The 72089-nt window shown below is 43.4% G+C and overlaps 1 protein-coding gene across 1 annotated transcript; it reads left to right on the forward strand.

The window, feature by feature from the left end:
- Window positions 1-7428: 7428 nt before the first annotated feature.
- On the forward strand, window positions 7429-47122 carry urm1 (ubiquitin related modifier 1). Its single transcript, XM_084325327.1, has 5 exons — window positions 7429-7479; window positions 17736-17806; window positions 34716-34797; window positions 40935-40983; window positions 42993-47122. The coding sequence occupies exons 1-5, from the start codon at window positions 7445-7447 to the stop codon at window positions 43059-43061; spliced, it is 306 nt and encodes a 101-aa protein (XP_084181453.1). The 5' UTR covers window positions 7429-7444; the 3' UTR covers window positions 43062-47122.
- Window positions 47123-72089: the final 24967 nt, after the last annotated feature.

Raw genomic sequence — 72089 nt, forward strand, 5'->3', positions numbered from 1 at the left:
GAAAGCTCTGAGATGGTTTTATCCAAAACCATGTACAGTATCTTGTGACATTTGCAACACTGACGGTTCTGGAACTTTCCGAGACCTCCAGTGATTTTGTTGCTAAGCAATATTAGCCAAAACGCTTGCCAAAAATAGTAGCCAGAACTGCTTCCTGGCAGGAATACTTATCTGTTGCCTGGCAACATTAGCTCACTGAACCTTGTGTTTTCGGGGCCATGCGTTCCTGGCTGCTGGGAGAACACCATAGAGTCCAGTGTCAACCAGGTTAAAGCCTGCTGGTTTCAATGTTAGAAGTCTGGCTAGATGGATGGCTCTGGTTGTACCTGTATGGACTGAATGCCTGCATCAGCCGACAGAACTAGAGTGATTCCAGCTCTTAATTCCATTCAGATCCTATGGCATTATTAAACAAGTGTCTGTTCAAGTGTTCAAACACATCTCTTCTGTTTAGTGTATGTAGACCCTGGGCTCGCTGGAGCGCACTCTTATTAAGATTTATGCAATCAACTAGAAGGGCTGAGACCCATCTAGAATAGACATGAATAGAATTTATAGAATAGAACAGAACAGACATGTCAGGAACTAATCCCATTTAGAAAGAACGTTAGAGTCGTTTTGTCCCTCATTTCCAATTGACCTATCCCAATTGTAGATTGTACTCCCCGAAATGGTTAACGATCAGGTAATAATGTTCACACTCCGAATGATAGGGATTGACTGATAGTTGCATTCATGACAGCTGGAAATATGGAAATAGGGACGTTTTCCGTTGTAATGACCTCGTAAATATCACCTCCTGGCGATCAAGCCATCAGGTCAGAAAAGGTTATGACTAACTGCACTAACAAGCAGAGTCACCAGATGTCGCTGTTACTGTTTGCAGTTATGGTTTGTCCCTCAATTATTTTACCTTACTACAGCAATGCAAACAGCTAAAAGCATATATCATACCCAAAACACAATTATTTACACTGGAGACTACAAATGCCACCATGTGACAAAAAATTTTTTAATTACATTTGGAAATGTCCCACTTTCCGAGGTTCAGTGGCCGTTTTAAAGAGGTATTTTCCGACTTGGGAGGTCATTAAACTTCCCGGTTCCTGCTTCCCATGAATGCAACTTGTCTTTTGTCCTCGTGTCACACTGCCTCTCTGCGGGCATTTTGTGGCAGCCATTTTGTGTCCCCTTACATTCCATTAGGTTTAATTCAATTTGGCACATATAATGGTGCATGTGAAAACAACCCATACAAATACAGGTAGAAAACCTCAACGTTTATATGGTTCAATTAATGAAATTCCATATATCCATCTACCAAAACCACCCTTGGTATTTCCAAAAAAGTATCATGGTATTTCCATCATATTTCGGTCACTACCATGAATGCCATGAAATGATGGTCTGTATCATGGTTTAAATGAGATCATACCATAGTATTATATAGGCTGAAAATTGGTACCATGGTGATAAATGACTTTCACCACGACAGTACCATGGTAGATTATGGCTGGTACCATGGTGCTGTATTGTAAGGGCATAGCTGTATCCTTCTACCTCTAGTGCTGCATACCGTGTTACTCTCAAGTCAACCTGTCAGATCAGCCATCCCACCTCCTAACCTGAACCACCGCTGGGGCCAGTTTCTCACAGGGTATATAGGAACCTGTGAAGGGCACGTTGCAGGGCAGATTAAGAATTTTCAGCAATCTACTGTACTTTCTATTAAGTAGCTGATCAGTGTGATTTCTAAAGGTCTGACGTTACTTGACTTCAACACTGACTTTGTGTTCCAACTTCTGCAGTGTCAAGGGTGCTGCCAGGGCTAGGGTTAAACCTCACTGAATGGAGATTATGTGTGTAATGAAGACGGCACCCCAAAGGCCACTTCCCACTTTTGCCCAATAGGGGGCAACAAGTCAACAAGCAAAACAAACAAAAAGTGAATTCACGAATTGTAAATTCACAAATTCACACACAAAACATTCACAACTATAGACCAAGAAGAAGCCAGCGGGTGTAGGTTTGATGATGATGATGATGATGATGAATGATGACGACGACGACAATGAAAATATTGGTGACGATAATAAAAATGTAATGTAATGTATTTTTATTTGTCTTATTCTGAATGCAGGTATGTTTTGATGATGTGTGGATTCTCCTCATAGCTGGAGCATTCTGGAATTAACCTGTAAAGAAAAAATTACAACAACAAAAAATTATTTGTGACTGAGCCCATGTTTTTTATGTCATGTAAATAGCAATTCAAACGTTCCTTTTCTTCTTTTCTTTTTTCAAATAAAATGATTGCTTGTGTCAATGATTCTGTGATTCTTTGTTCAGAAATTAAATACAGTAGATAGACCAAATTTATTAAAACAGATCTTGCTGTCAATTGATTAAAATATTTAATCGCGATTAATCGCATGATTGTCCATAGTTAACTCGCGATTAATCGCAAATTAATAGCCTTTTTCTTTTTTAAATAAAACAATTATCTACCTTAAATGGATCTTTTTCAAGTTCCAAGTTTTAATACTCAACATGAGAGTCAACAAATGCTTGCTTTATGCAGCCATTTAACACAAAAGGATGACCCTCATGCATTGCAAATTTGCATCAAATTCAAAACAGAGTGATGCACAAAATAACTTAAAAGAAAATAATAATTTAAAACAATGAATAAAGTGTGCATGAAATAATAGGGGAAAGAAAACGTTAGGAACTTGTTACATTCACCGACACAAGGGCTGAGTAATGACCCCCCCTCTCTCTCTCTAACACACACACTCTCCCAGCTCTCTTTCTCTCTTGCCCCTTCCTCATCTCTCTCACCACCCCCCCCCCCCTCTCTCTATATATATCTCACACACACACACTTCAGAAACAAACATAGTATCAATGAGAGCATCAATAATACACCTGAAGTCTAGTAAAACAAAACAAAATAAAATAAAATTCTTAAAAGTTAATCGTGAGTTAAAAAAAAGAGTGGCGTTAATAGAATCGGGCGATAACGCGTTAATACCGCGTTAACTTTGACAGCCTTTTATATATATATTTTATATATAATCTGAGAATGTACACAGCGTATTATTTATCAGCATAGAAGGGATGCACAAATATAATTTGAGTAGCTTATTCAGCCTCCTATGTCGACATTTAAATAAAAAGGAAGTATAAATGTGTGTGCGTGTGTGTGTGTGTGTGTGTGTGTGTGTGTGTGTGTGTGTGTGTGTGTGTGTGTGTGTGTGTGTGTGTGTGTGTGTGAGAGAGAGTAGAGGGTAGTTGGGTTGCACACCTGTGCGTGTGTCGAATGAGAGGTTGTAGTCCGATTTGGCCCCATAAACCAACGACCTGTTTTTCTCCGGCCATACACAGTGTTGGCCAGTAGGGGTCAGCAGATCCCCAGGCCTCACCAGACACCCAACAGATCATGAGCATCCTGTACCTACTTCACTCTCCATTCGTGTAGACTTGTGTGTATGTGTGTATGTGTGTGTGTCTGTATGTCCCCCGGCCCGACAGACAAGAAAAATAACAAAATGCATGTATTCAGTGTCGTCTTCATAGTACTTCTCTCCAAGTAAGACTCCCCCAGATAAGACATATGTGTACTGTATACAGTATTCCTCCGAGTACAATATGCACCACCGTGCGTGATCTCAATGCTGCGGCTGTACGTGTTTCTGTGTATGTGCATTAAGTATGATGGTCTATATCACCATGTTTACCTATTCTCTGGCTTACTGAGCATGTGCAGAGCGTGATCATGCGTGTTGTGTGACGAGACAGGAGTGGGGTTGGAGTCTCACATAATAATTCAATATATTCAGGCAGGTGGAACCATTGGGTAGTAGTGGGGGAGGACTAGGAGAGTGTATAGGTGTGTGTGCGCGTGTGTGTGTGTGTGGCACAGTACTTCTATACACATTTACAGATTTACAGAGGACACATTTACAGATGTCATGGAGGCAGCTGTGTGCCAGTTAGAATCAGGTTCTCCTTACACCACTGCTACAATGACGCAGACCCACTGTGTGTGTGTGTGTGTGTGTGTGTGTGTGTGTGTGTGTGTGTGTGTGTGTGTGTGTGTGTGTGTGTGTGTGTGTGTGTGTGTGTGTGTATGTGTGTGTGTGTGTGTGTGTGTGTGTGTGTGTGTGTGTGTGTGTGTGTGTGTCCTTTTCACACTGGTACTAGTTAGTGGCCACTGGGGTCATGCTATCTATTTGGTCCCTGCATTTCCCCTTGCTCTCACACCCCACACCCCTTAGTGAAAAAGGCAGTGGTAGGGGCCTGGCCGTCATCACATACCTCATCGACAGTCACGTGGTATGGTTGGAATTATTTGGGAGGGGTTAATCATATACAGCCCTGCAGGAGTTTATTTTGGGTGAATCTTCCCCGTAGTACACCTCCAAGCCAAAGTCACATCCCACCAGGGAGATCGCCTCTATGTGGCTGAGAGAAGAAGAAGACGAAGAAGAATATAATAGAAAATAATAAAATGGAATAGAATAGAATTAAGCACTGCCACAGAAGTCTCAGAACAGTGCCGAATAGAATTGAAGAGCAGAACGAAATGGATAAGAGACTAGAATGGAATATGTGAAACTGAACGGTACGGTATGCCAATCTGCCACAAAAGGGAAGCTCCTCTCCGGCCCACACAGTTCCAGAGGCGTAACGTGTAATATGGTGTAAGTCTCTAAGAGGATTCTCTCTGCTTCGTATCACGTTACATGTTCAATCATTTCTCTTTTTGTTTCTCGTTGAAACAGACCCAAGATACCCCCGAGCCAGCCAGTCAGCCACTCATTCAGGCAGCCAGCCATTCAGGCAGCCAGCCATTCAGCCAGTCAGCCAGCGATTCAGCCATTCAGCCAGCCAGCCAGCCAGCCAGTCAACCAGTCAGCCAGCCAGCCAGCCAGCCAGCCAGCCAGCGATTCAGCCATTCAGCCAGCCAGTCAACCAGTCAGCCAGTCAGCCAGCCAGCCAGCCAGTCAACCAGTCAGCCAGCCAGCCATTCAGCCAGCCAGCCAGCCAGTCAACCAGTCAGCCAGTCAGCCAGCCAGCCAGCCAGCGATTCAGCCATTCAGCCAGCCAGTCAACCAGTCAGCCAGTCAGCCAGCCAGCCAACCGTCATCAATTCACCCCTAATCTTCCCCCTCTGTCCTTTCATAGCTAATCCATTGTGTTTACATTGTCATCAGATCATGTGTGACCCTGACTGCTTCGTGGCCAATGCCTGCCTGGCAGTGAAGCAGTTGGGCTTTGACATCTATCTATACACTGATGACAATAGTGGGGCATTCAAACCTGCCTCCATCGCTTCCTGCTCTTCGTCTTGAGTTAGCTCAAGTTCCTGCTCGCTTGTAACTGATGTCCTCATTAAAGCACTAGGATGTCAGTAACACAAAGATTGTATCAATCACATAAAACTCATTATACAATCATCGATTCAATTAGGCTTTTTATTCAGACCAATTAAAAGTGTAGATATACAGTATAGGGAAGTTGTCTCTAGAGCTAATGTTGTCTTAGACTCTTTTTATTTTAACTTAAGAAAAACAGCCTTATTGTCATTATTGACAATCATGTATTTAGAAATTCCAGGATGGGTGTTTAATGAATTCCAGGGCTCCAAAGGTCATGGAACACGGCACATGAAACAAAAGACCTTTGTTTTTAACCCATTCAGGTGTTGCTACAACCTCCAACATGTGAGAACTAACAACAACGTCTCAACGGCTACTGTCTTCTGAAAGCCACAGAGTTCTAGAATTCAGAAAAATCTTCCAAAGGATTTACACACGGGAGGAGAAGGGTTGAAAAAAACGCCATAAAAATCACCCAAACTAGACTCACCAACAAGGTTTGAAGGCAACGCGCCAGTGACAGAAACAGGCAGACGGAAGAGCCGCTCTGGAGACGAGCGGTAAACATGGCATGTTGTCCATAGCAGCTGCACGTGGCGCTCAAACCAGCTTAGCAAATGTGAGGTGACACACAACAATGGTGGGATCATTCTTGGACATCTTAATCTATGGGTACCTCTTGTAAACCATAACCATCCTCTCTCTCTCTCTCTCTCTCTCTCTCTCTCTCTCTCTCTCTCTCTCTCTCTCTCTCTCTCTCTCTCTCTCTCTCTCTCTCTCTGACTCTCCACCTCGGCTCTATTTGTCACAGAATTCACAAAATGTTCAAGTTCTTTTCCTCACATGTGACTGTAAGGATGCGAGCAGCAGCATGTGACTTTGGTAGCTATACAACATTGTACCATGTAGCTTAAACCATGGATTTGAACCCATGCCCATATAATTATAACCGGTCTGTAACCCTTTAAACGAAGGCCAGGTGAAATGAAATGCTTTCACCTCAGGACCCATGTGAGAGATGTGGTCTCGTGCCCCGAGGCCCGGGCACCAACCAGAAGAAGGCCCAGAACCCATTCTGGCCCCAGACCCATAAAACCAGGATCTCCACTCATATCCTTCATCCTTCAATAATGTCCATTCCCGGTCCCTCCGTCCAAGCTAGGTGCCTCCCTCCGTCTGTTCCCTCGCTTTCTGCCTCCCCTGTGGCCTCCTCACGCCTCCCTCACCCCTCCATCACCCCCACCAGGCCCCTAATGTCTATCTATCTGGCCCTGATGTGACTCCTCATTAACACATGAATGGAGACAGCGAAAGGCCCGCGAAGGTTTGGACGCCAGCAGAAGGTTTGGACGCCAGCAGAAGGCGACGGATTTGCAATTCAAACCCCATGGCGGACCCCCCCCCCCCCCCCCCCACACACACACACCTCCCATATCAGGACTGAACTGAGCTGTCACCAATATGATTGAGGACATGGTACAGGGAGGGGTGCAGGGAGATGTGGATACACATACATGTCATGCACTTTCACATGGCCGTAGGCATAATGTGCACACACACACACACACACACACACACAGTCATAGTCACACGCACACAAGTTTGGGCACGGCCAGTATACACACACATGCATGCGCACGCACACGCACGCACGCACACACACACATGCACACACACAGACAGAGGACAGAGAGGAGAGATGAAAGAGAGAGAGAGAGAGAGATGGGGGAGAAGCTTTTTTAATTGAATGGAATAGAGAGAGAGAGAGAGAGAGAGAGCGAGAGAGAGCGAGAGAGAGAGAGAGAGAGAGAGAGAGAGAGAGAGAGAGAGAGAGAGAGAGAGAGAGAGAGCGAGAGAGATTGGGGGGGAGAGAGAGAGAATGGCTATCAAACAAAAGAAAATTAAGTGATTCAAAAATCGGAATCACGAAGTCAAATTCAAAAGGATTGATTTCATTTCAGTTTGCTAATTACGAGGCTTCGTTTGTGTTTTTTTTCTCATAGTGACATACGTCACTTCCGTCGCTAAGGCGTTTTGCGCTTCCAGCGTTTGACAACAATATGGCGGCGCCCATAGCACTGCACCTGGAGTTTGGGTAAGCAATTGCAAAACCTTCGTGTTATTTTGTTATACACGTTTTTAATGTTTTTTACCCACAATTATATGACAATAATATGCTCCTTCGTCCTCGCTGTGGTTTGCGTACGGTGTCTCTAAAGCAATACTACTGTGTATATAGGACATTTATTGTTGCTAGTTGCTAGCTAAGGGCTATGGTTCGCGTGTACGTGTGGGTGTGTGAGAGAGAGAGAGCAAGAGAGAGCGAGAGAAGAGAGAGAAAGAGAGAGCCCTCTGCTTTGCTATCCTCTGGGCAGTGATCCAGCAATTAAGAAGGACACAACTGTGTTTTCTCGGGAGGATGAGAGCTCTCTTTATAGACCTGCACCTGCAGTTGCATCAGCTCCCCCACACACACGCACACGCACACATGAATACTCACTCAACCCCTCCTCCTCACACCCATAACATACTCCTATGTTTTCCTATCTAAGTTAATTTCAGAGAGCTAGTCTATCCATGCCATGATTGAAGAAGGCTGGCCTGTCTATTGTGAAACAGATGGCTATGTGTTTCATACGTCTTATAAAGCACAGACACACAGCTGAATGAATGAATGAATGAATGAATGAATGAATGAATGAAAACTTTATTAACAGATTGCAGAATGGGTACAGTACAGTACAGCTCAATACATACAATTGTTAAGGGGATGCAGACCAGAGAAAGACTTTCGTCTTGTTTACATCAGGGTCCCCCATTTTCAATTCATCGTAACATATATGACATACATGACATACAGATAGACAGTACTGCTACATCTATACATTTATGACATACCAGATTTGCAATTACAGTACTGTTTGTGATACAAAAAGAGTCCAGAAAGAAAAGAGTATATACATTAGGCGTAGAAACTGTACATTGGATTGGGTAGGTGGGGGTGGGGGGGGCCTGTACATTGGAGGTGGTTGGGTGGGTGGGTGGGTGGGGGGGGGGGGGGTTGGGTAGGAGTGGGGGGGGGGGGGGGGGGCGGTTGGGTAGGAGGGGTGGGTGGGTGGGGGACACTGTACAACTGTACAAACAACACTGTACACTGGGGGGTGTCCTGCTTGTTCATCAGTTTGCTACTGCAGGCTTTTTAGCAAAGTCAAGACCAGACCTGAGGAATATTTGAATGTCTCTTGTGATGATGTGTACATTCCAAACGAACACTCGTATCAGAAACTAAGATCAGCTAGAATGAATGAATGAATGAAAACTTTATTTAACAGATTGCAGAATGGGTACAATACAGTACGGCTCAATACATACAATTGTTAAGGGGATGCAGACCTGAGAAAGACGTTTGTCTTGTTTCCATCAGGGTCCCCCATTTTCAATTCATATAGGGTGAGCAGTTGTCTCTGACCCCTCACTAGCCTTATTAGATTAGATTAAAAATGTATTGTCATTATACACCACAAGTACAGTACAAACGAAAATAAGTATTAACCTATTTCCTACTCATTGATGATGTCGTTGAAGGTAAAGTTCTTTCTCAACCATGTTGTGCTTCATGCTAGATGCCTCCAGCTCCTCCTTGGTTAGCCACAAAACGAATGAACAGTTATTATCATCATCATCATCATCATCATCATCATCATCATCATCATCAACCTTTATTTATTCTCAAATACAATTGAGCTCACCCTCATTTTCAATGTCGTTGAGACTAAGCAGACATTTCAATGCACACATTTCCACAATATAATAAAATAATAAATATTAATAACTAATGGGGCCACTGTAAAAATTTTATTTTTTTAATGTGTGGAAGAAGCCATTTTAGCAAAGGCTAGCTCAGTGATTTTTTTACTTGTTTAGATTTTTTTTTTAAATGTTTATTAGCAACGCCAAGCTTTCAAACCCCGCTCACGCTGTTTCTATGTGCAACGAAAACTCTGCGAGCAATGGGTCCAGTGGTCTAACATGCTTTGCATCCTCGCCATTCCTGTATACCCACGTTGCGCTAAAAACCTTAACTAATGTTAGCTGCACTGCTAACTCTAACTAACTAGCGGCACGGTGGTGTAGTGGTTAACACTGTCGCCTCACAGCAAGAAGGTCCAGGGTTCGATTCCCGCTTGGGGACCAGGTTTCCATGATGCCAGGTACCCAGGTGGGGTATCTCCCAGGCCTTTCTGTGTGGAGTTTGCATCCCCGTGCTCGCAAGGGTTTCCCCCCCGATAAGATAAACCCAATGGAAAAACATGCACAACAACAGATCGCTAACGCTGTGGCGTCCTTGACGAAGACGGACAGGAGCACTTGGATTGGTCCCCGGGGCGCGGCTCATGTTGACGCCCCTATCTGCTCCCGGCTGCCCATGGGGGGAAGGACGATGGGATAGGTTAGGCGCAGAGACTCTATCGCATCGGCGACTGAGAAAAAGACAATGCATATGTGTGTGGGTGTATCCCGTGTGTGTGTGTGTGCCGCTCCAATTGCATGTCCAGTTCATTGCATGCCGATTAAAGACCCCCTAGGTCCTGCATTATTATTATTATATTATTATTAAACTAAGCTAACCTGCTAACACTAACCTAACCCATTAGCTAACCTGGGACAGCTCAGAGGCATCCAATAGTGAGGGAACGGGGGGCTAAGTCTCTCTCTCTTGAACCTATTTCATTCAAAAGGAAGATATTGAAGGACAGTATAGTATATAGACCACTGCACTTCCGCGTTACATTGAGCTCATGGTAGAGAGCGGGGGGAGAAAATTAATGAATGTGGATGAGAGCCTGGACATTAAGTGGTTGTAGGTACGGCTGTGGGGGTGCTGGAGACATGATGATCCAATATACATTTATATGCCTGAGTCTCCTGAACACTGAGAGACCAATCCCAAGTCAATTGGAACTTTTCGGCCGAGCTATAGTCACTTTTTCACACCTACTCCCCATGCGCAGATTGATAAACCTAGATCTCTGAACAATCCAGAGAGACTCCGTGGGCAATCTGCGCATGCAGGGTTATCAAGTGGGGTGTTTCGTCAACAACCCTGCTTAGCTACACTACACAATCAAGTCAAGTCAAGAGTTTTATTTGTCACGGCATACAACCATACAGTGAAATGCGGGGGGTCATGCCCGCCGCGATTGTGCAATAATACAAGTAATAAGAATAGGATGAGAATAAGACATTTGTGCAATAATACAAGGAATAAGAATAAGACATAACGGGTATAATGTACATAAAGTTTACAAAACGCATGGTAAGACATGCTAAGGTCCTGCGATAGTGCAATACACTGTTAGCTACGGATGAGGCACTGGGTCTTATGTACACTACTATACAATGCTATACTATACAATCTACAGTTGTACTATGTGTCCTTATGCTAGCTTGCTATATCCACCTGTTTACTATACAAGAACCACTCCCATTCTTGTTTTTAAGGTGACCTTTTCATTGTGTAAAGTGACCGTTGAGTGTGAGCGTGTTACAACAACACAATGTTGTTGTAACTAAGATTCACCTATAAGTACAACCCTGCTTAGCTACACAATGTTGTTGTAACTAAGAGATTCACCTATAAATACAACCCTGCTTAGCTACACAATGTTGTTGTAACTAAAAGATTCACCTATGTACAACCCTGCTTAGCTACACAATGTTGTTTTAACTAAGAGATTCACCTATAAGTACAACCCTGCTTAGCTACACAATGTTTTTTTAACTAAGAGATTCACCTATAAGTACAACCCTGCTTAGCTACACTAAGAGGTTTGCTTAAAAAATTATTGTGTTTTTGGCACGTGCACACATACTGTAGAGCCCAAAGGGTGCTCGAGCACCTGCCCTTTTATGCCTCATAAAAAAGTGCCCTTTTTATGCCAATTTATTTAAAAATAAATTTAAGTCAGTGATAAAAGTGTCTTCCAAGGATAAAGTGAGCTCCTGCACTGATTATTATAGTTCACTATTTGATCACCAAAACCCCCCAAAAAGGCCCCCCAAAAATCGGGCTCCGCTCGCTTAGTGCGCTCGCACAGGCCCAGTGCCCTTTTCAGCCTTTGAGCACCTCAGGGCTCCAGACTAACTTTTTACATTGGTTGCACCAGTGCGCCTAACTTTTTAATTTAGGTGCACCAGCACATAATTTAGGTGCACCCAACATTTTTCACTGCGCCTTTGGCCGCTGCAATAATACATTTTAAGCGTTACCTACCTGGGGCCTCCAGAACTGACTCTACCCATCCACGACAGTTTGCTAGTAACCCGGCTAATCTCTCCTACCCTCCTACAGCCACTAATACACCTGTCACAGTACGGGGAGGCTTATGGAATTGTCAATCAGCAGTCAAGAAAGCTGACTTCATTACTGCCTACGCCCATAGTCTAAATCTGCAGCTCCTGGCTCTAACTGAGACCTGGATAACCCCCAATAACTCATCAACACCTGCAGCATTATCTACAAACTATAACTTCACTCACACACCTCGACCTTCCAGACGGGGTGGAGGCACTGCCCTCATGACATCTCCTTCATGGGCTACAAACGTAACACCACTCCCAGAACTGTCACTCTCCTCTCTCGAATATCATGCAGTATCTGTCTCTAATCCTTTCAATCTCACCATTGTTACACTCTACCGCCCTCCAGGTCCGCTCGATCACTTCACAGATGAGCTGGACATGCTTCTTAGCTCCTTACCGGAAGATGGTACCCCGCTCCTTCTACTGGGCGACTTCAACCTGCCTGACTCATCTCAGTCAGTCATAGTAGTCTCCCTCCTACAATCGTTTGACCTGACTCCCACTGCCATGCCTCCCACCCACAAAGCAGGCAACTCCTTGGATCTCATATTTTCCCGTAACTCCAGCATCATTAACACCACGGTAACTCCCCTACATGTATCTGACCATTCCTTCATATCCTTCTCACTAACTCTCATGCTTAACCGAAAGGTCTTCACCCCAACTCAAACAGTCTCACTCAGACGCAACCTGCCCTCCCTATCCCCCTCCACCCTCTCCTCTGACATACTATCCGCTCTACCTTTGAGTGACACCTTCTCTGCTCTCTCCACAGAGATGGCAACCTCCACCCTCCTTTCAGCCCTGGCAACCTCCTTCGACAAGCTCTGTCCCCTCGTTGAGAAACCTGCCCGCCGTTCCCCACCCAGTCCATGGCTGACAGATCCAGTGAGAGAACAAAGACAGGTCCTGAGAGCAGCTGAAAGGAAGTATAGAAAGTCACGCCTCACTGCTGACATCGACACATATCACAACCTCTTGTTAACATTCTCCAAAACCATCACTAATGCCAAAGCTTCTTTCTTCCACCATAGGATCGAGGCCTCTGCCAAGAATCTTCGCAAACTGCATGCTACCATGTCCTCCCTCCTCACTCCCCCCCCACCCCCCCCTCCCTCATCTTTCTCTGCCGAAGACTTTGCGATCTTCTTTGAGGAAAAAGTGGAGAACATCCGCAGCTCCTTCTCCCAACCCCCACCCATTCCAAATGCTGAATCGAGAACCTCATCCTTCACTCTGTCATCTTTCTCTCCCATTACAGAAGCAGAGACCCTGACACTGGTAACGTCAAACCGTCCGACTACTTGCCAGCTGGACCAGCTACCCTCCCCACTCCTCCAGACCATAGCACCAGACATCCTCCCATTCCTAACTGCAACCATCAACTCCTCACTCAACTCGGGGGTGGTCCCCACCTCCCTAAAACAAGCCAGAGTCACGCCGCTCATAAAAAAACCAACCCTGAACCCTACTGTCATAGGCAACTACCGTCCTGTCTCTCTTCTCTCCTTCCTTTCTAAAACACTTGAACGTGCTGTATCCAACCAACTTACTACTTATCTCTTACAGAATGACCTCCTAGACCCTAATCAGTCAGGCTTCAGGACTGGTCACTCCACAGAGACAGCCCTCATTGCGGTCACAGAGGCACTTCACTTAGCAAAAGCGAAAGGCCTCTCCTCTGTCCTGATTCTCCTAGATCTATCTGCAGCCTTCGACACAGTCAACCACCAGATCCTCCTTGCGGCCCTCGCAGGAATGGGAGTGGCTGGCTCTGCGCTGACATGGCTGTCATCATACCTCAATGACCGCTCCTACCAAGTGTCATGGAGAGGGACCCTGTCGGCCACCCGCCCCCTGCGGACGGGTGTCCCCCAGGGCTCGGTTTTAGGACCCCTTCTCTTCTCCCTCTACACTAAATCACTGGGTAACATTATCACGTCTCATGGCTTCTCCTACCATTGTTATGCCGACGATACTCAACTCTTCCTCTCCTTCCCTCCCTCAGATATCCACGTCTCTGTGCGGATCTCGGCCTGTCTGTCCGACATCTCAGCCTGGATGACGTCCAACCACCTCAAACTGAACCTAAGCAAAACAGAATTGCTCCACCTGCCGGCCAAATCCTCCCCCCTAACCGACCTTTCAATCACAGTCGAGAATGCAGCTGTGACTGCGTCCCCGACCGCCAAGAACCTTGGTGTTGTCCTCGACGACCAGTTGAACTTCTCTGCTCACATCGCAGCGACGACCAGAACCTGCCGATTCCTCCTGAGCAACGTCAGAAGGATACGCCCCTTCCTGACAAAAGAAGCCACCCAACTCCTCGTCCAATCAACAGTCATCTCCCGCCTCGACTACTGCAATGCACTGCTCGCTGGCCTCCCGGCCACTGCCACTAAGCCTCTTCAACTCATTCAGAACGCAGCGGCCCGCCTGATCTCAAACCTACCGAAGTCGGCCCATGTCACCCCACTTCTTAGGGACCTGCACTGGCTCCCCATTGCTGCACGAATCCGCTTCAAGGCCCTCGACCTAGCATACCGTGCGGCAAAGGGAACCGCTCCCGCCTACCTCCGGTCAATGGTCTCTAACTACACACCCTCAAGACCCCTACGCTCTGCATCTTCTGGCCGCCTCAGACCTACTCCTATCCAAGCTCCGGGAGGGTCATCAAAGAGAAGTCGCCTATTCTCAGTCCTTGCCCCACAATGGTGGAATGAACTACCCACCCCAGTTAGGACAGCCGAATCACGTCCAATCTTTCGCCGTCGACTAAAGACGCACTTCTTCAACCATTATCTGAATTAAAAAAAAAAAAAAAAAAAAAAAAAAAAAAAAAAAAAATCTAACCCTAACTAACCGTACTGTCATGCACTTGTCCTAATAAACTAACCTACACTGTAGCACTCAACACTTTGATGAACATTGTTGCTCAGCTGATAGAGTTGTGCCCTTCCTGATGGCTTGTCGTACAGAACTTGTAAGTCGCTTTGGATAAAAGCGTCAGCTAAATGACTAAATGTAAATGTAAATTACCTTTTTTGTCAGTTTCCATACACATTAGTAATTACTTAAGATGTTATGTAAATTATTGTAAAAAATAACATTGTATTACAGTTAGCTCGCAAAGTCCAATCCTTCACCTTGTTATGTCTATTTTAACACATTCAGCTCAGCTCCAGTTAGCGCTGTCCCAAGCCTGTTTTTGGGATTCGAACATTCGCCAGGGTTTTTCGAACGGATGTTCGAACCATCGTTTTTAATCATGCAAACAATTGGCTCCTAAATAGGGAGTTGCAGTCTGATGTCACTTTGGACCGCCTGCGAGGTCCACCCGTATAGGGATTTATCTTTGGGAAAATGGATTATCGGCTATTGTAACAATTCTACCTCATGAACATTTGGAAAGCTTTCCATTTTTGCACAAAATGAGTTCCCTTTATCATTAACATTATTTGTAGGGATGTCCGATATTATCGGCCTAGCGAAAAATGTGATATCGGAAAATATCGGTATCGGTTTAAAAAAAAAGTGTTTACATTTCTATAGAAATGATGTCCGATATTATCGGCCTACCGATATTATCGGCCGATATCGGCATTAAAATGTGATATCGTTATCGGAAATTAAGAGTTGGACAATATCGGTATATCGGTATCGGTAAAAAAGCCAATATCGAGCATCCCTAATTATTTGTTAACCATTTTTGGTTGAAATAAAATTCAATCGTGAGGGAAACAACAGAGCACACCTGGGGACACCTCCTCTGTGATGAGAACAATGAACAATCAATCTGGCCTCATTAGCCACCTGTCTCTCCAACTAATTGATGAGACAAGTGGCTCTCTCCCACATACGTATATATATATATTAGGGCTGACCCCCATTAGTCGAATAGTCGACTAATCGATCGAAAGGAGCCGTAGTCGACTGCCAACCTCTTAGTCGAATGCATTTTTTTTTAAATAAATAAATACAAATATTATTATTATTATTTTTTTTTTATATCATTCTTTCCAAAAGCAAAGAGGCCTAGAAGCATGGCTAACGCTAATGGCATGCATACCAGAGGCTAACTGCCTAAGAAAACAGGCACACAGAGGCACTGAAAGAGGATTTCACCCATCTAATGAACACACTAGACTAGACAAATATCAAGATGTATCCATCAGTGGACCAATTGCATGCTTTCGCAGAGAACAAGAAGCCTTCCGTCGACTCTTTCAGACATTAAGCACCCCCACAGCCCAAATGGAATGATTAAAAAAAAAATATATATATATATATATATATATATATATATATATATATATATATATATATATTAAAAAATATATTTTTTTTATAGTCGACTATTGGCTAATTTCGGCGACTACAAGTCGACTATACAAATCCTTAGTCGGGGACAGCCCTAATATATATATATATTATTTGTTTGTATATTGGTTATTATTGGCGTTACCATGATCATCCACTGGAGTTTATAGTTTACCCTTTTTATTTTACCACTGTATCACTGTCCATTGAGCATATTCACATGACAGCCATTTTGCTCTCACTCTCCCAGTGGGTGGAAAGGAATCCCAACCTGAGCATGACACAAGAGCGAAATGGCCTCCGTGTGAATGTGATCAATAGTTTATTGTCTCTGAGATAATGTAAAGTAGGGCTGACCTTCGATTTTTTTTGGCATTCGAAGCATCGTGGCCGAGATTCGATTTTAATTCGAAGCTTCGAGATAAAAAAAAAGAAAAGAAATTTAATAATTTTTTTTTTTTTACATTTTTTTTTATGTTGTGGGACTTGTACAGCACTTTGTCAGTGCTGTAAAGTTGAAACCTTTTTAAATCTTAGACAAACGAAACACTGCTTTCATGAAATATTGTAAGCCGTCATTTGAGGCTTACAAGCATAAAAGCAGCACAATGAACACAAATCTGTCAGTGCCGAGTCCGACCTCATCTTAAATAACAAAGAAGCTTGTTGTAGTTAACTCATTCAGGGCCAACAGCGCCCTCTGCTGATGCCCTTCTGGGCCAACGCTGTATCCAATGGAGAATAGGACTTATTTGCGAGTACTTAAAACATATAAAATATAATAGCAATAGATCTAAATAACACAGTGGTCGTCAATGAGTTGCTTCCAGTCAACATGCATGAAACAGATCATTTTTTCATACAGGTCTTGCTCGAAAAAGAGATATTTGATCTCAAGTGACTACCTGGTAAAATAAAGGCAAAAAGAAAAAAACAGCAAATCGAGCTTAAATGTATTTCCTTAGAAATCGTGCTATTTGTCGCTTGATTTATGAATAGTTTTCAAATAAATGCTAGATTATCGCTATTATATATGTACTTATGCACGAAGAGCAGCGGGGTCTGAAAATCGGTTCTCCGTACTTTGGTCGGCGCAACCTCAGACATGCAAAAAGATTAATCCAATTCCTGATCGCCATTCCAAATATTGATCGCGTTTATTGATCCAACGTTATATCCAAAAACACATAGATCCACGCTGCTCCCAGTCCCCACAGTCAATGCAATAGTATCAAGCTGCATCCCCTAGAAGTAAAACCTGGACCGGACTTTTTGCTGCACAGTCCCAGCCAATCCAATCCAATGATGTGCAATACCATCCGGGAGACGATAGGCGGCGGTATTTGCCCTTTGCGAGCTCAGACCCATTCCCAATGATAACGTCAGGCTGGATGGATGAAAAATTTATGGATATCGCTAATAAAAGAAATATGGATTGCCCAGAGCATGGCGAGTTAACCCGGACTATCTCGGGTTTGGCCTCCAGTGAGTTAACAGAGGCAGAGTTGATTTTGCAAAAAAAGAAAAAAAAAATATGTTTTGATTTTTTTTCTCCATTCGAATCCCATGGCCATCGAACGAAGCTTCGAAGTATTTAAGACAGCCCTAATGTAAAGTGTTATAAATGTATTTAATATCAATTGTATGACTTGTTTTTGGTCTCACTAGAGGAGGGGCGGAGCTACTGTTTGGTGGTGTGAAGGAGCATCATGTGACTCTGCCAAGCCAATCAGAAGCCTGTGAGTATTGCCTATCTCCTGTCTACCACCCCCCCTCCCCCTCACACACGCAGCCAAACTCATGCACACATAAACGTTCTCACTCTTTGTCATACCAGTACATAAACCTGCTTTCTCTCCACCCCCCCTCCCTCTCAAGCCTAAAGCTGAAGCCCACTTTTGAGTGTGAAAACGTTTTTATTATTTTTTAACAACATTTTTTTTATTAACATTTATAGACAAACAACACTTACACAATACCTACAATGACATCAACAACACAATAATAATAATAATAATAATAATAATAATAATAATAATAATAATAGATCAAATTTATATAGCGCCTTTCATAGAACCCAAGGTCGCTTCACAATCAGGACAAAAAATAGGGCAAGGAAAATAGGGGGGGGGGTGAGGGAAAGTAAGGGATAATGGACCTAATCTAATCTAAACTAACTGATGGGGAAAAGCCTTGGTGAAGAGGTGTGTTTTTAGAGCGGATTTGAAGGTGTCCAGGGTTGGGGCGTTGCGGATTTCGGGGGGGAGAGAGTTCCAGAGGGTAGGGGACGCCACGCTGAATGCTCTGTCCCCAAAAGTCCATAACCTGGTGCGAGGGATGGAGAGGAGACCCAGATCAGAGGATCGTAGGTTCCGGTATGGAGTGTACTGGTGGAGGAGATCAGACGGGTATCGGGGGGCGAGGGCATGGAGGGATTTGTAGGTGAGGAGCAGGAGCTTGAAGGTGATGCGGAACTTGACTGGAAGCCAGTAGAGGTGGATGAGGGTGGGGGTGATGTGCTGCCAGGGCTTGGTGTGAGTGAGAACCCTGGCAGCTGAGTTCTGAACATACTGGAGCCTGTCCAGGGCTTTGCTGGGTACCCCGAACAGGACTCCATTACAGTAGTCCAACCGGGAGGTGATGAATGAGTGGATCAGGGTCTCAGCCACAGAGTCTGAGAGTGAGGGTTGGAGACGGGAGATGTTTTTGAGGTGGTAGAAGGCAGACTTGGTGACGGATTTGATGTGGGAGTGAAATGAAAGTGTGGAGTCAAGGGTGACGCCCAGGTTACGGACTTCGAGAGACGGGGAGATGGAACAGCCGTCAACGTGGAGGAGGAGATCTCCAACCTTAGATCCACATGGGCCCCTTGAATTCGGCCGCGCTCAAGGTGGTACCCCCCCCCACCGAGCCAAGCCCGCTACCTCCCATGCCACCCAGCACCCCACCCCACGGCCGACGACCCCACAACATCCAAGACCCCACTCTCCCGGGCCAAACCGCGGAAACGATGGTCCCCTCCCCCAACACCCCCCCCCCCCCCCCCCCCCCCCCCCCCCCTGAGTTAAGCCCATAGGAGCCCCCCATATCCCAGGCCGATGCGTGCGCCCAGCGACACGGGTCCCTTGAATCGATTGGGCCAGCCCAGTAGAGGAAAGGATAGGGGACCCCCCCCCCCACCGAGCCAAGCCCGCTATTTCCCATGCCACAGAGAGCCCCACGCCCACCGACCCCCCCAACACACAGGACCCCGCCGGGCAAAGCCCAGCCGCTCTGATCCCCCTGAGAGAAACCCCGCCCTCCTCCCCGAGAAACAGAACACCCCCATATCCTGGTCCACCATGCGCGGAGCCGAGCACCCAGAGCTCCCACCCGCCCCCGCCCGACCACCAGGCCCCCGGCCCACGAGAACCCCAAGCCCAGGCCTGCAGCAGGCCAAAGCACCACGCCTGAATGATCCCCCGACCCCCCAAGCCCGGTGCCCCCCCGACCCGGTGACCAGCCGCCAGGCCACGGCGTCCGAGGGCCCCAGGAAACCCCACCCCCCCCACACCAATCCCACAACACGCAAGGCCCCCCCTCCCCCGGGTCGAACCGCCGGAACGATGGCCCCTCCCCCCGACACCCCCCCCCCCACTGAACCCAGCCTGCCCACCTCTGTACCTCCCGTGTCACCGACATCACCGCATATATGAAACTAACAACACAATAAGAAAATTTTAACATAATGGTTATATGGTTAGCACTCTTTCCCTGATTGGCGGTTTGGGGGGGGATCAGCCCTTTTCGACGTAGGACCAGAGACGAGGGCGTGACTGCAGGACACGGAGTTGGCCATCTGATGATACACGAAAGAAGAAGAAGAAGCCCTCCCACTGGAGAATCCCCCCCCCCCCCCCCAGAGACGGAGATACCCCCCAAAGGAGATTCTCCAAGCCTCTCTTCATGTCCAACATTTTGAATTCTTGTCCTTCATATTTGTCCATGTGCACATTTAAAGCAACTGCTATTCTAACATAACTCAAAATAATATAAAAGAAGACTAAAGACAATTGGCACTTCCCAGGTAATTCTTTTTAACCCCGTTTAACCCCCGTTGGCGGGTTGGAGGGGTAAGGCTCTCCTGGAGAGGGCCCCTCCTATAACGACGTAGATATCCCCAATGGGGTTTCTCCAATGCCCCTATTATTGTCCAACATTTTATTTGAATTTTTATCTTTCATATGTTAGTTACGGTCCGGTCTCCGAATGTGATTCCCCATGTTCCCTGTCATAGTCTAGTACGTGTTATTTGTATTATATGTCCCGAATCAAGTCCCAATTTCCCCATCTAATGTGTTTACCCTGTCTGTATTCCCAGTGGTCTGTGTGTTGTCTGCAGTGTGTCTCGAATCATAACCTCCATTCACTATCTCATTATATGCATATGTGGTATTGAATCTTGGTCGGTGTGTATGACCTCAGTGCTCGAGTCCTGCTTGGTGTGTGAAACCTCATTATTCAAGTTCTGGCTGGTCCGGTTGATCTCGGTGCTCGGATCTCGGTTGGTGTGTGTGGCCTCCGTGTTCGCATCTTGGCCAGCCCGGGCGACCTCCGCGCCTGCATCTTGTGTGCGGATGGTCCGGCCGACCTCTGTGCCTGAGTCCTGGTCGGTCCGGTTGTATCCAGCGTCTCCCCGTCCCTCCCCTGGGGGCCGTCCGTTTCACCTCTCCCGAACCAGCTTGTATCACTTGCTGCGTCATATTCATCATGTTAACTTCCATGTTTGCTTGCAGCTCCTTCTCCAGCCAGGCCTTGCTGCGGTCCAACGCCACGTTAGCTTGTATCCCTTGCTGCGTCGTATTCACCGTGTTTTTAACTTCCATGTTAGCTTGCAGCTCCTTCTCCAGCCAGGCCTTGCTGCGGTGCGGTCCAACGTCCCGCTAGCTTGTATCACTTGCTGCGTCATATTCCTCGTGTTAGCTTCCATGTTAGCTTGCAGCTCCTTCTCCGGCCAGGCCTCGCCGCGGTCCAACGCCACGTTATCCCCGAGTCCATCGATGTCGCTCTGGATGTCCTGCGTGCTAGCTTGGATAGCTTGGTTAGCTAACTCCATAGCCTGTGTGCTAGCCCGTACGTCCTGGGCCATCTGCATTATAGCTTGGGTGTTAGCCTGCATGCTAGCTTCCCACTGCGTCATGACAGCCTGAATCATCTCCTGAATCATCTCCTGTGCCCTCATTTGTACTTCTTCTGGGGTAACTTTTCTCTCGTCTTTTCTCGTGTTCCTCCTTCCTCCTCTCTTATATCCTTGAATTGTCACATTTTATTTTGCTTTGAATTGTTTTACTTCCTTTTTCTGATATTCAATGACCGGGAGCTCTTTCATGTGGCTGTTCACCAGAACGTCGCAAACCGGAAGTCCCGTGAAAACGTTTTTTAGTCCTAAAGAGCTACGGCTGCGGTTACATTAGAGACAAAACTATTTTGTTTCATTTCACTTTCCTGAACGTTGTGTTTATGCAGTCAGGTTAGACACCGTTTGTCTCCTGTATGCGCAGGAGGTATTTGTCACGTGCACAAGCCAGACAGAGATGTGCGTGGGCGCACGCTGTCTATACAGCGCGATAAAAGGACATATAATAAGCGCCTTTGTATTGTAAGTAACCGTTGCATTTGTACTGTGTTCATTCAATAAATATGTTTATTAAAAGAAATTCTGAGACATATTACCTTTTATTGGTTAGGTTTAACGGGAGTATTTAACGCTCGGACATTCCAGCTGGCTAAAGTGATATTACCATCCCGGCACTTTGCGAGCGTCTGAAGGCTCGGAGCTGCATTTCTCGCCGAACATATAAATTACAGAATTAAAGCGCTATTTGTTGCCGTTCGAATGCCATCTGACTCAAAATCCGTTCATCGGTTCTCGAGTTACATGTCAGGCGAGTGTCTCTTTACGCGGCGCGTCAGATTATCACCCCGACTCCCTGATATTAGGAGTCATCATAATCGGACTTTAATATAGTGAAATAAATCAAATCAAATCCAATCAGATAATACTAGTCGCTCTTATGTAGCTATAGGCAATAACAAATAAATTAAGTCATGTCTCTGACCAGACCAGGAAATGATTATGTAGCCTGGGAGTAAAAGGAAAAAAAGAAATAATTATATATAGTATATACACACGCATAATATACATACATATGACATACCTGTCCGTTCGAGGGAATGCTTTGATAATGAAAATGAAGCTTATATAATAATTTTTTATTATCTTTTTCCCCCCTCTTTTTTCCGATTTTTCTCCCATCCCACTGTTAGTCGTTATGCCAATTCCCAACCCCCTTCCTGGTTGTTGCGCACTCCCCCCTACTGTTGGTCCGGGAGGCCGGCGACTGTCGCATGCTTTCCTCCGACGCATGTGCAGCCAGCCGGCAGCCAGCCTGGCAGCTCAGATTCTCACTGGGAGAGTGTAACGTGTGGAAGGTCACACTACCTCCCTCCAGATCCTACCCTCGTTGTGCAGGCGCCCCGACCGAACTGTAGGGGTCGCTGTCCACAACGCCCAGGACCCACCCATCAGCTTTCCCACACCTAACACTGCCAATTGTGTTAGTATGAACGACCAGCCAAGCTGATAGCAACGCCGAGAGCTGGATTCGAACCCAGCGTTGATGGCGAGCGCCTTGCCCACTACACCACCTAGCCGCAGCTTATATAATAATAATAATAATAATAATAATAATAATAATAATAATAATAATAATAATAATAATAATAGAAGTATTGTAATAATAATTTAAAAGAGAATAGGCTATCTTCAGTCAGCCTTAATTTAGGCTAAGAGCTGCATTTAAAGAGGAAAAATCAAGCACAGTCTATATTAATAAGAGAACAATTTATTTATTTTTATTCTTATTTATTTACTCCCCCCCCCCCCCCCCCCCCCCCCCGAAAAGGTATCTCCAGTTTGGCGAATCGTTCGTTCATGCCGCTGTTCATCTTATTAATAGCCGATAGAATGTTTGAAAGTGAAGGGTTGTCCTCCATGCGTTGCTCACTAGTGCCTCCCCTGCTCACTAGTGTATTTTACATCTTGAGCAATAATATTTACGTCTTGTTCTAGCAGCGTTCTGTGATATCATCATCATCTGTCATATCAAGGGCACGCGGACGTCGGTGTCTACTGCGCATGGGCGTTGGGCGTGAACGGCTCTGTATCTTTCTCGCACAAATTACATGGCACTGTTTCCGGGGAGTTTTGAAAATGAAAACCCCCTTTGAGCGTTGCCGCTAGGAAAACAAAATTGCCTGCCAAAACGGCGTTGCCTTTTAACTTGGACATGCAAACGAAATAATTCGAAAATGAAACGTTGTAAGTGTAACCATAGCCTTAAGAGGCCAGTTAGGCAAGGGTTAAAAAGGTAAAATAATGCAATCAACTAGGGCTGACCCCTATTAGTCGATTAGTCGACTAATCGGTCGAAAGGAGCCGTAGTCGACTGCCAACCTATTAGTCGAATACAAAAAAAAAAAAAAAAAATGTATACATTTTTTTTTATTTATTTTTTTTTATTATTTTTTCCAAAAGAAAAGAGGCCTAGAAGCGTGGCTAACGCTAATGGCATGCATACCAGAGGCTAACTACCTACGAAAACAGGAACAGAGGCACTGAAAGAGGATTTCACCCATCTGATGAACACACAGACTAGACAAATATCTAGATGTATCCATCAGTGGACCAATTGCATGCTTTTGCAGAGGACAAGAAGTCTTCAGTCGACTCCTTCAGACATTAAGCACCCCCACAGCCCAAATGGAATGATAATAAAAAAAAATATATATATATATATATATACATTTAAATTATTATACTTTTTCTTTTTCTTTTTCTATATATTAGTCGACCAATAGTCGACTAACGGCAAATTTTGACCTATCATAGTCGACCATCCAAATCCTTAGTCGGGGACAGCCCTACAATCAACACATTCTCTCCTTCACTCCTCTCTCCCTCTCCTTCCTTCTTTCATTCCTTCCCTCTTTCTCCCCCTCCTTCCCAAATTCTCTTTCCCTCACAATCCCCCTCCCTCTCCCTGTCTTCTTACTCTCCCAGTACCCCTTCCAGCCTCTCCCTCCCTCTCGCTCTCTCCCCTTTCTCCTTCCCTACCTCCCTCCCTCTCTCCTTCCTTCCATATATCCTTCCCTCCTTTATCTCTCCCTTCCTTTCCCTCCTTTATTTCCCTCCCTCCCTCACTCTCTCCCCCTCTCCCACTCTCTCTACCTCCCTCCCTTCATCTCTCTCCATCCCCTCCCTATCTCTCTCTTTCCCTCCTCCCTCTCTGTCTCCCTGCCCCCCTCTTTTTCTCCCTTTCCCTCTTCTCACTCCCTCCTCCTCTCCTCTGCTCTAACATCTGTGAGGCTTGCGGGGCCTGAAGTCCATTCTCTCTACTGATCCTTTTCTGCCAGCTCTTTCACTTGTAAATTCTGCATACTGATACTACCGATGGCCCTTTTACACACACACACACACACACACACACACACACACACACACACACACACACACACACACACACACACACACACACACACACACACACAACACACAACACACAACACACAACACACACAGGTCTGGGCATTGTGGGGAGGGGTTGTCCAGAGGGTAAGGGGGCAGGTTAGGGTGCTGCTTGGGGCCACAGAGGGAACAATAGTTGGACAATTTGGCGGCAAGTGCTTCTCTCTTAATTCCTCCACTGTCCTGACAGGAAAACGTGAGAGGAGAGCATCTGCGCCAGGTGTCATTCACTCAAGTTATTGAGGAATTACCTTTTCTTTAGAACAAAAATTAAACATATTATTAACACTTTGAGTGCCACACTGTTTGGTTAATTTACCTTTAGAATGCCAGCCTTTCTAGTAGTTTCCGTGGTCGTTGCACTATGTTTGCGAAGCTGTGTTTGTGTTCTGTATTATAGCTGTAGAGACACGGTGTGGCCCATTTCGACAAACATTACTTGTAGTCCAGCATGGGAATAATAGTTTGTTTCCACACGCTGTAGTTTATTACACGCTAAACATTGCGCAATTCGAAGATAATAGTATTTTTTCATAGATCGCGAGATAAAACGCATTATGTACAATAAGCCCAAACCGTTCTGGCTGATCCCCTGAAACCCTGAATACTCCCAAATCACAGGTATATGACTTGTATATATGTATCATCACAAAATCATCAAAGGGGGGGGGGTCATTTTAACTCAAAACTATGATCGCGTTTGCCGAGCATGTTTTTCGTCCAGTGAAACGCATAGAAAAACACGTTTCAGATTCAGTAAAATAGACATAGAATGTACCTTACCTTAGCCAGAAGGTATTCCAAAAGAATAATTCCAAGTGATCGCATCGCCATCGTGATTACCAGTGTATATCTCTATACATGTTTCGATAGTCAAATACGCTTATGCAACGGAATTCCGAGGCGAGGACTGTGAATTTCTGTCCCAGGAGAAGGAGGGGCGACTCGCGAGGAGAAACTGAAAGTGAAGCTAACTATCAGCCCAGAGCCCCATGCAGTTCAGACACGGGACGATACTGCCACCTGGTGATAGTCGATCAGAATGCAGTTCCAATGTGTCGGGACCTGCCTAAATGATGCAGATCGCTCTGGGCAACTGTGTAGAGCGGGGATCAAAGTAAAAAGATCAAACGATCCAAAAAATACTTTTTATGTTTATGGCAATCAACGGTCGGCGGCCAAACACGAAAAAAGCGTTTTTGGCACAGACTGTGTTAATAAATGACAACGCTATCATTAGCAGATGAGTCTCAGCTGTTATTTTATTTTGAATAGTAAGCTGACCCCAACCCTGAAGGAGAATACATGATACGAACAGGAGTTCTGAAACCTTTATCAGCCCAGGATCAAGGCCCATTGAAATCGCTTTTGTCGCATGACCTCCTAAACGCTAAACCCAATCTATTAGTATTTTAAATTGTTTTACTTGAAGTGTAACTTGACATGGCCCTACTCAATGTGCTGAGCAATACCCCCAACTTGGCCCAAGTGCCCAAGAAACCTGTTTAAAACCCAGTGTAGAATTTAAATTACATGGTGGTCAATGTTAATTGTTGTAAGGTTTCGCTCTAGCAAGCTGGAATTCTACCTACCATTTTGACCCAACCCCATTTTCACTCAGACTGTAGTTGAATGGGACACAGGGCCCAGGCAACAGAAAGTACTGGCATGCAGTTGTTCTTTAAACGCAAAAGAAATGGGGGTTGAAATCTGAACAATATATGTTTTGTTCTCTGTTTTGTCACAAACTCACTCACATTAAAGGGGCACTTCACCAAAAAACAATGCTGATTTATTTAACACATAATCTCACACACCTCTCTAAACGGCTTTGCACACGTTCATTTAGTTTGACAGTTATTGCGAGTAAATTAGTTTGAATATGGCCACCAAGAATGACACCATTGAATCCTTGTGCTATGTTAATTACAGCCCAATTAAATGATAAGGTAGCAGCAGGTCTACATCATGTCATGGAGCTGTAATTAACACAATACAGAGTTTTTGGATGTGCGTGAGATTATGTGCAAAATAAATCAGCATTGTTTTTTGGTGAAGTGCCGCTATGAAGGCCATGCCAGGTGACTGTGGTACAGGGGCAGCTTCTGGAGACATGAGCAGCTCATCATAGCAACGATACGCTGCTAATGCGCTCATCACGTGGAAACCAACCAATATCCTGCCTCCTGCCTAATTCTGCTTTGAATTGTCCGCGATCAGGGACTAGAGGAAGGGGAGACGAGAAGCAAGCGAAGGGGGGAGTAGGAGGAGACCTTAAGAACTCTCGTCCTCAACGAGAAGCAAGCGAAGGGGGGAGTAGGAGGAGACCTTAAGAACTCTCGTCCTCAACCCTGGTCATGGATTACCAAACCCAGTCATTGGTTTGTCTGTAACTAATCTGAGGAACCCAGAAGCCTCTTGTGCAGTCTATGAGTGTATGAGATTAGTTATGGCTCTGAAGTATACCGAACATGAAGGCATACCATTATGAATCCATGCAAAGGTATGGATTTTTACACGACCGTTGTCGACCATATATATTACATGTTGTAAAAATATATATAGAGAGAATGTATATGTATAAGTCAGTTCCTTGCAGCAGTATCTATATATATAAAAAAAATATATATATATTCTGGAAATAAAATAATCCTGGCTAATGACACCTGTGCATTTTTCACACAAACCTCTTGACTTGGTTTCAGGGTCATGACATGTTTTACACACATAAATGTTTTACACACATTTTCTTCTATCAATTAAAGGTAGAATCCGTAATGCCGCCAAACAGCGACCTCTAGGCAAAAGACCCCCGCTTTGTACTGCTTTGTTTTACCTTTTTTATTTCGGTCTGACGTCCACTCTGAATTTCTCCAGGCCTCTGTTGGTAGAGCCTGAGGTGTGGTCAGCAGTAGCAACCCCTCCCCCTATAACCACTGAAATCCAACCCACACATCAGACAAAAACTACAAATGTAAACTGAGCACTGTACCAAGAGGGGCTCTTTTGCCTAGAGGTTGCTGTTTGATGAAATTACTGATTGTACCTTTAAAGTTAAAAGTCAGAAGTGTATTCAAGTGTAAACATTTGAAGGGAACAGTGTTTTGCGTCATGGTGTCGTCAGGCCCACTCCCACTACATCACACAACATTTCTTTTTTTTCCAGTTGCTTGTTTGACTGAGTGTGTGAGAGAGATACGGGTCCAACAAAAGGTTTGTGTCCATGGCGCTAGGGTCTCCACGACAACCAACACACAAAAGTTGACCAGGACCCAGAATGTCAGCCAGGGATGACCTTGGTGCACCAGTCAAATATGTGTGTGTGGGTGTGAGTGAGAAAGAAAGAGAGAGAGAGAGCGAGAGAGAGGAAGAGGGGAGAGAGAGAGTCAGTGAGTGTGTGTGTCACAGAGAGAGAGAGCGAGAGAGTGGTCGTGCATGTTCTAAAATATTGACTCTAAAATATTTTACTCCCCTGGAACACAGGAACAACATACCGCCATCATGTATGTGAATTTATAAAATTGGTGATATTGCCCTGCTCAGAACTAATTCTCGCACAGGTCTTTTAAGATCAAAGACAGCCATTTTTGACCAATACCAGATCTGATATTGTGATCCAGGATTTGGTCCTACTGTAAGCGCCAGTGGAAGATGTGTTCTTACAATTACAACAATAGAGGTGTAAGCTATGGATGAGTCGGCCGCACTAACCTTGCGTTGAGGCCTTGAGAGGCCTTGCATGGAATGTATAGAATGCCCATTTGTCCTCCATGTTGGCAGAGACAACGGTTGCTATGTGCAAAAACAACGGTTGTACACTTCCACTGTAAACAAGTCACAGTGGAAAAGTAATATCATGCTTTTCCAGTGTTTTACCTACTCTACCAATGCCTGTTTTCTTTTGAAAGTGGTTACCATTGGTTACATGCAGCCATGTTGGAAGGGAAACGGCTATACAAACATTCCATCCGAGGCTTCTATTACAAAAAAAAACAATTATCAAAGTGCAGCATAATAGGTTTAAGAATTCATGGGATTCATTTGGTTGGTCAGATGTTTGAAGGTGGCCTATCCTTTGTCACTCCTTTCTTTAGAGTGGGTTTTAGGTTAGTGGGTTGAGAGGGGTAGCAAGAGGAGGGGGGGAGAGGAGGGGGGGTTGTAGGGCAGGCGCATATAATTGGTTCTGAATCTTCTATATTTTTCTTTGACCCCAGTCAGTGATTGATGACCCTCAACTGAAAGACCACGCCTCCTGATCTCTCTCTCTGTCTGTCTCTCTCTGTCTTTCTCTCTTTCTCTATCCCTCTCTCTCTTTCTCTCTCACTCCCTCTCCCTCTCTCTCCCTGTCTCTCTCTCTCACACACACACACACACACACACACACACACACACACACACACACACACACACACACACACACAGATGATGCCCCTAACACTCATCACACCGAAACACACACACACACACACACACACACACACACACACACACACACACACAGACGCCCCCTCCCCCAATCACACACAGACACACACACACACACATACCCCCCCCACACACCCCCAAGTCCAAGCATCACATAGTTGTAGCCTCTCACATCAGTAGAAAGATGGATGGTTCACCCCGCCTTTCCTAAACACACACACACACACACACACACACACACACACACACACACACACACACACACAGCCAACATAATTGCCAACGACGACAGTGAGAGTGGAAGGAAACAAAACTAAAAAGAGAAAGAAAAGGCGGAATGTTTTTGAATGCTCGCTCTCTCACCCCTCCCTGTTTCTTCCTCCTTTCCCTCCCTCTCTCTCTCCCGCCCTCCCTCACACGTAACGCCGCTATCCCAAGATGCATCGGGAAACTGTGACGCACTTTCCTCCTCTGCTCCACCGTTTTGCTTGTCCCTTTCTCTCTTCCTCCACAGCCCGAACTGCCTCCATCCCTCCATCCCTGCCTCTTGTTGCACATAATCTCTTTTTTTCTTGTCTGTTATCCACTGTCTCTTTGTCCAGTACCAGTTCAGTCCAGACTAGACATACTGTGTGTGTGTGTGTGTGTGTGTGTGTGTGTGTGTGTGTGTGTGTGTGTGTGTGTGTGTGTGTGTGTGTGTGTGTGTGTGTGTGTGTGTGTGTGTGTGTGTGTGTGTGTGTGTGTGTGTGTGTGTGTGTGTGTGTGTGTGTGCGTGTGCGTATATATATGAGAGTCATAATGAAGGACAGAATGAGAGACAGGGGAGAGGACAGTGTGTCCGACAGGCGTTGAGGTCAATTCACTTTAAATTCACTCAATTGAAAATGTACAATTTACTCGCTAACAACAGAGCACTTAACTCAATACTCATACTTTCATTTTAGACCGGATGGATATGAGGACCATTTTACTGCAGGAGAGCTAATATTGGAATTTTTGTCTGAGATTACACTTCTTAAATTGATTTGACTGTGAAGTAAATGTAACCGTTAACCAGAGATATATCTAAATAGCTCATGTATATTTAAATATCAATAACCAGACATATAACAGCGAATGTATCTCTAAATTAAAATATCAATAACGTGACAATTACAGCCATTTCGAGGTGATTGCTTTACGAAGAGACAGAATATTATTATAAGCCTGTTTACAAGTTATTCTAATTAGGACTGGGCAATATGACCAAAATATATTACCAACGTTTTCTTACATCTGATGGTATAATGGTATTTGAGGGTATTTAGTTTTTCAGAAAAATAATTACAATGTGATATGACATAATTTTATGTCTTTAGTGTAATACAATTGTTATGGTGCTATTTCACTTGAAATTGTCTTATTTTCTTTTACTTTAATACTACTGCAAGGGTTAAACATTGTATTAATACAAATAAAAATATATTCTACGTATATCTTTTTAGAATATGTAATATATATCGTGGAGAGTAAAAACCCATACATTTGCATGGATTCATGACTGTATAGCTATCATTCTAATGAGTGACACACGCTGTTATAACACATTATAACTCACGGCCACATTACCTCTATGAAGTAGTAACAAACTTTCTTTCGAAAGGGAAACTTGTCATGTTCAAATATTTAACATGTAGGATGTTCAATAACTAGCCTAGCCTAAGATAAAATGACCTGTGGTTCTCCGGCGAGAGACGCCTTCTGTCCATAAAATTAATATGTATCCCCATCTTTTTGCCATTGAAGTGAGTGAGTCTGCCAGACGAAGCCCCCCTCCCCAATGTTTCATGTATTATTGCAGCGTTTTTTTTATCTCAGCGACTTTATTGAGGTTCCCACGCCAGGGGCCGTTTTCTGTCCCACAGTATGCAGTGAGTGAGATACACTATACAGTATAGTATATACACAGTATGCAGTGAGTGAGATACACTACAGCTCTCTGACTTGGAGATGAAAGGAACAGGCAGAGTCATCGAGGCTGATCAGCGATAGCAGCAGTAGTTTCTCTCTCTCATTTTTTGTCATCATTGGAGCACCACTTTCACCACTGATGTGACGTTGATATATTGCTGAGAAACAGATATCAGATTTAGCTTGAATAATACATTTAAGAGTTGTATCCGTATAAACGCTGCCGCACATAAGACATATGAAATGACGCCAAAGCAGAATAAGATATATTACAACTGTTATTATCTAATGATTGGACAGGGCGTCACATTTCAAATCTGCATTTCCATCAGTGGCATCATCTGGACATCACCATGATATCAAAGGTCGCGCCATGTGAGCCTGTGTTTAGCCGTGGTCAGTCTGGATGAATTAAGTGCGTCTGTCTGCCTGTGTGTGTGTGTGTGTGTGTGCGTGTGCGCACGCTTATCTCTGGTGGGAAATGACAACTGGAGTGGTGTGGAGAAGGAAAGAGTGACACATACAGAGTTAAACAGAGAGAGATACACACACAATGAACCAGAGAGAGAGAGATACACACACACACACAATGAACCAGAAATAGAGATACACACACACACAATGAACCAGAGAGTGAGATAGAGAGAAAGGAACAGTCAAAGAAAGACAGAATAAAGGGAGAGAACAAGTAGGAGTGATGGAGGAAGATAGAGATTTAGAGGTAGAGGAGAGGAGCTTTTACGAGGAAGAGGGGGAGAGTGTAACAGAGTAAATTACATTGCTAAGGAAAGGGAGGATGAGAGAACAAGGGGTAATGGAGGAGAAAACTACTGATAGTGTAAGAGAGAGAGAGAGAGAGGGGGAAAGAAAAGAAACCAGTGAGTGACCACAGAGGAGGAGTTATGGCAGCTGTAGTGATTGGTTTGGTTTTTAGTCCTGCCAAGGTGCAGGTCAATATTCTGTGTGCGTGTGTGCGTGTGCGTGTGTGTGTGTGTGTGTGTGTGTGTGTGTGTGTGTCATACATAATTGCACATCAGTGTGGGTCTGTACAATCGCATGTCTGTTTGTGTGTCTACTGTATACTTTCATTCCAGTCACTTCAGTGTATGTGTGTGTGCATGAGTACAAGCACTTAGATGTCTGTCGTCCATTTTATGCGTTTCAGTGTGTGTTCATGTGCGTGCGTTTGTGTGTGTGCATGCATGCGACGTGTGTGTGTCTGTCTGCCTGTGTGTGTGTGTGTTGGGAGTGATCCATCTTGTTTTATAGGCCAGTGGAGGGAGGAGATCTCTGGACCAAGTGAAACCACTACTGTCATTATACTACTGAACCACCTCACAGCACTCCAATTAACCTGGACACACACACACACACACACACACACACTGAAGTGCACACACATGCAATGCACTTCACTCTAAAGCACACTCACACCGAAGAGAAAGTATGTGCAGGCATTCACACACACTGAAGACATTCGCACTGTCTTTATCACTGGAAGTCTTTCAAACGCCTTTCAAAGCTAATGTAGACTTTAAAACTAGACTTTTAACAAGAGCTTTATAGGTGCTGCTAGGAAGAGCATGCGGTTGTGGATGATGTGTGGATGATGAACCCAGTGTTGCAGTAACTGTGTGACCTAGAAAGTGATCAAGCGGAACACACTCACGAGCACATGAATGACCCGAGCAACGTACTAACCAGCCAGCAGACATTGTGCTATGTTAGTGTGTTACATTACTGATCTCTTTGTTACAGCACTCCTACAACTAGAACACGCCCCTTGGAGGTTCTGTATACGATATTTAGTACAGGGCAGCCCTCGCATAGTTTATTAGCCTAATTGGTAGGTTTTAGTCGACCAAGACTTTGTGTTGTGCTTTTTTCTTAGCTGAATGAGTTATTTCCCTCAGAAAGGCACACCTCTAGTAAACTCCAGATTTAAAGACGTGATATAAACCTGACCTGTCTTCACTCAGTGTTTCATTCTTCTCTCTTTCATTGTGTGTGTGTGTGTGTGTGTGTGTGTGTGTGTGTGTGTGTGTGTGTGTGTGTGTGTGTGTGTGTGTGTGTGTGTGTGTGTGTGTGTGTGTGTGTGTGTGTGTGTGTGTGTGTGTGTGTGTGTGTGTGTGTGTGTGTGTGTGTGTGTGTGTGTGTGTGTGTGTGTGTGTGTGTGTGTGTGTGTGTGTGTGTGGGTATGATCTTACACATGTATGCCTGAGCAGAAGTGGTGTTGTGACAAAATTAGAAACACATACACACACTTACACAGGCTACTATTATCATCTATCAGGTTTTAAAAGAACATAGGCTATACACAACTTACACACCATTTACACACTAACACACACCTACATACACACACACACACACACACACACACACACACACACACACACAATACATACACACAAATCACATTCATACATAGAAATGCACAAACTTTGCACCATTTACACACACACACATACACACACACACTTTCACTCACACACACACAGACACAGACACCCTGAAAAGCACTCATGCACAAACATACACACACTCCAAACTCCTTATGCTGCCTTGAATGTTTAACCCCTGTAATAAACCCATAACTGTTATATATTCATAGTTGGCTGTTTAGTGGGGATTTGTCCTAATACCTCTCGTTGTAGCCGACTGTGTCATTGTCTGCAGGCCTGACTCAGAACCAGCCTATTGTTCATGCAAGGTCAATCTGATTGTTGAAGGGGTCAGCACCCATAGAATATTTAAGCAGCATTGATATTCAACCTCTGATGAGAGGAGGTGCATTTGAGAAGGAGCCTATATATATATAAAAAAATAAACGTCAATTTGAATGTAGTGTTTTTTTGTTATTTTATCCCATCTGTTTCCACCACAAGGGCGGGTTTCGGTTTCAGATTGTTTATTTATACACACGCTATTATAGTTAAATTAATTCAGGTGGAAGATGTGAAGTTCAGGCCAAAAACAGCAGATGGAATTGGACCATTAAATAAGAAAAGAAGGAACATTTAAATGCATAGGAGATCAAAACACGGAACAATAATGCTAATATTTTCATTTAGCGTGGAACAGCAATGCAGTCAAATTAGATTTTGCTTTTAAAAAATGCATTTATTTACTTATTTCTAAGAAACATCCATCCATTCATTCATTCGTTCGTTCTAAACTGAGTTGACGTTATTCCTGAACATTTATTTATTTCCTGCTTTCTCGCGTCACCCTGATCACAACCATCATATATATATAACAGTGTATGACAAGGATGCAATAGATTCTTCTACAGTTAATGTATTTGGTTGTTTAGGTTGATTCCATTCATTTCTTATTATGTCCAGTGTCTTTGTCTCTGTGCTGATCCCAGCCATGAGATTATTCCAGCGTCCAAAGTGAACAATATTGCTCTGGACCGCTCAATACTGCGAGACGTCGGCCACCCCCATCCCCCCCCCGGCGTCCCCCCTCCCTGACACTCACACACACACACACACACACACTGGTGTCCCGCCTGGTGACTCTGTCGCGTCACATCGACCGGTGGGTGGTGATCGTGCACCTTGACCCTTAACCCTTAACCTTTGACCTCTGTTGTCTGCCTGCCTCTGTGTGTGTGTCTGATGGGGGATGGAGAGGACGCGCTGCCTTATAGTGATATTTGAATGGAGAATTTAAACGTGTGTGTGTGTGTGTTTTTTTAGGGGACATGAAGGAGTTGCTGGTTTGGATTCGACGGAACCTGCTGAAGGAACGGCCTGAACTCTTTGTCCAAGGAGACACTGTGTAAGTACACACACGCACACACACTGTACAGGACACATATATAGTGCTATATAACTCTGCTGGATAATGTAACCTCGCCTAAAATGACAAAATGTCTAGTCAATTATTTGCTATAACAACCCTCCTCACATTTTTAAATATCAACACCTTTGAAGAGAATCCAACCCTAAATGGATTGAATTCAAAATGTAATTGAGCCCACCCCTGAATAGACTTCAGTCAGTCATTTTTAATTGTTTTGAAGAGTTGCTCCTCTGATCAACACCTAGTGAGACAGACTGCCTATCAGACTGCAGTGAATACATACAGTTCACTACAGTACCCCCCCCCCCCCCCTCCCCGCTGTAGCCACCCATTGAAGATCAAAACAAGTATTACAGCCGTGTTGTGTGGGTTCATAATCTTTGACGTAGTTATAGGTTATTTCATTATCATACTGTTAAAGGTAAATTTTTCAACTTAATCTTTGAGAAAATGTGTTTTATATCATAATCTTTACTCGTGATAACTACTCCTGTACTGTACCCATAAGCAAAGATAAGCCATTCTTTGACCAATCACAAGAAACTACTTTGACATTGTGTCATTCCTGTCATTCTCTTTTGTTTTACAACATTTATAATCGTATATAATAATATAGTGTATTCTGTCTGTTGATTGGATTGTTTTAGTTTTGTAACGTTGTCCAGTTCAGTAGATTATAGGTCATTACACTATAGGTTCTATAGGATATTACAGTGTAGGGTCTAGGTTATTACAGTAATGGTTCTGTATGATATTAGAGTATAGGGTAGGGTCTATAGAATATTATAGTATAGGCTATATATAATATTACAGTATAGGATCTATAGGTTATTACAGTATAGGGTCTACAGAATATTATAGTATATCCGCTAGGGGTTATTATATTATAGGTTCTATATGGTATTACAGTATATGGTCTATATAATATTACTGTATAGGATCTATAGATTATTACAGTATACAGTCTATAGAATATTACAGTATAGGCTCTATAGGTTATTACAGTATAGGCTCTATAGGTTATTACAGTAATGGTATACAGTCTATAGAATATTACAGTATAGGCTCTATACCTGTTACATTATAGGCTCTAAAGGTTATTACAGTATAGGCTCTATAGGTTATTACAGTAATGGTATACAGTATATAGAATATTACAGTATAGGCTCTATACGTTATTACAGGCTCTATAGGTTATTACAGTATAGACTAGGCTATTACAATATAGGTGCTATAGAATATTACAGTGCAGGCTCTATAGGTTATTACAGTATATAGGTTCTATAGGTTATTACAGTGCAGGCTCTATAGGTTATTACAGTATATAGGTTCTATAGGTTATTACAGTGCAGGCTCTATAGGTTATTACAGTATAGGCTCTATGTTATTACAGTATAAGCTCTATAGATTATTACAGTATTGGCTCTATATAATATTACAGTATAGGTAGGGCTTGGCGATATAACGATAATTATCGCGATATATTTTAATAATCGATATCGGGTGGCAGTTTTAAAACCAGAGACAGTGGACAGACTTGTCTTTCTTGCCTGCAACTTAAAGTAATGGCTTTGCTTGTCCAAATGACAATACTGACCAAATTGAGATTTAGTTTTCTCTTGTCCATTTATTTAGTTTGCTTTCTAATTTAAAATACAGTTTGAAACCGTCTGTACACAGTAGGCTAGCAGAGCTAGTGTCCAGTCACGAGTCACGGTGCACATGTGCGGTGGTTTGTCCACCAAAAAAGCGCCAAAAGATCGAAAATAAACTAGCAGAGCCAGAACTGTTCAACTCCCCTGGAGCCACAGCCAGCAGAGAAGCCGGTTTACTTTCGCTTTCAAACCAGCTGCAGCCTGAGAACTGGAGTGTGAGGGGCTGTAACACTAAAGATGGCGGCAACGACAAAGAATTGCTGCAAAATAAACTAAATAATTATCGATATTGTTAAATATATATATATATTTTTTTATACTTATAACAATATCGATAATTATCGATATCGAGTGATATGATATTGTTATCGATATCGTTATCGCGATATAATTTTTGGCCATATCGCCCAGCCCTAAGTATAGGCGCTATAGGTTATTAGGTCCTCAGTGGGTTGGTGGGTTCTTTCTGTGGGCCAAGCTACACACTGCACACCCTTCTGAGCACCTACAGTATAAAGCACTAGCACACTTAACACTTGCTGTAAGGTGTGTGTGTGTGTGTGTGTGTGTGTGTGTGTGTGTGTGTGTGTGTGTGTGTGTGTGTGTGTGTGTGTGTGTGTGTGTGTGTGTGTGTGTGTGTGTGTGTGTGTGTGTGTGTGTGTGTGTGTGTGTGTGTGTGTGTGTGTGTGTGTGTGTGTGTGTGTGTGTGTGTGTGTGTGTGTGTGTGTGTGTGTGTGTGTGTGTGTGTGTGTGCGTGCGTGCTTACATACATTTGTGTTGGTGTGTGTTTTTGCTTTGTTTTGTGTTTATATCTGTGTGTTTGTCGGTCTCTATATAAATGTGTGCGCAGTATCTGTGTGTGTGTCCCACGCTAAGAGCAATGTTATAGGACTGGCTGACTTTTACAGCTGCCTTTTATAGAAGGCTATTTATAGCAGCACCCAGCCAATGAAGGCAGAAAGAGCTTGGATACCTATAAACCTCTTAGATTAGGTGTGTGTGTGTGTGTGTGTGTGTGTGTGTGTGTGTGTGTGTGTGTGTGTGTGTGTGTGTGTGTGTGTGTGTGTGTGTGTGTGTGTGTGTGTGTGTGTGTGTGTGTGTGTGTGTGTGTGTGTGTGTGTGTGTGTGTGTGTGTGTGTGTGTGTGTGTGTGTGTGTGTGTGTGTGTGCGTGTGTGTGGACAATGACATATGTTTCTCAAAGTAAGTCATCATGAAGGTTTTGTATTTTCTTTTGTATTTTTTAAGGTGATTATAACGGGTATATTTTATATTTATTTATGAGTGTGGCTGTTCGTTTGTTATCTTGTATGCATGTCTTTTATATACAGACGTGTGTGTGTGTTTTATAATACCACATAACCTCATGGAAAATGGCGATAGCAGCTTTTTTCTACAGTGGCAGAAATGCAGCTAGCAGTATACACACACACACACACACGCACATACAAACTGGCAGTATAGAATCTACTGTAACTGGCATTACAAACACACACACACACACATAACCAGCAACATAAAATGCTACATTTACCACAAAGGCTATTATACAGTCATACACACCACCACTAGTGTAGACTAGAATACTACTCTTACCAACCCCCGGTCAGCCTTGCCTTACCTTCTCCTCTGACCAGGAGACACGCACATATTATATTAACAGACACGCTAGTACTGACCTTACCATCCGTTACCATGGAGACACGCACATGTCAACAGACGTTTAGAACACTAGTACTGACCTTACCATCCGTTACCTAGGAGACACGCACATGTCAACAGACGTTTAGAACACTAGTACTGACCTTACCATCCGTTACCTAGGAGACACGCACATGTCAACAGACGTTTAGAACACTAGTACTGACCTTACCATCTGTTACCTAGGAGACACGCACATCACATGTCAACAGACTGTACCATCCGGTACAGTAAGGAGAATGCTACTTTACTGTACCTTACATAGAAATTCCCATTACACCTCCATTTAACAGGAATATGATTTTGTGTGTGTGTGTGTGTGTCTGTGTCTATATGTTGGTGTATGTGTGTGTATATGTCAGATATACAGAGATAATCTAGTTTTATATACTCTGTTATGATAAATGTGGGAAACATTGTGCACTATTGGGTTCACGATTCGGGAAATCTCACAATTCGATTCGATTTTGATTCTCTGGGTCACGATTTGAATAGATTCTCGATTCAATACATTTGATTCTAGGTTGCTCTGTTGAGTTACTTTTACCATTTCACTGCGGTAGATACTTTAATAGGTCTCAAAGGGAAAATAACACACTGTAAACCTTGAGTGAAATGTATTTTCCAGTATAGTTCACTCAATGTGAAACATAAATGCAATCATTTGAACAGAAACATGTTACTGGCAGCTTTCTGCAATAACAAAGCAAGGCAAAAGAAAAAAGAAATTACAAATACATTTTTGGAATCTGTGAATCAATTTTGAATTGGTAGAGATAGAATCGCGATTCTTATGTGAATCGACCCCCCTTGTCTATATTCAACAAATATGCCAATTATCTGTCAATAAGGCTTCAATACAGTGAAGTGAACACGTTACACGCCTTGATGGTTTATATCCTAATCTGATTAAATTCTCCACATCCTTGTTTGTATGTAAACCTAACCCTTACCTTAACCTTAACCTCGCTGGAGACGCCTAACCCCTAACCTAAAATAGAGATCACTTTACAGTGAACATTTGGTGGTTGACATCTTAATCTTTCAATTGTTCTTCCAAACTATATGCACTTATTGGACACGGCAGGTAATTTAGGTCTCTGCTCTATCGCTCTGTGGTTTTCCTCTCACATTTACCAACCCAACGGGGAACGTACACATTAACCGGCTAATGTGCACAATCGCTGCAGAACTGGTCGATGTACACATTTTCCCGGGGAAATGTGCACAATCATTGTTTTTCCATTTTACCGTAGCGTGTATTTTAGGGACAACATCGTTTTTCCATTTTACCGTAACATATGTATTTTAGGGACAACATCGTTTTTCCATTTTACCGTAAATAATGTATTTCAGGTCCGTAATAAAGATAAAGATAAAGGGACCATAATTTTTCCATGTTTTTGTTTTCCTGATTTCATTGCTGTTTGGAGGTGTTACTTCCTCAAGAGGCTCGACGTTGTCCCTCTTCTCTCGTCTCCACTGTATTCCCTGCCGTCCGGGTGTCCACATCATCCCTGTTTATCCTCAGCCAGCAGCACCCCCATGCTCCCTTGACGCAGGCTCTCGATACCCCACAGGCCCGATCCCCCGACATGAAAATTAGGGGTAAAAGAAGAAGGGGGAGGCAGATGGACCACGTGGTCCAGACAGACGGCCCGGTGCCTCTCAGGGACAGGACAGTGTGTCGAGACGGGGCTAAATTCAGTTTGTACAGCAGAGAGGAGCAGATTTATAACGACAATACACTCAGAACTGTAGGAGAAATCTGCGTTATCTACGTTGCCTTAGAATTGTTGCCTTTTAAAGCTTGAAATGGGCAGCTGAGCCATGCAGCTGGTCACACACACACTCTCACACACTCTCACACACACTCTCACACACACTCTCACACACACACACACACACACACACACACACACACACACACACACACACACACACACACACACACACACACACACACACACACACACTCTCACACACACTCACACTCATACACACACTCACACTCACACACACACACACACACGCACACACACAAACCATATTCCTGTATACTCTTGTTTGTCAGTCACATTTTTAAAATACATTTGTATTGTATTTCTTTAGTTACAGAAACAGAATTTTTAGTACAGTGGTATTCATACTTGCATTCATAGTATTATTCATTGAACTGATATCTGAGCCAGAGAGGATGTCTCGGATTGGGATGATGAATGATCAGGATTGCTCTTAATTGAACAGTTTTTGTTCCATTTTGTAAAACTAAAGCAACCTCAATATTATTATTTTAGTGTGCTTGTGCTTAAAAAATAATTTAAGGCAAACAAAATTCTTGAGTATATGTGCGCCCACATATGCAGTGTGTGTGTACATACGTGCGGTTATAGTTTCTTAGGTGTGTGTATATACAGTATGTGGTACGAGCATGTGTGTGTGCATGTATGCGTATATACTACTACATAGCCTGCATCACCTGAGGGAATAGGGTGTCTTAACTGTGTGTGTGTGTGTGTGTGTGTGTGTGTGTGTGTGTGTGTGTGTGTGTGTGTGTGTGTGTGTGTGTGTGTGTGTGTGTGTGTGTGTGTGTGTGTGTGTGTGTGTGTGTGTGTGTGTGTGTGTGTGTGTGTGTGTGTGTGTGTGTGTGTGTGTGTGTGTGTGTGTGTGTGTGTGTGTGTGTGTGTGTGTGTGTGTGTGTGTGTGTGTGTGTGTGTGTGTGTGTGTGTGTGTGTGTTTGTTTGTTTGTTTTCCCACAGGAGACCAGGGATATTGGTGCTCATCAACGATGCAGACTGGGAACTCATGGTGAGGAGACAAGACTATGTTCATGGTTGACTACAGATTGTAGAGGGAGTGGATTTTATTAGAGGTGCACAGATATATTGACAGACTATCGGTATCTGCCAATCTGGGCTTTAAAACATTTATCGGTCCATTTAAATTTTTTACAGCTGCTATTTGGCCAATTATAGAATTGCCACTTTTGTGACCTTTTATACAGGTAGTTTTGCTTAAAGGTCCTCCACTCAAAAACGTGTCTTTTCCACAGTTGGCTCCTCTTAGAGGCGTGTCTTTTTCTATACAGATTGTTATGTGTGCAGAACTTGTCACCAGAGCACCCTTTTCACGTTCTTCCACTGGAGTGGGGGGGCTTCTCTGTACCGCAAAACCTGAGCCTCCTGTGTGATGCAACTCATCCTGGGAACCTATCATGGTTACTATTGCCCAGCTGGCCACACTGTCATCCGGGAAATACATGAAAAAAAACTACTTTTTGTTCTGTGAATCTCTTAGTTATAACAAGATATAGTGTAAGCTAAGAAGTGTTGTGTTTTTGGTCAACCGTTTAGGTGGAAAATTAGAAAGTTAACCGGCTTGGGGGGTTCATAGATCCTTACATTCTCAATGAGGGCAAATATGTAGGGATGCTGCTAAGCCATTTTCAGTAGTTTATTGAAGATTTTGGGGGGGGAAACCATACCAAACTAATTGTTATTCAATATACAACACCACACACACACACCATGATACCACTTCATTATCTGTAGATAGGCATGTTTTGATCAGTCTCACTCTCTGCTGATATGGGTAGGAAGAGAATCTGCCTCAAAAACAATATTGGTGCACCATACACACACACACACACACACATATCTATATATATATATATGTGTAGATATGCATGCCTGTGTACCAGTGTGTATATATTCTGTTTTAGATAGTTTACAGAGATAGTGTTTTCATGTTGCTTGTGATTATAGCACTTGAACTCACATGTCTACTCTACATGTACAGTATAAAAAAAGCTTTTGTCTCTAGAGGAACAGTGTCTTAAGAGCTCATTTAGTAGTTTAGTCTGAAGGTTTACCTGTATACTACACAAATTACCTTCTTAATATTTAGTACATAAGTATGTAGTTAGTATACACACAGAAAGCGATCAACACGTAAGCCCAGGACATAACGTGAATGTGTCCTGTTGTAGGAGTACAATGTGTTCCATGACTTAATCATTGTCCTTCTTTCTTATATTTTTTTCTTGGGAGGGGGAGGTGTCAAACTTCAAATGGTATTTTTTAAATAATAAATTAATACAAATGTATAAATATCAAGCTAGTGCACTTAACCCAATCCGTAATTCAAATGTAAACTAAAAGTGTAGCCCCGCCACACACACAAAATGAGGAATGGTCGGCATGTTTTCATTCTGCAGATGACTGACTGAGCTCTTGGTATAAGGACTGGCATGGAATGTGGCTTTAAGATGTATTATAAGTAGGGATGCTCGATATTGGCTTTTTTACCTATACCGATATTGTCCAACTCTTAATTTCCGATACCGATATATGCAGGGTTCCCCCCCCCCCAATTTTTTTTATAATTTCAGGTAATTAACATTACATATCTCTTATGTGGAATTAACACAACATTATGCATACTTTTGACAATAAATAAAGTCAGAATTTGTTCTTACTTGCTTGCCTGGGTAAATAAAGGTTATAGAAATGTAAGGCCGATAATATCGGACATCCCTAATTATAAGCTGTTGATAGTATATGAGATTTCAGACACATAGATAAACAGACATGGTTATACATTTGAAATGCTTTATTGGAAACCACAGATTAAATTTCTGTACATACAGTAGTATTCAAAATGCACAAGACTTTACAATGTTTTACATACAATTTGGGTATAATTGTCCTATATGTATATATATGTTGGAATTATCTGAATATGTAGTCCATCACTGGTGTGTTGAATATCTCACTATGTGTGTGTGTGTGTGTGTGTGTGTGTGTGTGTGTTGACAGGGAGAGTTGGATTATGAACTACAAGACAAGGACAACATAGTGTTCATCTCCACCCTTCATGGAGGTTAAATGAGCACAGGGGAACGCACGCACGTACACATATACACACACATATACACATACACATAATAGCTTGATGACACACATGCATACACACCGAAAAGCTCTGTGACACATGCACACACATGCACAAAATCCCCTCTCCACCTCCTCCCCACGCTTTGTCCCACATCCTAATAAAACATTGCCCCGTTGGACACTGTGGACCCAGCCGACCAACCATGTGTGATTTTACTGGGAGGTCATTGATGATTGATGGTCCTCTTCTACCTTGATTGGCTGGACTATTTTGAGCAGATGTTTACAGAGGAGACCAGAGTTCCAGGACCAAGCAGGAACAGTACATGAAGCCATAAGTCCACATGCTCAGCCAAAACATAAGGTGTTAACTGAAGTATAGTGGGGCGCATACATAATAACCAGGCTATATGTTCCTATTTTTCAGACATTATCTGCAGATATGGTCAAGACTGTTGTAATGATGTGGGATATATATATATATATATATATATTAGGGGTGTAACTGTACACAAAATCCACGGTTCGGTACGTACCTCGGTTTTGAAGTCACGGTTCTGTATTATTTTCGGTACAGTGGGGGGGATACAAAAAAAATTGCTTTTCATTTATCTATTTATTTAACTGTATTAAACAATATAAAACGAATTGGCCAAGATGTACTGAGCAAACTAATGCTTACTGCTGTAACCTACTAATAACAGTAAATCTGAAGATTATTATATTAGCAGATGCCTTGGAGGATAAGTCGTGGACAACTAGCGTGTGCTTGTTTATACATAGCCCCTTTCATGACTGTGATGCTTGAATACAGGGGCAGCCAGGGCTTGCATCACAGTCACGAAAGGGGCTAGTTTATACAGAGCTGGTAGTATGACTTGCTGGCTGAAATACGGACGAGAGGGAACTAGGTAGCGGGGCTATATTACTTTTAACATGTGCTTAAACCCAGTGTTCTCGACAACGGAGTATGGTCGCAGATCTGCTGCTATAAAAACGCCTAAGGCGTTTGTTATTGCTTTGGCCCGGTCTGAATTAATAGCGAGATGCTGCTTGAATGCCACGGGGAGCTGGGTTTGCACTAGGATCTGTTTCTTCCGTGTACCAGTGATATTCACATTCGGGTGATTGATTGATTGAAAAGTTTATTAACAGATTGCAGAATGGGTACAGTACAGTACAGCTCAATACATACAATTGTTAAGGGGATGCAGACCAGAGAAAGACTTTCGTCTTGTTTACATCAGGGTCCCCCATTTTCAATTAATCATATGACACACACGACATACAGATAGACAGTACTGCTACATCTATACATTTATGACATACCAGATTTGCAAATACAGTACTGTTTGTGATACAAAAAAATCCAGAAAAATGCCGTTTCAAATGCGTGATAAAGTTCGCAATAAAGTTGAACAATGACATGGCTCTGGCTTGTCCGTTAGTATTGACTCGCCATACTAAGGCTAATGGCTGCATGCTGCGTGGGATGAACAAACAACATCCGGTTAGTTGTGCACGTTATATTAGGGCCGGGGGGGATTTAAGTTCCGCAAAAAAAGGTTCCGTACCGTTTCAATCGTTCGGTGCACAGCGTGTACAGTACGTATTCGCGTACCGTTACACCCATAATATATATATATATCTCCATAAGGGTTCCTTACTTCCTATGATCATGGACAATGTGGAAAAGTCATGGGATTTGAAAACTGTGCTTCCCAAGTTATGAAAGATTATACATGTCCAAAAAGTGAATTATGAATAACCTGAGTTATAAGCACAAATATACAATGGCATATTTGTATTAACCATAACAAGATATTATTTACTTTTAAAACGCAGCTTAACTCATTCCCTGCCAACAACGATTTTATACGTGTTTGTCAGCCAATCGTTGAACGCCAACCACGTATATATACGTTATTTGATCGTTATTTCTTTTATTCACTATTTCCATTCATATCCATCCAGGGAGCCTGGCGTTACCATAGGGAATGAGTCTGAGATCGCAAAAGTCCAATATCGCCGCCTGGTGGGCTGCGGCCGGTGTTGCACTTCCTTTGAGACTGTGTATGGGGCTGTGCGTCAATGAAATTCCTCCGGGTGGACTTATAGTAAACTGTACCAAGGGCTTCACCCGATCGCATTGAATAGTTTTCTGGACCCCCGATTCATTATACTGTGGTCGGTTATGTCGTGCATGGGCCAAATGGACATACGATCTACCAGATGGCAATCAAATAATTGGAATATTCTTTTTGGAATCCCACCGGCTACAGGTAAGAGCAATTTAATGTCAATTTCAGCTTGATTGTGCCTTTGCCCAGTGTATGTTGTTGTACTAACGAATAACGTTATTGACAATTAACTCCCCCCCCCCCCCCCCCTTCATGCATTCATTATGGAACATAATATACCGATCATATGCATTTGAATTTTTAATTGTATGCGTGTATAGGGACGAAATGCCAATGGATTAAGTATAATATACGTCACAGGCTATTGCTATAGCCTCCCTGGAATTACCCTAAACCACTCTAAAACCTACTTATATTCACCACGGTATAAAACGGGAATGTATGGATGAGAAAAAAAAATCTTTTTCACATCTTGAACGATAGATACTCGATGTCAAATGGGCCATAGTATTGCATCCATAGCTATAATATAGAATATTTATAGCCCTGCAAACAAGGTTTGATTGATTGATTGAAAACTTTATTAACAGATTGCAGAATGGGTACAATACAGTACAGCTCAATACACACAATTGTTAAGGGGATGCAGACCAGAGAAAGACTTTCGTCTTGTTTCCACCAGGGTCCCCCATTTTCAATTCATCAGGTGACCGACTCCATTGGTTTAATGCGTGGCAGCACATAGCCATATCCCGTTCCCAGAGTGCAGAGAACCTGTTCCCCCCCACGGGGTCGGTACCGACCCCTTTTTGACATTATTATCATATATTAATATTTTTATGAGTGATGCAATAAATTTGCGTTTTTTAAAATCAAACGTTTTCAAGTATTATTATCACTACTATGTCACAAATACATGTAGAATGTAAAACGTTAGGTTGGCAATAGTTTAGCAATAGGTTAAAAGTGAGTTTTTATCATTTTAAGTTTTTTTTTCAACTCGCGTTTCTTGACCCGGAAGCGGAAATGAAAATGTTGAACGATCAGAATTGGAATCTTTTTGCGGCCATTTTCAAGAGGACCTCGCTAGCTATCTGGCAGTGTTGAAATTTCACCAAACTACACTTCCTGTGGTCCGCTATGGTCGTTCAAAGTTCGGCGTTCTGAAGCAATCATATCAATAATTCTTATGATTCGCGATAATAAGCTACAAAAGGTAACGTTTTTGACAAATATTGAAACGCAGTCAGTTTCTCCACACTATTGTAATCATGTAGGAAGAATCAGATCTGAAATTAGTTACAGAATGATTACACTGTGGGAGAAATAAAAAAGTACAGTCGATTACATTAAATAACTGTATATGTTATTACGCATGCCTGGTGATACTATATCCAAATTGAACTCGGCCATTTGAAAGATACTATATGTATATATATATAAATGTGCGAATTGGCTATAATAAGGTAATGTATAAGCATATATTCTATATTCTATAATAATATTTCAAATTGCATTGGTCCGGATGGGAGAATTCAGTACTGTATATACAAAACCTTCAATTTTATCATCTTCCCTTTATTAATTTCCTTAGATCTTTTGTACACATGATCTCAAGAGGGTACTGAATTAGCCCAGTGGCAGTTCTTTAAGTTTGGTCATTATTATCATGGTTTTATTCACTGTCAAAGATGAAAAGAAAAATCATAATTCATATTTTCCTTTGTTTCATCAGAATTTAAGCAAGCCTAGTAATAGACACAATATTTCTGACACTGAGAATACATTCATTGAGGTCCATAGATGTTCCTAGATACCAAGAATATGCAAATAGCCCTTGTAGAAGTGGAGCAATATTCCATTTACCTAGGTATACATTTTATGCAGATTTTCACCTGGGGTGGAACAGGTTAAAGCGCAATTATCAATGATACAAATGTAAACAAATGGGTAGCCCTACGACCAAAATTAAGAATTAACCAACACGTTTGTTTTAATTGTATGAATAAAGAGCATTATTTTAGAACATCCATCGGACTCCAAAGCGTTGCTGAATTGTTCTCCCTTGATTTTTTCCAGTTCATACATCTTGGTTGAAGAATGACATTGTATTTTGTTTATCTTGTAAAGGGTTTGTTTACATTGATAATGTTTGTAAACACATATATTCTGTTTTTCATTAATAACGCTTATTTTCCATCCATCAAATGTGCAGTATACCTCTATATTGTCCAAAGATCACAGATTGGGGCTTTAATGTCAGAGCATACTGAAAAGTTTAAACAAATTTGCCAAAATGTGTCAAACTACATGCATGCAGGGGCTGCGTTTAACTTCTGAACATTATTCAAGCGCATATTGGGATTAGATCATTTAGCCTTTTACTTTTTTTCTGTCTTTATTGTAAATTAGCATACGTTGTCAGTATGTCATTTTCTGTTACATAAGACTTGATTTATGAGCTAGAAAATGGGACATTGGGTTGCTGTGTGCTAGTGATTTAATACAATTTGGGGAATTAATTTATGTATTGTTAGTATGAATTTGATTAAAAGTCCTGCAAGTGAAACAAATGTGTAGGCCTAAATATTTTTTTTATTCTGATTATATTTAAGCCCAGTAGCCTATGTATTCCTTTTGCTATTATGGTGGTGGTCTACACTGCCGAATTGTATGTCAGACATTTTATATTATATGTGCATTTGAACGAGGTTTACTGATGCATATGTTGACTATGTAATAAACATGACGCCCAAATAAGTTAAAAGCATCAATCTAATGCACGCATTACTATAATTCTTTGCTCAATAAATGGGGTTTTTACAACGTGCTTCTATAATTCCCGGTGATATGTGATCGATGTAAACCCAGCTGCGTGATCCGATTGGCGTGATTATACGGGGCTTTGGGGACTATTTTGCCCCCTCAGTCGGAATATTCATAAGGCGCCGGAGCACCTTCAGCCCCACTGCGGGAGGTCGCGGTCTCGCCTCGGGGTTGCCCTCCCCTGAACGCCCGCGGCGACCTAAAACCTTTTCTCGGTTGTGGAGTCCGATTTGCAACGGAAAACCGACTGATAATGGCCGGTCAGAATGGAAATGCTAATAAGGCCAGAGAGAGAATTGTCAGAGGGGAAGATATAGGCTACATGTGTGTGTGAGGGAGAGAGAGAGAGAGGGTGGGGCATATGGGGGGGGTTTAAATAGGGGCGAACACACTCCATGTGGTGTGTGCAGTGTCTGTCGGTGTCAGTGTGAGTCTGACCATTCCAGAGACCATGGAGTCCGGCTGAGGGGCTCTAAAATATATTAATAAAAATAAATTTGGTCAAAACCACAAATATATGTTTTACATTATTATTATTTTTAATTTACAGTGGATTTAGTATATTTGTTGGATTTATGTATATAGGCTACTAATTAGAATTGTAATAATTTTAACTTAATGAATAGCTGATAACTGAGGCTTATTGAATAGCCTAATATACATTTAAAAGAAAAAAAGTTCACTTATATGTGAGGGGTATACTAATGACAGTAATTTATGAAATGTGTTCAAATGTTTCTCTAAATTTAATTTGACTATAAATGGGTTTTTTTTGTTTTGTGAAATTGTTCCTTTTTTATTTATTAAAAAAAATCTGCTGAAACATGCACATTATATTCATAAATTGCCTTTGAGTCTATTTGGAAATAAATTACCTTATCTTCCTATATTATTTAGCCTACTCTTTATTTGCCCTTTATATTGGCTATTTGTGTACAAATTAAACGAATAGCTTAATTGCTTCCCCATGGGTCAGAGGTTAAGCTTGGATACAAACACCTCAGCCTTAATCCCCCCCTTCTTCTGATAGTCTGAATATGTTTGGTTGCTCATTACCTAATTTTAGGAGGAGCGGGGGTTTATTGCCTTTGTTTTTCGAACACGGAGATGACGCCATTTCATAGAGACATAGGGTTTGGACCGTCAGCTGAATAGCCTGTATTTATGGCAACACTTTGGGCCAATGTATAGATAGATGAGCCGCATACACCAGGTTAGTCTAGATTAGCACACATTTCTGCATAGGCATAATGTAGGCCTGCCGCCTATAAGACCCATGCATTCTGTCCTTTTTACCAGTCCTCATCCGGGCTATAGACAGCCCATTTCCACTGCCACGGTCCTCAGGCTAATAGACAACCCATTTCCACTGCCATGGTCCTCATAGGCTAATAGACAGCTCATTTCCACTGCCACGATCCTCATAGGCTAGACAGCCCATTTCCACTGCCACAGTCCTCATCTATATATTGTCCATTTCAACTGCCATGGTCCTCAGATAGACAGCCCATTTCCACTGCCACTGTCCTCATTATGTCCATTTCAACTGTCACAGTCCTCATTATGCTATACAGCCCATTCCGGTCCTCATCTATAGGCTAATATAGACTGTCCATTTCCACTGTCACGGTCCTCATATGCTAATAGACAGTCCATTTTCCACTGCCACGGTCCTCATCTATATCTATGACAGCCCATTTCAACTGCCACGGTCCTCATGTGCTAATACTGTCCATTTCCACTGCCACGGTCCTCAGGCTATATATACTGTCTATTTCTACTGTCACGGTCCTCATAATAGACAGTCCATTTCCCCTGCCTGCACGGTTCCTCATGCTATACTGTCCATTTCCATAGTAATGGCTGCGCATTTCCACTGCACGGTCCTCATCTATAATATAGACTGCCAACACTGTCACGGTCCTCATATATATATATAGGCTAATTTAGGCTGCAAATATCCATTGTCACGGTCCTCATATAGGCTCATTTAGGCTGTGCATTTCCACTGCCATGGTCCCTATAGGCTAATTTAGGCTGCACTTACACTGCCACTGTCCTCATCTAATTTAGGCTGCACATTTCCACTGATACAAAAATACCACTCGTGCATCATCGCCCTGGATAGATTATTGGGTAACTTCAACTTGTAAGACTGGTACATATTGCTTTGATGGAGAACAAAAAGTGTTGATCAAAGTCCAAATCAAAATAGTTACATTTTCCTTTCCTGACTTTGCCTGCATGTGCAGGCAGATGCATTGTATACAAAAGGCTCTATGCCACCGAAATGTCCTCTTTTGGCCGAAATCACTCTTTGTGCTATACACCATTCACAACAACTTTACTCAAGAGGACACAAATATATGCCTAAAAGGGCTCCAGTATGCACCAAAAACGGTTATGCCTAAGGACATGGTTAATTAGGACCAATGAACTCCTGAAGACGTGGCTGTGATGTGAGTGGAGGAAGAGAGAAAGAGAGGGGTGGGGGTGATGTTAGCATACCATGACACCTTACAGGGGCTTAGGCAGCCACACACATATCAAACCGTCTCTATATGGTGTGTAATGGTTATAATAGCGTGACTGAAGCCTGACCGTCTTTAGGTCAGGCTTGCACCAAAGCCAGACAGTGGGCCAAAACTGAAAAGGACATCACAAATGGAATTCCCTTCATGGACAACGATAGACGACATAACATAATAGAGTGTTAACCAGACTTATTGTATAGGCGTTGTGAACATTTGGCTTTTTTCAATTATAGGCTACTTTTTTTGTCTCCCTGTCAGTTTATTTCACGAATCTCTGTGACATATTTTAGGCTTAGGCATAACTGAACGATTATGCCTATCATATTTAAACATGATGTCATTAAGAAACAAGGGCTGGTGGCTCTAAACATATATACTGACTTACTGTATATATATAGCCTCTATTGCAAGATTATGAAAACACGCTAATGGCAGATTATTGTTGAGTGGGATACGCCTATAGGCTCCATGGCATTTTGTTATTATTATTATTATAGCCTACTTTTTGTATATCAGAGATATTCGTATACGTTTTGGGCGAAATAGGAGAACCACCGCCATGTGATCTTTGGATCAGCAAAATAAATGTGTATTAAAATAACACTTGATGTATCGTCCACACATGTGTTGAAGACTGAGTATATGTCGCATGACATTTGGTAAAGATTATACAACGTTTGTATACCCTGTTGTGACGTGTAATCTTTTCAATTTTTTTAATTGGTGACACCTGTTATTTCGTCACATCTCCCGCAGTGATATAATCTAGCTATAGTTTTGACTACTGTTCAGTGATTCTACACAGAACCTGGATTAGGTGGTTATTAAAGGAGACTCAAGAATATTCTGTTTTGAACCGTGCAGGCCTATAAGTCCCTCACAGAAACACACACCGATCAGACCTGAATCCAAGTCTGTCTGACGTGGGCTACTGATCAGGGTAAACCATATTTTCATATGCATGCTGTACAAACACAATATACGAGACGTACTGTCGGTTTTTGGCACTTAAGTCTTAAGACGATACATTTAATTTATAAATAAACACCAAATTATTTCCATACAAACACTCTCAAAATAAGAATTGGACTATTTAAATGTGTATCTTTTTTATCGTTTTAATTATTACAGCAATCATGATCATCATTCTAAAGTAATGGTCGCGGAAATAAATAAAATATATGAGCATCGAATAGGCCAAGGAGCTGTCCCACGTGATTCAGCAGGATGCCATTTAGCCCCCAAAGAGATTTGGCTCCAATGTCGTCAGAGGGCCTTCTATACATCCTACGATGACTTTGTTCTTTTTTCCACACAAAATCGTGTCAATGTGGTGCACACTATACGGAAATAACAAGTATTTTGGAAACATCAACACGCCATTTGTTTCACAAACATATAGGCAAAATATTAACTTTGAGTGCACACACTGCAACTGCTGCACATTGGGCTATATATCAACAGTACTGGGCCTGGCAAATATCACGTCCCTTTCTTTTCATAGATCTCAGACAATTAAAATGCCTGGATGCACATGCACATATGGCTGCGTCTACAATACCTTCAATGTTGATAGGTTGCCAGCCACGTCGACTTTAGCGTGCAGGGCTACAAATCCTACAATATGCCTCTCCATTAAAAAAAATATAGACATTTAAAAAATTCGTACCAAATATCATAAGCAGTATACCTTTAAGTGCCCGATGCACATTGGGCTCTATGTCGTTATTAAACCCCATGCCTTATAAGGGGACTATTTTACAATAGTTTCAGGCAACTCATTACATCATGTGGTTTATCTTTTGATAGTATTGCCTTGTACCGTTATTGACAATAGGCCTATAGCCTTTCTTTTCCACAACATAATGGCGTCACTGTGGCGAGTCAAGTAACTGTATTGTACAATTTGCCAAAGTCAGTCGATAAATCAATGCTTTCCAGTCGATATTTGCCATTTAAAACAAACAGACTTGATTAGATTTTCGACAAAGTGTAAATACCAATTGGGGGCCCCACCAAAACACGCACTGAGAAGAACACATTACATGAGGCAAAGTAGCGTTTCTTCCACTTTATTGGCCCAACACCATCTTGTTGTTCTACAAAAAACATGCACATTTGAATGTGTTTATAAATAGCAGTTTCTTACCTGAGCTGTGACAACTGAAATAAGTGTCAGAGCAGTTTACATAGACATACCTCTATCTGTGTGTCTCGGATGTAGTAGGCCTATTCTTCGTCTGTCGTTTGGCCAACAACGATCAGGGATGAATTGCAGTCTTCAGCAACAGATGTCCATACACAATTCTGGGGTTTCGGGTTGACACTGCTCAAGAATTGCGTTTGGACAATCAGCCGCTAAAGACTTTGAGAAATGGTCTCCCCCAAAATGAAAAAGAACGAGCATTGGATTACTTATCACATAATGCAGATGCAATGTATAGGCTATATAGGCCCAATGGTGCACCTGCGTCGGTTTGCAAAATTATTTTAAACATTGTTCAATTGTAAAAAGAAACAAAAAAAAATATGTCGCGTTCGATAGGGACATCAATTGGTGCAAGAAGGCCCGTTGTAGGGAGAGAGAGAGAGAGTGTTGAAAAAGTTGCACCCCCTGCATTCATTTAGTCATTCTCATTGCTCAGCATTGTATACCATGGACTAGCAAATTATTTGGACGGAAACAGTTAGCTGTATTATAGCTCTATACTATTCCTAAAGTTTAACAATACAAATATAAGAATAGCAGTCCAAAGCTCGACATTAGCGGGTTTAATATGAATAAAACACCCTGATTTATGGCACCAATATGTAGGATAATTCCCGAGGACATTTGCTCATCAAATACCGCTCAAAGTTGCTCACTTTCAGTCTCCATCACATTGTTTGAAGGAAGCCCATCACCCTGTCTATTGTGCAATAGTTTGAATTGGCATGTAATAACCATTTAGCTCACATTATAACCAGCACTTATGCTACTCTTCTATTGCCGTTTGAAACAAGCCTGGCATTTATAGTGAAATGTATTTATTTAGGTGAGTAAGTTAGTTATCCACTTAGAGGCTATACTATTCCTTCATTTATTTATATTTCCGAAATACATAGCCTCTCTGGATGTAAAGTTAACCCCAACTCTCTCGCTTTCTGGGCCTATAAGATGGCTGAATGGCGACAGCATCTTTAGTAAAACGCCATCTTCTGTAAACCCTTAACTCGTCTTAAGTGTTTCAAATAGTCTTCGTCATAAAACAAACACCTTAAATAATAACGTATTTCCTTCAAAGTCCGAACTGTCGACGCGGGGAAAACATTTCGCCATTTCTCTGCACCTGTAGTTATTCCTCCATCGTGTGACATAAACGCTGTGAGGGAGAGTGGAGGATATTCAGCTCTGGCGCCTCGAGAGAAAAACACCAACAAGATGCAAACTAATTCCCAAAGGCACGGATAAAAAAAACGCCCTTCTCTCTGTAGAAAACTAAGACGGGGATTAGTTTCAAATGTTTCTTTCCCTTAGCGACTATATAGCTGATGCCTGATGGAATCGAAGAAGACGGGGGGGAGAGGCGAGACGAGAGGGGAAGAAAACGGTTAGTTCCTGTGCGTCCTCGGCTTTAATTCCCACGACGTGCGCCGTAGGCTGTCCTCCCGTTCGGATGCCCTCCGCGAAGGATGAGAGGACGGATGAGGAGGAGAGGAGAGGAGAGGAGCGACCGTCACCGTGCTCCGGTCAGTGAAGGATGAGAGGACGGGTGAGGAGGAGAGGAGGGGAGCGACCGTCCCCGTGCTCCGGTCAGTGAGGAGGAGAGAAGAGGAGAGAAGAGGAGCAGGTATAGCTGGCTTTGCTAGTGAGAGTCCTCGGCTCCTCAAGGCACTGACTGGCTGCTTGCTGCTGCCCTCCTGGCTTTTTCTTGAGCTGCTGTAACAATACACTGCTGGGCTGCGGCCGACGGCGAGAGAGTGGGGAAGGTCTTTGCTTGGTACTGAATTTGAATAACACCACGGGGTGATAAATGTCCATTGTGCTGCTGAAGTAATGAATCTCCGCCGTCCTCTGGCACACACACACACACACACACACACACACACACACACACACACACACACACACACACACACACACACTCACTCACATGGACGCGACACACACATGCACGCACGCACACACACACACACACGCACACACACACACACACACAAGCCAGCAGCTGCGATCGAGGGACCAGCAGCCCCTCTTAAAGACACAACAGCCCTATTTTCTACCCAAAAGAGATTACAATCCCGACACTGTTTACTCAGCGCCAAAACGCTCTGACCGCACTGCATGACGTTTGTGTTCCTCTTGTGTGAGCAAACTAGTGCAACGCCGTAACCAGGCACTTGCACATAAAGCAATCCCTTCAATACCATTTCTCTACCACTCTGCAGGATACTGTAGGCCTCTATACGAATAATTGGCCAGAGTGCTGAAAATGAGGTGTACTGGATGATGTCCGTGTATCGATTGATGGGCCACAGAGACCTGCTTGTTTTGCTGATCTGATTTGAATGATCAGAAGCCACATAAAATGTATGAGTTCAACTATAAGTACAACTCCATCCTTCTTTCCGTGCATGTTTCATTGCACATTACGCGTGCATTGCCCACGCACAATGGCATCTATTTACCTTCACTTTGTTTTGTTTTTATCTGACACTAGCAGTTTTTTTTTCTCAATTTACAAGTAGCTACAACGTCTGTATAGGATTTCTGAATCTGTGTAAAATTACTACCTATAGACATATTTCAACGTCAGTTATACAACCGATGGCATCAAGGTCAAGGTCTGTGTTCGGGAAGTTGACACTGACAGGTGTAGGCTACCAGTAATTATGAGATACCATGAATGCTGTGATCAAGTCCGTTTTTCACACATAAAAAACGACGTGACAAAAATCTGTTTGTTTTAGAGGCAGTTTATTTAGATATTCACAAAGCATTCGTTCCATGCGTAAATATGTCATATGCGATCTTATTCAGCACAGGGCCCAGATTGAACCCTGAGACATGTCGGGCTGATTAAATCATAATATATAACGTTAGGCTACTTATTGTGTCATATGGGGTACTCACGACGAAACAGGCCCGGCCACCCAAATTGTCAGTAACTGGTAGGCCGATGGGCCCCAAGTTGAGTTGTATTGGGAATAAGAGGGGCCTATCAACCGATTCCCCATGACAGGCTGCGAACGGGCCTATGAATCAACCCGGTCCTTACGTTCTACACATCAGCACTTTGTAATGCCGCATTTGCGCGCTGCGCCCTTTTGATGCGTGCAAACGTTCCACTCGCAGTCGCAGAAGGAACCCCATCTCTCTCTCTCTCTCTCTCTCTCTCTCTCTCTCTCTCTCTCTCTCTCTCTCTCTCTCTCTCTCTCTCTCTCTCTCTCTCTCTCTCTCTCTCTCTCTCTCTCTCTCTCTCTCTCTCTCTCTCTCTCTCTCTCTCTCTCTCTCTCTCTCTCTCTCTCTCTCTCTCTCTCTCACCAATAAATCATCCTGGCTGATCACGCCCCTTGCGCAGGGGGTCCTCCTCCTTAAAGCTGAATCCGTTTTTTCCCTTTTCATTGAGGTGAAGGAGCCGAGTTAACCTCTGCTGATCCGCGGGCTGGAGGCCCCTCTGAGGCCCGCGCGCCTTTCATTCATTCAGTCAGCCAGCCAGCCACTCATTCATTGCTCAACGGTGAAAAGCAAACCCCTATATCATCTCCTCTTCTATAGCTCTGCCATTTCATGTCTGACTCCTCCAGTGGCGGGAAACTGAGATAGCTAATAATATAATTATATTTGTCTCATGTTTGACAGATTCCCTGGGCATATTATAGCATTGTAACTAAAGTGTAACACCATCCTACAGTTCACATAGGTTAGTTATTTAAATTTGATCAGTCTGTTAGCCCATATATATCTGGTCATGTCCAGTGTCAGGAAAGTCACTTTACATGTATCCTATCATCTTCAAATTGTAAACAGTAATAATCCACTTCACTGGAATACTCTGCTTCTCCCTATTAGCCTATATAGCGTATACATGCAGCCCAATCTATTGCTCATAATTATTATTATGTCATTTATAAACGTTCTATCACTTTCATCCATTATTATCAAATACTTATTCTTGTCAAGGGCTATTAACAACATACATCAAAGTCACTCACTGCTTACAGAGGCTCTTCACCAAAACAAACAATACAGATTTATTTTGCACATAATCTCACACATCCCAAACCTGCAAACTGCTCAACACACACACATTTAGTTAGACATTGAGAGCCAATGAGTTTCAATATATCCTCCAGTGATGTCACCAGAGGACACTGAATCATTGTGTTGTGTTAGTTACAGCTCAATGAAATTATGTAGATGAAAGAATTGCAACAATGATTGCTATTCTCCATTTTGTTGCACTGCAATGAACACAACACTAAGCTCATCAACTCTCAATAATGGTCTAGCAGCTAAACTAAAACAACTCAAACAAAACGCTTCACAGTGATATGTGAGCAAGGGCGTAGGTTTGATGAAGTTTTACTGTAAATACTGTTCTGAGCTACAAAAAAAAGGTTGATTGGATATTGCACATAATAGGATAGCTTGCTTGCTTCTCTAGATGCAGCTGTCAAAAGCTACACTTTTGCAACAGATAAAAAGGCTCTGTTTTGCAAGACCACAATGTTGTGAATTATAATATAAAAACTACAGTTTTCACTCCACAATTCTTTTGGTAGGGACATGTTGTGTCTCGGTGGCTTTGGTAATGTCTTTCATAGGGACATGTGTGGGAGATTACGGTATGTACAAAATTAACCAGCATTGTTTTACTGCAGTGAAGTGCCCCTTTAAATATATTATGTACATTCAGCTGATGTACAGTAAGTTCAAGTGGTATAGATAGATGATACAGCTGCAATTATGGCAGCTGTTTCAGATTGTTCCGAAGTGATACTTTTCTCCTCTAAAGGCGCCAATTAGTGAGAAGCGCAACATCAGACGTCAATATTCCCCCAAGATTGCATCTGACTAAAAAGCAAAGCAAACATTAAAGCCTATAGCTACCCTGCTGCTGACACTAAAACACAAAACCCGGTATGACCAAACTTCACCAAAAAAAAAATCAGGGCCCTTGAGTTTAAAGGGAGCTGTTAGCTTTCATGTGGGATGTTAATGGAGCTGGTGTATAGTGTGGGGTGTGTGTGTGTGCACACAGACACAGTAGGGATCCACGGTGCTCTAACTGGGGGCCACTCTGACTCCCTCCATTCACAAATCAATGTTTAACCCGCCGGGTAAAAGACCTGGCGGGGGACAGGGAGGCCCGGCGGGGGACAGTGAGGCCCGGGAGGCGACAGGGAGGCCCGGCCGGCGGGACGGGCTATGAAACCGTCCTGTGGAGCGATGGAGAGGGGGAGAGAGGACAAAGGGAACAGGGGGAATCCCTAACAGGTAAATGAACATCCTCCAGTGGAGGCATCTCCTCCCCGTTGGTAAAGGACACATAGTCAGGAGAGGAGAGATGGGTTAGAGAGAGAGGGGCAAGGAATGCTGGGGTAGGGAATGTGCAAACAGAGTAGAGAGAGAGAGAGAGAGAGAGAGAGAGAAGGGGGAGTGAAGAGAAGCAGAGGAGAGAGGAACTAGAAAGAGCATGGAATGCTGTGGCAGGGAATGTGGTAGGAATTCTAGGAAGTGAACTGTGATTGTCAGATCCCATTGATGCATACTGTATTTCGTAACTATAGGATGCATTTTCCATGGTTTCACCTGGGAGCCAACAGGGTCATGAGGGGAGTTTTTATTTAGGGTATAGAGATGCACAAGGGATACAAAGCTTGATGGATGATGGGAAGAATTTACCTATTTCAAACCTGCCCTCTTTTCTTGATCCTCCAATCACAACTGTTGCTGCTTCCCTCTGACAAACTTTTGCAACAGTTATGATTGGAGGATCAAGAATAGAGGGCGGGGTTCGAGATGTTTTAAAGTTGTGAATGTTCTTTCATCAGTTGCTAATTGTTCTGTATAATGTACACTTCTTTCTGTTGCTGGCCTTGCAAACTGAATTTCCTCTTTGAGACGTGAACGTCTCTTGTATCGTCATACCATAAGGGTGTCCAGAATGGGGACCAGATAGATAGAATGGAGGTGTAGATAATGTGATGCAAGTCTATGGAGGCATGTGTATTATTGCACATAGTGCTATAAGATGTGTCAAGGTGTAACGTTTGGGCTTTTGCCTGATCTCACCTGGTCGGGGACTGACCTTTAGATTAATCTGTCTATTTTCCCCCATGTCTGCTTTTTTGCAGCACCACAAACATGGGAACTCTCTAACTCCCCCCCCCCCCCCTCCCTCCCCCATCTCTCTGAGTGCCTGTCTCCTAGTGCTGACTAAGATGATGGATGCCTCGGGGTCTTGGCCAAGATCGCAGTGACTGCTCTACATGCACCACCGAGGCCATGGATCAGCTACTTACCGTCGTCTGTCCGTGGTCTTGTCAACTGGCCTGTCAGCGCGGTTTCATTGCTGGGTTAAGTACTTCTATTCTATTCACATAATATGCTTACTTCGTGGGCGGTCAGGTGGCGTAACGGAGATTGCGTTCGTCACCAAACCCCGGAGCGGCTAGATTTGCCTGTTCGAATCCAGCTCACAGCTCCGGGGTTGTCACCAGCTTGGCTGGCCGTTCACACTAATACAATTGGCAGTATTAGAGGGTGGGAGAAGCTGGCGGGGTGGGTCCGGGTCGTTGTAAACAGCGACTCATACAGTTCGGTCGGGGCGCCTGCTAAGCGCGGATAGGACTTGAGTGGGATAGTGTGATCCTTCCACACGCTACGCCCTCTCAATGAGAATCCGCGCTGCCAGGTGAAAAGAAGCGGTTGATTGGCTGGACGTGTGTCGGAGGAAGCACGTGATAGCCTCCACTCTCCCAGACCGACTGTGGGGGGTAAGTGCGCAGCGACCAGGAAGGGGATTGGGAATTGGCATAACGACTAACATTGGGATGGGAGAAAATCGGAGGAAAATGGAGGGGGAAAAAGATCAAAAAAAAAAAAAAATAATAATATGCTTACTTCATATATCTACTCTATTCACATATATGCTTACCACTTGTATCTATTGCTATGTCCGCCCACTACAATGACGCGAGCTGTCTAACGCCTGTCCCGTCTCCCTGTGAGTTGCTGTCCTGGAGTGCTGACCGGAGTGTCGGACGTCCCGTGATGAAGGCTGGGAGGATGCGACCCTCTCTGCATGCCCTCCTGTCTCCCTGTCTCCGGCGGCCTCGTAGTGGTGACCGGAGTGCTGGACGTCCTGCGATGATGTCGGGGAGGTTGCGACCCTCTCTGCGCCGCCCCCTATCTCCCTGTCTCCGGCTGTCTCGGAACAATGACCGGAGTGTTCAATGTCCCGTGATTAAGATGGGGAGGACACGACCCTCTTTGTGCCGCCCCTGTGCCTCAAATAGATTCGCTATCAGCTCTATCTTTAATCTTTCAAAATGTTCAGTTGCTATTGCATGCACTCATCTGTGTTTCACTACACACTTGAGTGCATGCTTACCAACTGTTAGTCTGCAACACTACTAGACATCTAAGAAGGGAGATCCCCCCTTGAATGGCCCTTCTAAGGTTTCCCTCCTCCACACTGCCTGTGGAGCATTTTTTCCCTATTGTTAGGTTTTAGTGAGTTTTTCCTTACCTTCGCGTGGGTTATGTCTGGGAGTGCTTGCATTCTTTCATTTATTTGCATTTATTTTAAATTTGTTGGACCTTATGGTGTTTTTGTTCTGTTCTTGACTTATTGTTATGTTTCTTCTTGACTTGTTTAAAGAAGACGTGTACGGCCCATGGGGACATTAACGTGTGTTGTCGGGCCTTACAAATAAATTTGATTTGATTTGATTTGATTTGCTCTCACCTGGGAGCAAAAGCCGGCGTCACCCTGGAGTATTTCACCATTTCCTCTCTTCCTTTTTTTTGGGATCTTTTTCCCCCTCCTTTTTCCTCCGTTTTTCTCCCATCCCAATGTTAGTCGTTATGCCAATTCCCAATCCCCTTCCTGGTCGCTGCGCACCTACCCCCTACGGTCGGTCTGGGAAAGTGGAGGCTATCACATGCTTCCTTCGACACTCAGCCAATCAACCGCTTCTTTTCACCTGGCAGCGCGGACTCTCACTGAGAGGGTGTAACGTGTGGAAGGATCACACTACCCCCCTTAGATCCTTTTCCTCGCTGAGCAGGCGCCCCGACCGAACTGTAGGAGTCGCTGTTTACAACGACCAGGACCCACCCACCAGCTTTCCCACCCCTAACACTGCCAATTGTGTTAGTATGAACGACCAGCCAAGCTGGTAGCAATGCCGAGAGCTGGGCTCGAACCCAGCATCTCCTGCACTAGTGGCGAGCGCCTTGCCCACTGCGCCACTTAGCCGCCCTACCATTTTCTCTCTTCTAAATTGTCCTGATTGCTCTAATTAACACCCACTGTGTGTAGTTTACTCTCCTTCATAATGTTCCTCTGGTATGCTCTTTGTCAGTTCTTCTCTGTTCACAGACGTGAGTACTCTACCTGAAAGCATTTGTTATCGCTCACGTCGGGAGCATAATTGTGATACCACGGTTGGTGTCGTGCTTTGCCCATTTAGTATTCATTTATTCATTAAAGTATTTATCGTGTGGATGTTTGCCCTGCAAACATTTCTCAGTTCGAGTTAGAACTGCTTCCTCGTTTTTGGAGACGTATGTCTTCCATTTTCTTTCCCTGTTTCAAAATATTTGTTTTGTCATGTTATGCTTCATGTTCACAATAAAGAAACTGTTTAATTGTGAAAGAACAACTATCGCATTCCGCCTCCTCTGTTCAACTCTGCGCTTGGGTCCAACACACCTACAGACCATCATGGACCCAGCAGATCAACTCCGTTCTGCGCTGGCGGCACAGGGGCTTCTGGTAGCCAAACTCAACCGCAATCAACAACAAGTGGAGGTCGAGCTCCGGCGTCTTGGAGCTCTCACCACCGACATCCAGGGAGCTAACCAGGCAGCAGCGGCAGAGGCAGCGCCACCGCCTGCTCGAGTAGGGGCTCAGGAGCTTCGTCTTCCTCCTCCGGAGCGTTACGGTGGGGGTCCAGAGGGCTGCAGAGAGTTCATTACGCACTGTTCTCTTGTCTTTAATCTGCAGCCTCTCACGTTCCCTACTGAGCAGTCCAGGGTGGTGTACATAATAACCCTGCTGACAGGCCGTGCCCTTTCCTGGGCCACGGCGGAATGGGAGAACGAGTCGCCGAACTGCACCAACGTCACCACCTTTACCCGGGCGCTACGGAAGGTCTTCGACACCTCCCGGGTCATTTCCATACGTGAGGCAGGTCGCCGGCTCATGGCCTGTCGACAGGGCGACCGCTCAGTGGCCGACTACGCCATCGACATCCGTATCGTGGCTCGAGAGGCAGGTTGGGAGGAGCGTTCCGTAGTCGTTCTCTTCGTCCAGGGACTCTCGGAGAGGATGAAGGACGAGCTGACTCTCCGAGACCTTCCAGAACACCTCCTCCCTTACCGATCACCCTGGGGCTGCCAGGACCCTGGATTTCATCCGCAGGAGGTTCTGTTGGCCCACGGCGGAGGGGGATACACGTTCCTTTGTGGCAGCCTGCCCAGTGTGTGCCGTACCCCGCCGGGGCTCCTCCGTCCCCTTCCCATTCCCAAACATCCATGGTCACATATATCGTTAGACTTTATATCAGGCCTCCCTCCCTCTGATGGCCTTACTACCATTTTGGTTTTCCAAAGCGGCTCATTTCATCCCTCTCCCCAAACTCCCCACTATTATATATGTGATCCCGGACAATGGTAGCATATTAATCACACGGAATACGCTGTTCACAGGTACCACAGACCATGGCTGTAGCTAGCTTTATTGCCATAACAACAATGCCCAAAGCGGCCTGAGCTGTCACCTTAAGAAGTGCTCGCCCTCCCCCTAGAGGGCAGGAGTAGGAATGGTGAGGTAGTCAAAACACCCACAGCCACATACATCACACCCACACCTCAGGAAACGGCTGACCTAGTGGTGCAGCACGTTTTTCGGGTTCACAGGCTTCCTCAGGATATTGTGTCTGACCGGGGGCCCTCAGTTCGCCTCCAGGTTCTGGAAAGCGTTTGCTTCCAGTCTCGGCACCTTCGTCAGCCTGTCATCTGGATTTCATCCACAATCCAACGGGCAGACAGAGCGCGTCAACCAGGATCTGGAGGGCATTCTGAGGTGCTGCGTGTCCGGTAACCCGGCAATGTGGAGTCGGAGGCTGGTGTGGGCAGAATACGCCCATAACACCCTTCTCTGTTCCTCTACAGGGTTGTCTCCCTTCCAATGCCAATATGGCTTTCAACCTCCCCTTTTTCCTGAGCAGGAGCAGGAGGCAGAGGTGCCCTCCGTCCAGGCTCACGTGGCTCGCTGTCGCCGGATCTGGAGCTGGGTTCGGGCGGCGCTGCGGAAGGCCTCTGTTAGGTCTCAGCGTCAGGCCAACCGCAAGCGCCGTCCGCCCCCGGTTTTCCGTCCGGGACAGAGGGTTTGGCTTTTGACCCGGGATCTTCCCCTGCGGGTCGAGTCCAGAAAGCTGGCTCCATGCTTTGTGGGTCCCTTTAAGGTGTTTTGTCGGGTTAACCCAGTGGCCTACAGGCTGCTACTCCCAACTTCCATGTGGATTCATCCGACGTTTCACGTTTCTCTTTTGAAACCCTTCCTCACTTCGCCCATGTCCCCGTCGCTCCCCGCTGTTCCTCCGCCCCGCATCCTTGATGGACAGACGGTCTACACTGTGCGGAGGATCATGGGTTGCCGGCGGAGGGGTAGGGGGTTTCAGTGTTTGGTGGATTGGGAGGGGTACGGTGTAGAAGAATGTTTGCCCTGCAAACATTTATCAGTTCGAGTTAGAACTGCTTCCTCGTTTTTGGAGGCTTATGTCTTCTCTTTTCTTTCCCTGTTTCAAAGTATTTGTTTTGTCGTGTTATGCTTCATGTTCACAATAAAGAAACTGTTTAATTGTGAAAGCACAACTATCGCATTCCGCCTCCTCTGTTCAACTCTGCGCTTGGGTCCAACACACCTACCCCATCGTAACATCAAGGTAATGATAATGATATGGATGGAATACCATGGGCAAATAGAGTAATTTCAGTGTATATAACATATTGGGAAACAAGGAACAAGTGCAATATAAAGAATACCGTCGAATCAAGAAGTTGAATGTAACCCCGGCCTGACCCCCCCCCCCCCCCTTCTCAAACACTAACGTTACTACATGAGCAATATTTTGAAGCAAAAAAGGCAGGTAGTTTGACCAACAACTACAACCAGTAGTATTGTTTTTCATTTCATTTCATTTCACAGAAGAAACATTGAAGTTTCCCTAATTTCCAATGCTGTCGAGATTACAGCCATATTAAAACAGGTATACAAATGTATAAATGCATTTAACCATAATGCATTTAATTGTATCACTGGTACAGTTTGTGGCTGTTTGCCTACTCTGTTAAACTCTTTGGTAGTTTGTGGTTGTTTTCCTACTCTGTAGACTCTGGTAGTTGGTGGTTGTTTTCTTACTCTGTTAAACTATTTGGTAGTTTGTGGCTGTTTTCCTTCTCTGTAGACTGGTAGTTTGTGGCTGTTTTTCTACTCTGTAGACTCCAGTAGTTTGTAGCTGTTTTTTGTAACTCTGTTAGACTCTTTGGACGTTTGTGCTGTTTTCCTACTCTGTAGACTCTGGTAGTTTGTGGTTGTTTTCCTACTCTGTGACCAATCACACTCTTTTTCTATTTTGATATTCTATTTTGCTGGGAGAAGAATGAAAGTGTCTGGTGAATTTATGAATGAAATTCACCAGACACTGTGGCTAGTGGAGGTAAAAGTATGTTTCCTGTCCTGAGTCAACCATTTAATTAAGGTGTATGGTTGCACATGTAAGATGGAACTTTGAGAACTGATCATTCTAATAATGTAACAGTAGCTATCCGGTTATAAGCTATACCTTTGTGGTGTAGCCTAAGTATTTTATTACTTTTATTTTTCAATGTTCTTTTGGAATTCTATAGACTGTTTCACTGGAATTCTGTAGCTAGGGAACAGTTTTGGACCCAAATGTATTTCCTGTCAGTTATCGCATTAGCAAACATTGCAACAGGAAATAAACTTGTCGTCAACATGAAACCGCCTATAGCCATTGTTACATGATGCTCTGGAGATAGAATAAGAACAGGTCTACTGTCATCCACATGTCATCCCTGCTGCAAGCAATTACATCCCATCATTATGGGACACATGCACTATACAAATCCACAGGATGTTTTCAATAAAAGAATTCTTTAAAATAACATTTTTGCATTGCCTCTTTTTAGTTGGATCAACTAAATAGGAGTGATGTAAACTTGATATTTAATATTAACACTTTGATCGCCGGGGTTAAATTCATAATTTACCATCCCTCGCCAGCCCTATTTAACATGGAGAAGTTCCCCTTCTTTGCAGGGCTATAACTTTTTAAATTTTATTGCTAAATTGACATTACTATGGCCCATTCAACGTCTTATATCTATTGTTCAGGGTGTAGCAACGTTATACTTTTTCATTCACATATTCATACTAAAATACGGTCTAAAGTATAAGTATGTTTTTATCGTTTTCTGCAGCTTTCTCCAGAACTTGATTTATAGCCCTAAATGCATTATATTGGTGATCAAATACAGTTTGGTAGGAATCTGTGCGAGATAAAAAATTTCAAATGGACGTACTTCTAGAAGTTACTACGTATGATCTGATGATGACCGGATGGGGGGGGGGTCGTTTATAATTCCGTGGGCAACGTTATATCATTCATCTAGTGTGGGTGATATGATCATTAGAGCAGTTAGTATAGAAGACATTACAAAATAATGCTGAAACTCACCGTAGCTTCCTCTCACCGTTGGGAGATGAGCGTGGAACAGAATTTTTTCTATTATGGGATGTCGAAATATAAATAATAAAATAACAAATCATGTTGTTTATCGAGTTATTGGTAACGGATCACTATCTGTCGTGATCAGCTCGAGTCCTGGGACTATTACCGAGTGATCGGACCAAATTGAAATGAGCACCAGCTTCCACTTCCTGTTTCTTCCCTGGGCGATCCGCCGATCGGCCACCAGATGGCGCTCTTGAACCGTTAGAGAGTTGATAGGGGCTCACCAGTACATCTCATGTCTCCGGGGGAGAAATATGATTTCGATCACAGATTTTTGAAATATTGATATCAAAGACGCTGTCCAGCGTCTTCGGCAGAATGAGCATGGCGGGGAAAGACGTGTTCCAGCGTCAACGGCGATTAAAGTGTTAATTCTCTCATATTTACTTGATTCAACAACAACAACAACAACAACAACAACAACAACAACAACAACAACAACATCAAAAGTCAATGCAAGCATGTTATTTGAAAAGGTGTCAAAAGTAGTTACAAAAGTCTAAGTTTAATGTTCACAGCATAGACAAGTTACTACTGTGTTATGTACCATGAGCTTGATTACTCCTGTGTCACTGTGCATGCAGGTGATGGCTGCTAATTAGCTGATTGCTGCTGATTGGATACCTGCCTGGCAGCTCAAAGGCACTTGCTGACCCACACATGCACTGTGACTGTTGCTGGGGGAGATTGTGGAAGCAGAGTCTCTTCACTTTCCACCATTCTTGATCGTTGGTTTGGGCTAAGTTGTCGTGGTTGGAGTGGCCTTTTGATTTGAACACGGACCGGATGTCTGTGTGCACTGATGTTGCTTCCCTTTGAGCCGGGGTCGTAACAACTGTAGACACCGTATGTGGGGAAGATAATCTGAACCATAAAGATGTAAATAAAGTGGTTGTAGCACAGTTCCCAGTGGGAATGGAACAACAGTGCAGCAAGCATCTCAAAAGTGGAACTTGTACAAAGAATGCACCTGTAGCTAGAAATAGCAGCATTGTCTGAGTTGCAGGGATGAAAAGGGGATATTCTCAAACAGAAACATCAATAGACTGATTGGCTAACAAACCTGCAAAAAGTGTTTTCAGATAGATAAGCTAAAGACCTAAAGTATCCTGCAGCTCTCTTCTCACCTCAGTACACACACACACTCCTGGCTACCCCCCAACATACACGCACGCACACACGCACGCACGCACGCACGCACGCACGCACGCACGCACGCACGCACGCACGCACGCACGCACGCACGCACGCACGCACGCACGCACGCACACACACACACACACACACACACACACACACACACACACACACACACACACACACACACACACACACACACACACACACACACACACACACACACACACACACACACACACACACACACACACACACACACACTTCCCCCAAGCATGCCGCTACCTAAACATCCCCCAGAATTCTTTGACGGTGGCTGTGTAGTTGCTTGGCAACCATGCCCAGGGAGCAGAAGCAGAGGATATGAGAGTCAGTGAGAACACTACAACACTCACTATTACTATAGGTACTGCTAGGTACTATTACTATAGGTACTGCTAGGTACTATTACTATAGGTACTGCTAGGTACTATTACTATAGGTACTGCTAGGTACTATTACTATAGGTACTGCTAGGTACTATTACTATAGGTACTGCTAGGTACTATTACTATAGGTACTGCTAGGTACTATTACTATAGGTACTGCTAGGTACTATTACTATAGGTACTGCTAGGTACTATTACTATAGGTACTGCTAAGTACTATAGTATTACTATAGGTACTGCTAGGTACTATTTATATAGGTACTGCTAGGTACTATTACTATATGTACTGCTATACTATTACTATACATACGGCTAGATACTATTACTATACTGCTATGTACTGTAGTATTACTATCGGTACTGCTAGGTACTATTTCTATATGTACTGCTAGGTACTATTACTATATGTACTGCTATACTATTACTATACATACTGTTAGATACTATTACTATAAGTACTAGGTACTACATTATTATTATAGGTACTGTTAGGTACTACAGTAGTACTATAGGTACTGCTAGGTACTATTACTATAGGTACTGCTAGGTACTATTACTATAGGTACTGCTAGGTACTACTGTATATAGGTACTGCTAGGTACTACTGTATATAGGTACTGCTAGGTACTACAGTATTATTATAGGTGCTGCTATGTACTACTGTAGTACTATTGGTACTGCTAGGTACTACTGTAGTACTATAGGTACTGCTACTGTAGGTACTACTGTAATGGGTTTACCCATTAGAGGGTTTCATCCATTGCTGTTCATTTGGATGGTAGAATCTAAGAACAGGAGGGCTGATCTGAGACCAGGCCGGTGAAGTCATACAGAAGTTTATATTAAAGGCTGATTATGAATTTTTAGGTTTCACGATTATTTCCAATTGGTTTACGTTCCGTTAATTGGAAATAATCGTGAAACCTAAAAATTCATAATCAGCCTTTAATATAAACTTCTGTATGACTTCACCGGCCTGGTCTCAGATCAGCCCTCCTGTTCTTAGATTCTACCATCCAAATGAACAGCAATGGATTACATTACATTAATTTCAATACAAAGAAAATGGTCCACCATGTGTTACGGTTACCTGTACCCAAGGTGGGAACAGGGTGGAAAGGAACCCAACCTGATCGTGACATAAGAGCAAAATGGCCACTGTGTGAATATGGTAAACGCCTCTGTATTATAGCCACTAATGCCGTTTCTCATTGAAAATGCAACATTTTCTCGGAACAATATTTTCTTCACAGTCAGCATACAACCCAAATACGTCAATATTTCTGCCATTACAGGGACCCCAGCTGACTGGGGCACATTTCATTTTGAAACTGTTAAAACTCCAAACCTCTGAGCTGCAGCCAAGAACATTATAAATCTGCTTCCACTCTCAGTAGCTCTAAAGTATAGATGGGAGGGAGACTACATTTACATTTACATTATATATACTACAGAAGAGGGCTGTAAGAATCACACATAAAGTGAATTATCGAGAACACACAAACACATTATTTATTAAATCTAGAATAATTAAACTTGAAGACATGGTTACGTTTCAAACAATGTTAATTATGTTTAGGGCAAGAAATAATACACTGCCAGAAAAACTACAAAATCTTTTTCATTTAGAAAGTGAGTTTAGTAGGAGGAAATTAAATTTTAAACATCAGTTTGCACGTACCACACTTAAACAGATGTGTCCTTCAGTTATTGGTGTAACGTTGTGGAATTTTCTCCATAGTAGTAGTAATAGTGTTTGTCAATTCAAAAGTCAGTATGAAAGTCAAATGTCATCTGAATAGTGAGATCTTTTCTTTTCTTTTCTTTCTTTTATTCTTTATTATTATTATTATTATTATTATTATTATTATTATCATAAATTCTTTTCTTGTTTAAACTGTGGATTGTTTGTTTCTTTGTATATGGTATAAATGATTATTTTGTGTAAATTAGGTTGTACGCCGACCATCAAGTAATACTTGTTTAGTTCAGGAATAAGGGGCAGGTAACTATAAGATTTATTCTTCTTCCTGCTCCTTTTGCCCATGGTATGGTATTTATGATTTTGTATGAAAAACTCTATGATTGTATTGTTTCCATGTGGCAAATAAAACTCTGAATCTGAATCTGAATTTACATTTAGTAATTTAGCTATGGGCTATGGGACGACATTTCAGCACAACAAGGTTCCTTCCTGTTTACAGCCTATATTATTGCAGCTACGGGCCTTGGAATCCACACTCACATAAGCTGTGAGGCTGGTTGACCCAAAGTATTGTTATTGTTATCGACATCATCACTTATGCCATTATCGTTGCTGCCATCAATGTCACAATCATTGTCATCGTCATTGTTTCTCATTGCCATCGTTTATCATTGACTGTATCATTGATGCTGTTGATTTTGCTGTTGTTGTCGCCGCCGCCGTCGTCATCGTTGACAATCATCGGCATCATCATTGTCATTGATGTTGGCATCATCATCACCGCCATCATCATTCTCATCATCATCTAAATATACAAAAAATATGATCATCAACGTAACTTCAAAGTAATTTTTATAGGGAACAGTGAGCAACTTTGTTTACTTTGACAGAATCTTTCTTGAATGGATTTCATTAATGACAGCGGATGATTTCACGTTTGTCCCTTTTCTTTCATGTTCATCACAATGCATAGCTTGAATTAGTCTCTTTGATTTGTCTCCCGCTGATCAAGTAGAGGTCTTTCACAGAATATTTAGAATACCCATTTGTCCTCCATGTTGGAAGAAACAATGGTTGCTATGTATCGATATATGAGAACTAATAACATCAACTAAAGGCCATTCATTACTGGATCTTGTTAATAAGTTGCAGTGGAACAGTAACATGTTTATTCCAATGTTTCACCTACTCTGCCACTGCACAGAAATTAGGCATTTTCTTTCAAAAGTGGTTACCAATGGTTACAGGCAGCCATGTATATGCAAACATTCCTCACGAGGCCTCTATTGGCTCATGCAGTACCGTCCAAAGTGTTCAATCTGAGCATCAATCCCTCTGTGCTGATGAGTGGCATGGCTCAAAGACGTGAATAGACCACACAGGTCTCTTTTTATTTTTTTTATTCTTCCCTGAAGCAATCCTGTTCTGTTTCGTAATGGCTCTCGCTCGGCGTCACTCTCTGCACTGTACCTCGCTCGTGCACGCGCACTGAATAAAATAATTCCACAATGTACCTTTAGATCCCAACATCCGTCTGGCCACACCCCTATCAGCTCACCTACATAAGCAGGGGTGGGGCCACATACTCGCCTCCTTCTTCGCTTTCACCACAAGGAAGTGCCTTCGGTAGATCCCCACTTGACAAGGTTGTTAGGTAGAAGAAAGTTGGAAAACAAGAGATACGTTGACATCATATCTTTATTTTCTCTCTCACTATTTTCGAGAAAATACGGCGATATTGTCTTCGTTACTGGAGTGTCTGGAAGATGATGATCATTCTACACCTCCACCGGTTTTTTCGTATTAGGAGTTCACGCCGCTGACATGCCTCCCAACTACAATCCTCCTTGCTGCGGCTGGATGGGGTAAGACCCTCCAGCAACACAGCTGGACTGTAGGACGCACCGCTGTTGTGAGAGCGGTGGGTTCCAGGTTTGGTGAGTAATGTTTGCTTGCGAGCACCACTTGTCTGTTAGTGCTATGGGGGCTAGCTGACAATGTTTACGAAAACCGGCCCCAGATTAGGGTCCTTTGTTCAGCCTTTTTAGGCGACGGCGGAGGATCTTGGTTTGAAGCCCATTATAGTCAACTAGTGGGCACGACCAGTAACTGGTGATCCCAGGATTCTCTGGACGAGTGGATACTTCTCTGTCACCGTATAGGCCCCATCTTTCATATGCAAATGAGAGTATACCCTAAACGAGGAAATGTGGGCATGGATGTTCGTTATCGGAAGATCCATGTTCAAGTTGGCTACAGCCCAGATGGGACTTGTGCTGGCTCCGCCGGATGTATGGTAAAATCACCGTTGTAAACTGTGTTGACATCTCGTTTCTCTTCTCTCTTAAAAGGTGAGGAGGGTTTCAGAACGGCGGCCTGTCTGAGTGTCGCTTGTTATATCGTTGTGTACAAGTTCAGGTGATAGCTGCTTAGCTTGCGTGCTAGTTGTGGCCTACCTGTTAGCCAGTCAGCTGTTAGCTGCGGCGCTAGCCCGTTGTGTCACTAGGCTAGGAAACGTTAGCTTGCTGCTATCGGCCGAGAGCGGCTGTTAGCTTGATGCTACACTGTGGAACATTGCTATGACTATAGACGTCATCTTTGACAGAGGATGTTAGTCGAACCTACCCGGAGCCGGCCGGCGAGGACTGCGTCAACAAGGAGAACCGTATCGGCGGGATGGAGCAGCGACGCTGCCTGTGTCGTCAACACAGATGCTGTGTTTACTATCGGTGCCTTGTTAGAGACTGCAGTTCGCTTGATCTGCGCTCACGGTAGGAAAGGTCCTGACCAGACCTTGAACACTTCTTCTTTCTTTCCCTTCTAAATGTTTTGTAAATAACGATGTTTTCCAAAACATTTAGGATACGACGCGAGTTATGTGTGAATTGTCTTGTCACTGGTATTAGCTTCTCCATGCAAATCGGGTTGTTTGTTACAGATGTGATCTGGTTTGTTGTGTTGAGAAACATCATGTGTGTTCATGTACCGTGTACTCACAACTAAGGGGGGTAAACTAACCTATAAAGCTATGCTTAGTGACATATGAGTGAAGAATGAATTCTTTTCTCAGCCTGTAATGACAATGAACAGTGTGTTCACATATTAACAGGTTTACCTGTTCAACTGGCCGTATTAAGGGTAAGATAGGAGGGGTGTTTTTCCCCCCGGTTCCCTGAGGACTTCCTCACCCTCCTCTCAGACATGTTGTTACAATA

Source organism: Notolepis coatsorum, assembly GCF_963971535.1.
Source record: "Notolepis coatsorum genome assembly, chromosome: 11".
NCBI lineage: Eukaryota > Metazoa > Chordata > Actinopteri > Aulopiformes > Paralepididae > Notolepis > Notolepis coatsorum.

Coding starts and splice junctions, on each gene's coding strand:
- urm1 (XM_084325327.1), top strand. CDS start 7,445: ATGGCGGCGCCCATAGCACTGCACCTGGAGTTTGG. Junction 7,480..17,735: donor GCACTGCACCTGGAGTTTGG/GTAAGCAATTGC, acceptor TGGTCTCACTAG/AGGAGGGGCGGAGCTACTGT. Junction 17,807..34,715: donor GCCAAGCCAATCAGAAGCCT/GTGAGTATTGCC, acceptor GTGTTTTTTTAG/GGGACATGAAGGAGTTGCTG.